This window comes from Syzygium oleosum, unplaced genomic scaffold (assembly GCF_021117445.2).
Source record: "Syzygium oleosum isolate NSW1041296 unplaced genomic scaffold, Sole_v2.1 Sole_v2.39, whole genome shotgun sequence".
In the NCBI taxonomy this organism is placed as follows: domain Eukaryota; kingdom Viridiplantae; phylum Streptophyta; class Magnoliopsida; order Myrtales; family Myrtaceae; genus Syzygium; species Syzygium oleosum.
Window position 1 is genome coordinate 1,080,955 of NW_026607523.1, and position 71,021 is coordinate 1,151,975.

Genomic DNA, 71,021 nt, shown 5'->3' on the forward strand with positions numbered 1-71,021 from the left:
GGAAAATGATTCATTGAAAAAGGAAATTTCTGATCTGAAAAATATTTCTAAGGAAAGTATTGATTGAATCTCTAATGAAAAAGAACTTTTAAAAAATGATATTTCTAATATAACTAAGAAATTCTCAATGGGTTCGAAAAATCTTCAACATATTTTATCAATTCAAGTTCCTTATTATAATAAATCAGGTCTGGGTTTTGAGAAAAATACTGAATTGCAAAATGTTTTTTCCAATGTCAAAGAAAGACTAAAGAAAAGACCCCCTATATTTGTGTATCAAAATCACTTTCAAAAGCAGTTTGTGAAATTCAATGGTCAAACTTCCTTTAAATGCTCAAATTGCAGTGATACAAATCACTTTAAGAATGACCGTCCTAAGGTTTGGAGACCTGTTCAGAGAAATATTCTGAGAATGATTGATCCTAACCAAAATGGACCCAAGAAAATATGGGTACCAAAGAAAAAGTTACTTATCTTTTGCAGGTACAAAAAAAAAAAGAAAGAACAAGTGGTACCTTGACAGTGGTTGCTCGAGACACATGACCGGAGATCCTTTGAAATTCATCCATTTAGAAAGAATTAAAGGAGGAAGTGTATCCTTTGGAGGCAACAACAAAGGAAAGATAGTTGGCAAGGGAACTGTCATAATCGAAAATCTCATCATCAATGAAGTCTCACTAGTTGAAGGTTTGAACTTCAATTTAATTAGCATTAGTCAATTATGTGATATTGGTTACAGAATCACTTTCCAAGAAGACAAATGATATGGGATAAGTAAAGACAACAAGCAATCATTTACGGGTCGAAGACATGGAAACATCTACCTACTAGACACAAAGTCTAATGACTTGCAATGTCTCATTTCTATAAAAGAAGAATCTGATCAGTGGCACAGGAAGCTCGAACACGTCAGTGTCAAGTTAATATCCAAAATAGCTTCAAAGAAACTTGTCAAAGGATTACCAGGACGAAGATTCAAGAGCACATAGTTATGTTCAGCTTGTTCTAAAGGTAAACAGTTAAGAAATTCATTTAAATCAATAAATTATGTCACCACTAACCGAGCTTTGCAGTTACTTCATATGGACATTTTCGGACATACTCAAACTCTAAGTCTTGGAGGTAAGAAATACAGTTTAGTTATTGTAGACGATTATTCAAGATTTACTTGGGTATTCTTTTTGGCTCATAAAAGTGAAACATTTGAATATTTCTCAAAATTTGCCAAAAAGGTACAAAACAAAAAGGGGTACACTATTTCGAGCATTAAATCTGATCATGGAAGAGAATTTGAAAATCAAAATTTTTCTTATTTCTGTGATGAAAATGGTATTAAACATATCTTTTCCTCACCTTATACTCCTAAGCAAAATGGAGTAGTTGAAAGAAAGAATAGAACTTTGCAAGAAATGGCTAGAACTCTTCTATTTGAAAACAAAACTCCAACACATTTTTGGGCTGAAGCTGTTTCAATAGCTTGTTATATTTCAAATAGAATTTTTCCAAGACAAATTTTTGAAAAGACCCCTTATGAATTGTTCAAAGGTAAAATTCCTAATGTCTTATACTTTCGAATTTTTGGATGTAAATGTTTCATTCTTAAAAATCCTAATGATCGTGTTGGTAAGTTTGATGAAAAGACAGATGAAGGAATATTTCTTAGATACTCAACAACAAGCAAGGCTTATAGAGTATATAATAAAAATACTCAAACGGTGGAAGAATCATTAAATGTCAAGTTTGAAGACTTAATTCAAACTCAACAAGACAATTCTGATACTGAAAACCCAGCATCTGAAGAATTTGACATAGCATCTGATGAATTGACGGTAAGTGAAAATGATCAGAATCAAAGATCTAATGAAGCTTAGGAATCATCAAACCTACAAGAAAATGAAGAATCATCAAATCTCAATGATGAAAACGATGATAGATTCAATAGAAACTGGAAGCAAAAATTCAGTCATCCCAAAAACCTCATCATTGGAAAATTAGATGAAGAAATCAAAACCAGAGCAAAGGCAAAAGAAATCATAAATACGCTGGCTCTCATCTCTGAAATTGAACCAAAGAATGTTGAAGATGCCTTGAAAGATGAAAGCTGGATTGAAGCTATACAAGAGGAACTTTTACAATTCCAGATCAATAAAGTATGGGAACTTGTTCCTAGACCCAAAAATCATTCAGTTATTGGAACAAAATGGGTTTTTCGAAATAAACTGGATGATCAAGAAAAAGTCGTCAGAAACAAAGCAAGACTTGTGGCCTAAGGATATTCACAAGAGGAAGGAATAGATTACGATGAAACCAATGCTCCGGTGGCCAGGTTAGAAGCAATAAGAATTTTACTGGCTTATGCTTGTTTCTGTGATTTTAAACTGTTTCATATGGACGTCAAAAGCGCATTCTTAAATGGCTACATCAAAGAGGAAGTATATGTAGAACAATCTCTAGGTTTTAAAGATCCTCACAAGCCTGATCAGGCATATGCTCTCAAGAAAGTATTATATGGTCTCAAACAAGCACCACGTGCTTGGTACGAAAGACTGAGCAGCTTTCTGGAACAAAATGGATTCGCAAAAGGTAATATAGACACTACCCTATTCATCAAAAGAAAAGGTAAAAATATTTCAATTGTTCAAATTTATGTAGACGATATCATTTTTGGTTCTACAAATGAAAAATTATGTAAGAATTTTTCTAAAATGATGCAAAGAGAATTTGAAATGAGCATGATGAGTGAGTTAACTTTCTTCCTTAGATCACAGATTAAACAAACCAAAAATGGCACCTTTCTTTGTCAAGAAAAGTATGCAAGGGAAATAACAAAAAAGTTTGGTTTGGTAAATTGCAAAAAGACAGAAACTCCAATGTCATATGCTATTAAACTAGACAAGGATGAAAAAGGAAAACCACTAGATAAAAAATTATATAGAAGCATGATTGGCTCGCTTTTATATTTAACTACTTCAAGACCAGATATTCTATTTAGTGTTTATTTGTGTGTAAGATTTCAATCAGAACCAAAAGAATCTCATCTTACTGCAGTCAAAAGGATTATCAAATATGTTGGCACCAATCCTACACTTGGATTGTGGTATCCTAAGGGATCAAATTTTACTCTTATTGTATATTCTGATGCTGATTATACTGGTTGCAAGATAGACAGGAAGAGCACTTTAGGAATATGTCAATTGTTAGGACACATGCTTGTTCATGGTACTCAAAGAAGCAACAAATTGTAGTTCTTTCAACAGCAGAAGCTAAATACGTCTCACCTGGAAGTTGATGTGCTCAAATTCTTTGGATGAAACAACAATTGAGAGACTTCAACATCAAAGACTCAGCTGTGGAGATCAAGTGTGACAATACCAGTGCCATCAATCTGACCAAATATTCAATTCTGCATTCAAGAGCTAAGCATATCGATATTAAACATCATTTCATTCGTGACCATGTTTTAAAAGAAGATATTTATGTTCGATTCATTGACACTAAACAGCAATTAGTTGACATTTTTACAAAACCTTTAGAAAAGAAAAGTTTTGAGCTTATTAGAAATAAACTAAACATCATTAACCCACTTTATTGAGCTGTGCAGTATAAAGTCTCATTGCATCTGATGACTTATTTGATCAAGCATATATTTCAAGTGTCTGATTTTGGCGTGCAACTCATCTTATAAAAGGTATGTATATCTCATATATTTTGAATGTCATGATTGTTTGAAATTAGTTGTCTTAATTGATACCATTTGAGAATTACAATCCCAAAATTTTCGGAATATAATTTCCGAAATTTCCCATAACTGTCAATTGACAGTTTCCAAAAAGGGTTTTGTAAAAACCAATATATTGTACTCTTCGGTTTAAAACCTTTTTCATCTTCTCTCTCATTCTCACACTCTCTCCGAACACACATTCTACTCTCTGAAACCCTAAAAGATCTCCAAACACACGTTTTACCCTAAAAGATCTCATCTTTCTCTTCGGAAACTCAAAAATCTCTTCAATGGCACCGAAATCGACCACTAAATCAAAGAAAGGAATCAAGGGTTCCAGACGATCGAACCGTATCGTGGGAATGTTCACCAGAGCAGACAAAGATGGAGAAGCAGAGAAAATTGATATCTCTGACTCGGGCTCTGAGAAAGAGTCATCTGAAGGTAATAAATCTCCACGAATCCCTGTTCAAGAACGTGATCGTTTTGTTATGGCAAGACGACTGATAAAAAACATTAGTGTACTTTGAGAAAATCGGAGTGACCAGAGTATTGTAAATGCCATGTGTAAAACATTAGGTTTTCTATCTGAACGTGAAGTTATGGAGGAATATGAAAAGGGTATAAGGCTTGGAAGATCACATGTTGCTGAAAAGGGGATAGTTCTTAAAGAAACCTCTAATGTTCAGGAAACTCCTGTGACTGTAAAGAAAGGAGTTTTTCAAAAAGGAAAAGAGAAAGTAGAAGAACATTCGAATGTCGGAGGAGATGAATTCGTTGGTGAGGAGGAACTGCAGACTTTGGAGAAAAGCAAAAACATTGATACTAGGAAGGAGGATAATGATGAGAAACTATTTGCTGAGTTTGTGCCCATTTCTGGAATTCCTCCTTATGATAAGAAAAACGATAGTCTGTTTCGAAACAAAACTCTTAAGGTTGCTTACAATTCGCTCCTAGCCAAAGGAATAATGAATAACAGAGTTATAGACTTTAACTTCTTTGAGAATTTCAAAATCAAGATGCAGGCTCCGTTCGTTTGGCGGAAAATATTCTCCCGGAAAATATTTTCCGGATTTTCCAGTGTTCGGGGGGCGAAAAACGTTTTCCGTGGGAAAATATTTTCCTTCCCCCCTCACAAAATAGCCTAAGTCTACGGAAAATGACTTCCGCTTCTTCAAAAGCGGAAATCATTTTCCGGAGCTTCTTTTTCTTCTTCTTCACTAAGGTCGCCGGCCACCGCCGCCTCCGCCACCGCCCGGTCGCCGCCTCCGGTCGCCGGCCTCCGGTCTCCGGCCGCGGTCGCCGCCGCCGCCGCCGGACGTTGGCCGTCGGTCGCCGTTGCCGCCGCCGCCACCGCGGACGCCGAACGTTGGCCGTCGGTCGCCGGCCGCCACACGCCGCCGGCCCAGTCGCCGTCGCCCTGGCAGCCGCCGCCGCCGGTCGCCAGTCGCTGGCGAAAAATATTTTCCGAAACTTTTTCATATTGATCGCCGAACACCAGAAAATTATGTTCCGAGAAAATATTATCCAAAAGGAGAATATTTTCCGTCAAACGAACGGAGCCTCAGAGTCTGATTAAAAATCTTGATTTTCAAAGAATGTGCTTCCTCTCTTACAAAGTCTACCCTGAACTCACAGCTTACTTTTATTCAAATCTATCATTCATTTCTCCTACTGAAATTGAGTTCTCTGTTTTTCAACAAGATTACAAGTTATCAACCTTTGATCTCTCTGCCATTCTAGGAGTAAAACATACAGAATTTTCTTTTATTCCTATCACTTCAGATTTGGCATATCGATCTCTATCTAGTTACTCATCTTTCATCAGAGGCTCCACATCTCATGTATCTCACACTCTTTTTCCTCTAAATTCCATTGTCCTCCACAAAATCATCATCAATTGTCTCAGACCCAAAGGATCTTCCAAAACTAATGTCTCTCGATATGAGGCCAAGTTGATTTGGGCAATTCAAACCACCTTTCCCATTTCTCTGTCCCATATGATTATTCTTCAAATGTATAGAACTGTAAAGAAGAGTAAAGGTCAACTCTCTCATGGAGCTTTGATCACTGCTATCTTTGAGTATTTGAAAATCTCCATTCCTACAAAACTCAAAGGTAAACCTCTTCAAACTATGACTGTTGGAGAACTCATGATGACTAAGATGGGATACAGATTTGATGGTAAAAATTGGAAAGATAAGAAGGGTAAGATTATTCCTACCGAAATGATGAGTGCACAGAACAAGGGTTCTGTTAACATTTTTCATGAGTCTGATAAGAAGGAATCAATTGAACCCTTAGTAAGAAAGAGGAAAGTGCAGCCGACAGCCTTCAGAACTAACAGACTAGCCAAAAGAACTCAAGCCGTGGCCAGTGATTCTAATGAGATGGAAATATCCGATGAACAATCTGCTGAACAATCTCAAGCTGATGATAGGAGCCTTGAGGAGTCAAGGTTTATGCAATGTCTAATTATTCAAGATGCCAAGCATCAAGCCCGTGCAGACAGACATGCTGCCACTCAGCTTGAAATTCAGAAACTGCGAGATGAGGAGGAACACTTGATGAAATCACTAAGTGACATCATCAACAAACTAGTCATGGAAAATCAGCAAGAACACATGGCTACTGCAGAAAAAGAAGCTAAGGAAGGATCCTCTAGGAGACAGGGGGAGTTTGAACATGACCATGACGCTGAAATACAGGAGGAGTTTGAGCAAGAAAATGCTCACAATGATGAGGAAAATAGCATTAATCTAGCTGATATGCATGAGGAATTTGAGGAAGAAAATGCTCAAGATGTTGAGGATAATTACTTTAATCTGCCTAACATACAGGAGGACCACAATCAGAATGCACAAGAGGTAGCTCCTTCAGCAGCAACTTCTGCAGATTTCCTTTTGAAGGAGATGATTGTGAAAACAGTCCATCTGAAGCTCAACAGAGAGGCAAAGGGAAGGAAGCAGCATCTGTTGACATTCAGACCACTCACACTCCTTTTGGATACAATATGTCCTCATCCATGTCAGACCATGCAGCCATTACCAATCTAAGATGGAGACAAGCTGCAGTTCAGAATGAAGTCCGGGAACTCCGCAATGAACTTAAAGAAGGAATTCAGGAGATCCAGGACTTGATGGAAGCAAGAATCAATAATTTTAAGATTCAAGTTAGAACCGATGTACAAATTGCAGCAATTAACACTGCAGGCCTGATTCATCAGCTCTCATCTCATATTAAGCAACGATTAAACCAACTTTCTAGCTTCAGTCTTGTCCAAGTGCCTTTCCTATCTGCACCTTTTGGAACTTCTTCATCTGAACCCGCAGGACCCTCCACCCCTCTAGCAAATCAGCCAAATTGATCACATCTCTTCCCAACTTATCATTTCTGAGCTATTTATTTCAACTTTCCATATTGATTTTTGTTAAATGTTTGACTTGGTATGAACCTTGACTATTGACATATGATTCGACAATGGTTGTTCGACTTACTTTTACTGCATTTTTATTGATTATGCTATCTATCCTTTTTGCTGATGTCAAAAAGGGGGAGAACTATTATAGCGACAGAAGATGTGAATGCAAGTATGGAAGCGGCAGAATATGAATTGATATATATTGATTTCAGAGCTTAACAATGCTTTAACAATGCTTTATATACTTCGAAAGTTATATCATCTGAATAGACTATTTACATCGCATATAGACAGTTTTGTAATCATCAAAAAGGGGGAGAATGTTGAGAAAAATCCCTAATGAGTTTTGAGGAATGACAAAACTATCTGTTACTGACCAGAATTACACTTAGGTTATTTGATGCAGGTAAATGCTGAGTCATCAGACTTAGTCAATGAAAGGACTTTGTCATCAGATTCAAAATTACTCGTCAAATTCAATTAGTGTTATTTTTGGCAAGTTTATGCACAACAATCAAATTGATATCCCAGGATATCCTAATGGGCAATCACAAGATCGTTCATTAAACACGAAGAACTACACTTATGGAAACCTTGATTTGATTGTATGGGCGATCAAATTACTCGGAGATAATGGTTTTTTTTCTAACGACTATGCATCCTATTTTGGGAAGTTTCTCCAACGGGTTGATTTGGAGATCAATCCTCTGAAGACTGTCCAACGGATAGATTGGAAGTAGAGGAGTATAAAAGGAGTGCAAACGTTGTACAAGAAATAAGAACCAGAATCGAGAATTTCAAAGTCTGAATAGAGCTTCGATCTTACACACTTATGATTACTGTATTCCACGTTGTGACTTTAGAAAGAAAATTACTTGAGTGAAGAGTGTACGTGATAGTGCAGTTTATCATCTGAGAAGCACTGCTCTTGTAATCTTCTGGTAATTCAATAGTGAAACACAACCAACAGGCTGCCAGCGTGGAAAGTGGACGTAGGCATGATAAAGCCGAACCACTATAAAAATCTGTGTGCAGTATTCTCTATTCCTAAACTTTTATTTATTATTGCTGATATTATACTGCATACATATTTGTCAATCAATTTCGTCAGAACATCATCTTAGTCATCTGACGACAATTTACATACAAGTTTGTAATTCGCATCCTTTTGATATTGAACATATGAGTTGTTAACCTCGACTATATTCATTCCATCTGTATAGAAGGGAAGACGTCCGAGTGGGAAATTTTCTCTTTGTTTTCAAATTTTCCATAGTAGTATGTTAAAATCATGTATGTTCATTCCCCGAGCTTTCCTCGGCGAGAGAACACCAAAACAGACCTTCATGAGGGAAAACAGAAGTTGCAAGATTTTGATTGTGTAATGTTCTCGGAGAAGCATGATCTTTGAGGAATCAACATACAGAAGTTGGTTCAGTGTACTTTGAGTTTTTTCATGGGTTTAGTGCCATTCAGTTGTAAAGACAGCAAATTCGTAGGACGGTGGAATCCAATCTCTTTTCATGGATACGCATCTTGATGTCAGAGATGCCTGGCACCAGGGGAGTTTCCTGTCTGAATGCAGTCTGCGTCCATCTCATTCATTGGATACATCGGTCTCATACGTAGGGTTCACATGGGACCCATATGATCAACAGCTGAGATAAATCAAATTCAGTAGACTCAGATCCAGTATTTTCTATGCAACAAGGAAAAATTCTAGCATAGACAGAGTCCACTGAATTGGATCCATTTCGTCGTGTGGGCACCTCTCATGGAGCTCACAAAAAGAACATAATCAACCGTTAGGCTTTAACTATTCCGACATGGTATTTAATCAAACAATGAATCAAATTCAATAGATCGTTGCCCTCTCATTAGGGCTTCTCTCTCTTCTCCGGTAAGAGTTCTTCCCTATCCCATTGGTGATAACTAACCCAAATCCCTTCCCTTCCCAGAACCCTAACTCTTCCTAACCTGTTTTACCCTAACATCACACCTCCATTTCTTCCCATTACCCACAAAGAAATCTAGAAACCCAGAAATACACATTCCCATCTAAAGGTCTGACGCCCACTAACTGATGAATGACCAGCGAGGATGAGTCTTTGGAGGTCGAATTTGGGCCCCCTAGCGCTGTTCTCTCTCCATGTTTGTCGGGCGAATTTGCAACTCAACTTGCATAATGGCTCACTGGTCCCCTCGGCAACAGCTTTGTAACTTGCTACAATACAAACAAGGTCCGGTTCTTGGTGTTCGTTGTTGATGCTGCTCCTCCCCTGTGCTTGGTGTTCGCTGTATCATAGGAAGGCATGACGATTTCGTGGTGGTATGATCCGAATCTTTGCTTCGTCATTGCATCTGAATCTTTCGACTAAGACGCTTGCCACATGTTTGATCATATACCCGAGTGAAATTAGTGTAAGAATCTGGGAAAGTTTCTTACACATTGATGTCTGGTTAACTGTTTTGTGTTCGTTGTTGATGCTGCTTCTCTCCTAGTGGTAATTTGTCCATGGTGTGACTCCCCTATAAAGCAACAATGGAGAAAATCAACGATGAAGAAACTCGAATGGCTGCCCTTTGTAAGAGCCTAGGTTCGTTATGGTCAGATTCGGATATTGCTATTATGAAAGGGGTAGTTTTCCCTAGAAAAATTGAAATAATGTAATCTGACCATTTTTGGGAAAATCTTTAATAATCCGAGCATCAGCTTTCAAGCCTTCCAAAATACAATGCGAAGGGCATGGAGGTCTGATTCTGCCACTTTCCAAGATCTGGATGCTGGTATGTTTGCTGTAATGTTCAAATCCGAAATAGAGAAGAAAAGGGTGCTTGATAATGGTCCGTGGTCCTTTGTGAATCATCTTCTAATTCTCAAACCCTGGGAACCGAATATGCTAACACATGAATATGAGTTTAACTTCTGCTCATTTTGGGAACAAATCCATGGGTTCTCGTATGAATGGCTATATGAAGAAGCAGTGAATGAAGCAGCAAAATTTAGCGGACAAGTCTCAGAGGTTCGAGTAATCTCTAAAGGTCCTAGTTCCCAAAATACAGGGAAAGCGAGAATAACTCTGAACTTATCTAAGCCTCTCAAGTCTGGAATTCTTACCGATAATGGAGATAGGAAATTTTGGTTAGATTTCAGGTATGAGAGGCTCCCCCACTTCTGTTATGATTGTGGAACGATAGAACACTATGCCAAATTTTGTGAAGAAGTAGCCTTTGATGAGGGAAAGATGGATGAATGTCGCTTTGGGAGCTGACTAAGAGCTGAAGAGAAAGAGTGGAGTCCACATTGGAAGATATTTAATGGGGAGTTGGAGGAAGAGAGAATGACAGAAGATTTTATCCCTGAAACTCTAGTCTACACTACTCTAATGGTGCCTTCTAACAAGGGTACTAGCAGGTTGGAAACTCAGGATCATACCCAAAAACAGAGCAAGGGAAAAGGTGTATTTATAGGGGAAGGTAGCTCTCTAAACCAACAAGACCATGTATCTGCATTGGCACCACTTCTACTTCCAGCTCCTGTGCAGGTACAAAAGTCCATAATCTCTGCTGTGGAACAATCTGTAGAGGGAAGACAGAAGAAGAAAAGTAAGGGACCATAGCTTCAGACCAAAAAAAAACAGCGGCGTTACAGCCCTTATGATTCCAAGATGGCAAATCAACATGCCATGGATGAGACAAATTTGATGGAAACTCCTATTCATGTTGTAGCAGAAGCAAGTGAATGGGCTTTGGTGGCTAGCCCTAATAAGCCACCAGGTTACAAGTGAATCTTATATGTTGGAACTGTCAGGGGTTGGGCACACCACTGACAATTCGAGAACTTAGAGTCCTCATGGCTCAAGAAAGGCCTAGTTTGGTGTTTCTGATGGAAACTAAAAATGAGGAACAAATGCTTCATCAAATAAAAAGACAGCTACAGTTTCAGAGTTGCTTCATAGTAAATCCAGTGGGTATTGCAGGAGGTATGGCTATTTTTTGGAACGACCAAGTTTCTTTAAAAGTGGATTCACACTCAGAATTTTTTTATAGATGTAGAGTGTGTGATAGAGGAGAGTAAACAGAAGATGTGACTTACCTTCGTTCATGCACCATCGCAGTTTAATGAGAGAGTACTCTTATGGGACAAATTACATGACATTAGTCTCATGAACCACCTCCCTTGGGCTTGCATCGGAGACTTCAATGAGATTCTTCATCATTGGGAGAAGGTTGGGATACGCATGGCCGAAAATTATAGACTCAATGCTTTTCGAGATTGCCTACATGCTTGCACGTTAATGGATATGGAGAGTAAAGGTTGTGCTTTCACATGGTCTAATCACAAGGAAGGAGAGGCTTTTGTTAAGGAGAAACTTGATAGAGTGTTATGTACCATGGATTGGAGATTTAGCTTCCCCAACGCTGAAGCATTTGCATTCCCAGCAGTTGGCTCAAACCATAGTCCTTTATTGCTGTATTTCCTAAACCAGTGAGAAGGAAAAGAGAATTCGGACTTGAGATGTTTTGGCTACAACATGCTGAATGTGAGCAGATTGTTAGAAATAGTTGGCATTCCTCTGAACTAGAAAATGAGGAACTATCCAGACGTCTATAAATAGTTTCAAAAGCTCTGCAAGAGTGGAGTAGGACGAAATTCTCAAATGCAAAAAAGGGAATCCGGACCATGAAGAAAGAAATTCAGGAACTTACTAGCAGCAAAACAGTCCTCATTGATGAAGAGAGAGTGTGGTACCTAAAAAAGGAAATAGAGAAGATATGGATACAAGAGGAGATGTACTAGGATTTGCGATCGAGAATGAGCTGGCTAAAGTGGGGGGATAAAAATACAAAATACTTTCATACCACTACAATACAGAGAAGGCAACGGAACAAGATCTCAATGTTGAGAAACTCATAAGGGGTTTGGCTATGTGAATTAGGTCAACTAAAACAGCAGACAATGGATTTCTTCATAACTTTGTACAGTTCTGAGGGCCCTCGACATTTTGAACCTATAATGGAGTTTGTTCCTAACTTAGTGGGAGAGGAGATAAACCAAGTCTGAACTGCAGAACTGACAATGAAGGAAGTTACAGAAGCTGCTCATCAACTGGGTGCCACTAAAGCACCAGGCCTGATGGACTACATGGGAAATTCTACCATCATTGTAAGGACCCGGGGTCTACACTGTGTAATATTGTCCGCTTTGGGCCCACTAACCCTCACGGCTTTAAAACGCGTTACACAGAGTAGAGAACCCAAGCCTTATAAACTAGCCCAGGACTCCCCCCCTAAGCGATGTGGGACAAGAGACATGCCCCCCTTGCCATCCTAGAAGCCTGCCAGGAGCCGCTCCTTGTCCAGGCCCTCTGGCCCCGGCGACCACTCCCCGCCCTCGTCGGACCGGGTTGTTACATTCTCCCCTCCTTCGAGCACGTGTCTCTCGCTGTGGCCCCACACGCGGCCGGAGTCGGCTCGATACCATTTGTAAGGACCCGGGGTCTACACTGTGTAATATTGTCCGCTTTGGGCCCACTGACCCTCACGGCTTTAAAACGCGTTACACAGAGTAGAGAACCCAAGCCTTATAAACTAGCCCAGGACTCCCCCCCTAAGCGATGTGGGACAAGAGACATGCCCCTCCTTGCCATCCTAGAAGCCTGCCAGGAGCCGCTCCTTGTCTAGGCCCTCTGGCCCCGGCGACCACTCCCCGCCCTCGTCGGACCGGGTCGTTACAATCATCACTGGGAAGATCTAAAACAAGGGTGTTCAAAGAAGTACAAAGATTTCTAAACTCTGGGATTCTCAACCCAGAGTTAAATAGAACGCATATATCACTTATCCCAAAGATCCCTAATCCGGAGAAGCTGAAACAATACCGTCCCTTAGCTTATGTAACTTTGCTTATAAAATCATCTCAAAAGTCTTGGCGAATAGACTGAAACCATGAATGCCAAACTTCATCTCGAAAGAGCAGAGTGCATTTGTAAGTGGCATACAGATTCAGGATAACATTTTAATTGTCCAGGAAGTGCTACATCAGCTCAGAATTAGAAAGAGAAAGAAGAAGTTCCTGGATGTCCTTAAACTTGATATGAAAAAGGCATTTGACAAAGTCGAATGGGATTTTATGGAAGCTTGCTTGCTCAGAATGGGATTCAGTGCTCAATGGGTCAGATGGGTTATGCAATGCATCACAATTGTGTCTTATAGTGTAAAGTTGAACGGAGAACCACTGCTCTATTTTCATCCCTCAAGAGGTCTCCGCCAAGGTGACCCACTCTCTCCATATTTATTTATCATTGTGGTGAATGTATTATCCTTTATGATGAAAAATGCACTGGAGAATGGGATTATCAAAGGAATACAGTTAAATAGATAATGCCCAACTTTGAACCACTTACTCTTTGCGGATGACTCAATCTTCTTCCTGGATGGAACAATTAATGAGTGCCAAAGTGTAGCTGCAATCTTGAATCAATACTCCTATGCCTCGGGTCAAGCTATTAATTTGAATAAATCTAGATTGTTTGGTAGTAAAGATTGCCCACAGAGATTGAGGCAGAATATGGCTGCGGAGATGCGAGTGCCGATTATAGAGAAAACTGGCAAGTTTTTGGGAATTCCTTCTGACTGGGGTGAGTCAAAGAAGCAAATGTTTGCGTGGATTATGGCGAGAGTCAATATGAAGCTAGAAGGCTAGAAAGAAAAGTTGATATCTAAAGCAGGAAAAGAAATCCTCATTAAAGCAGTGGTTCAAGCTCTCCCACAGTATGCTATGTCCATCTTTAAAGTTCCTATCTCCATTTGTCGTGTTATTGAGCAGAAAATTGTTGTTTTTTGGTGGAGAAATGGGGCAAGCAAATCAGGATTGCATTGGAGAAAATGGAATGTGCTAAAACTTAGAAAGGATAATGGAGGATTGGGCTTTAGAGACCTCATCACTTTTAATAAGGCTATGTTGGGGAAACAAGCCTGGAGATTGACTCAAAACCCAACATCTTTGTGGAGTCGGGCACTTAAAGGACTCTACTTCCCTCATTGTGATTTCAGACATGCTGGTAAGAGGACACAGCCATCTTGGGGGTGGCGAAGCCTCCTAATGGGCAGCGATGCTATTCTTCCCTCCATTATGTGGTCAGTTGGAAATGGGGAAAAGATTAGAATTAGAGAGGATAAATGGCTACCCAGAGGAATTATAGGAGGACCACCAAACAGAGAAGAGCCTGAGCAGGTAGCTGATTTGATACAAAAGCAAGATTCAACGTGGAATACACAAACCCTACATGCTCTATTTGATGAACAAACCTCCAATGAAATCCTCTCAATTCCATTGCGATCTTAACTAACGGAGGATAAGTTGGTTTGGAACAACACTAGATCAGGGTCCTATACAGTTAAGAGTGGGTACAACAAACTAAGGGGAGAAACCGAGAAACAGATCGCAACTTTAGCGTCCACTTCGTATCAGACCCCTCGAAAACTATGGACAAGGATTTGGCAGGCAAAAACCATTCCAAAAATCAGATTTTTCTTGTGGGAAATGTGCCAAAATGCTTTGCCTACCAAGGAAAATTTATTTAAAAGGAGTATTGTTCAAGAACCCACCTGCAGTCTGTGTAACCAACAGGTTGAGACAACCAAGCACTTATTCCTACTTTGCCCATGGACAAATCAGGTGTGGTCGAACCCGGCCCTGCATATTCAAATCTCCAGTCAAGGACTTACAAGAATTGAAAAGTGGCTACTAAATTTCAAAAGTACCTCAGTCTCCTTTGATTTGCTAGTGGTGGTTCTCTGGTATATATGGAAATGGAGGAACAACTTCATTTTTCGAAGTCAATCCCCAAATCTGCAGCACCTGGTGAGCTCTACAATGGCCATGCACCAGAATATTTGCCGATGGACTAAACCGGAGGAGAACACCAACTCGAAGGATAGCCACTCACCCAAATCGTGGCGACCACCGGAGAAAGGGACTCTCAAGTGGAATATTGACGGATCCTACACTCCAGGTTCAACGGAAGGATCCATAATTGGTATTTGCCGTGATTTATCGGGGAAGATTGTGGTGGATTCGCTAAAATGGTGAGGACAAGTTTAGCTATCAATGTGGAAATCCTTGCTTGCCTTGAAACTCTGAAGCTACTTCATGCACGAAGGGAGGAAGACAAAATGAGGTACCTGCTAGAATCTGACAACTTGATTTTGGTTAATTGCCTTTTAGGCTTACATATTTCTCCATGGGAAGCCACTCCACTTATTACCGAATGCAAACTGCTGCTAGCCCATTTACCTAATGTTCTTTTAGCCCACTATAATAGGGAAGAAAATAAGGTGACAGACTGGATTGTAAAGACTCAAAGGTCTTTAACCCTCCCGCAACCCTTTGGAACATTTTATGTGCTAAAGCTTATCTTGATGAAATGAAATAATCTTGTTTCGACCAAAAAATCAAATTCAATACATTCAGATTCAGTATTTTCCATGCACAGGGAAAAAAATCTTTCGTAAACCGAGTCCAGTATATTGGGTCCATTTTGTCCGTTCATCACGTAGTCCCCGTCATTGTGTGGGCCCCACTAATGGAGCTCACATGGAGCGCACACACATCAACTCTAAACTTTCACCTATATCAGCATGGCAAAGGCCTAAAACAAAGTCACGACTGCTTTTCTGATGACCTATCAAGGATGATGTCTTTAATATGTTTAGTTCATCTCTTAATGTCTCGTCTACTCATGCAGCTCCCCCCGTCTTTGCGATTCCACGTTGATCGCTCCAATTAAAACATTAATCATACGACAATGTGATTTAGCATTCTAACATTCTACTCTCAAAGTACGTCATTTTGTCCACGAGGATTCGAGAGAGAGAGAGAGAGAGAGAGAGAGTGACCAAAGTAAACTCTCTTAGTATACCAGGTGTTGCATATATGAAAAGTTGAGGGCAGCCAAAGAAATGTTCTTGTGGTTGAATATAGGCATCCAACATAATTCCCCGCATCTCGACCCAAAAAAAAAAAAAAACACATTATACCTCGTGAGCTCAGGTAATATTATTCTTCAGAATCACTACATTCTTAAAGCAGCTGCCGAGCTAGTATTTCGCAGTCACACCAATTGGTCAGCTAAGCTTGCGGTTGAGGAGCATCTGGCTGATTTTCTGGCATGGCATCTCGAAAAGCAGGTATCTCACAGTATGTCTCGTGCAGCTTTGACAAGATAGGATATTGACTCTACAAAAGTAGCTAAGAGCAATGAACTGGATATTTCGTGATTCATGATAAACCAAGACAATTTGGGCAACCATTTGCAGGAGTTTTTATCTTTTTTTCCCAGCCATCATGTATAAATGGAGTTCGGAATGATTGGTTTTATCCATGTGCAGTTTATGGGGACCTTCTGTTATCCAGCAAATGTGAAATTACAGAAAACGGTTCTGCACCATTACAGATCCACAGTGCCACTCTTTATTTAAAGTTTGTTGTAGAAGAGTAACTTAGAAGGAATTTATTTCCGAACTCCATATGATATGAACTATGCAAGCTTAGGCAAGAGAATTACCATGTCAACATTGAACCACTGGACAGCCGCATAAATCTGGGGTGCCAGGAAAACATCGGCCTACACATGATTTGTTTGATCACTTCCAAGGAGAACAAATAGAACATGATGGCAAGCTTTTTAGTCTACAGACTGGGTAAGAGAACTCATTATGGCTCTCCATCGGAGTGCAACAGACATCAGCATAGCATACGATCTATCTTTCATTAAACAGGTATAGTGAACCTAGATTTTTTACTCATTTTCCTTTAAGGACCAGAAGAACTTTTGACTTCGGACCATTTGCAGCATAAACAGCTAACTGAGCACCAAATTCTACTGAGGTCGGAAGACAGAGAAGCTTATAAAAGTGTCTTTTCTCAAAAATGAGCTTATAAAAGTTAACATTAGTAGTCCTTAACAAAAAAAAAAAAGTTAACATTAGTAGTGATACAGTATGGGGGTTTCTTCTTCCAACGGTCAGTTCGTGATTCTGGCACAAACGTGTGAAGTCACATGAGCTTCATAATGTGTCAATTTGCCTAACATTAACCTAATGATGCACTAGAAAGAGAGAGGAGGAACAGGTATAATGGATCTGTGAACAGCCCTGAAAATTTGACCATGACAAAGAATAGAAAACAAACAAGATGGAACAAAAACATGGAAGCTTTCAGCAAAGAGATGGAGCCCAGAAATCAAACCAGACAAACTTCGTCTCCCGTGGCATATTTTCCAGCATGGTCTGCTAATACCTTCTCAAGTGCTGAAACACGTAAGCATGACTTTTACCACTCTAAAAGTTGAATTTTTTCATCCATTATTTCAACAGAATAAAACAAGAACAATCGAGAATTCAAGAAATTCCATCCAGTACAATGTCATTTGAACGTGAAGCAAACTCAGCACCCAAAAGATATCTAGTCATGACAAACCAGCTAAAAACGATCAGAACTGTTCTATGCCTCACCATAAATTGGAATTCCAACTTATGTAACAAAAAATGAACTGATAAAGAAGAAAAATCGCAAGCAAACGAAGCTAGAAAGAAAGAACTGAATATACTCATAGGGCATTTGGTATAGCTATGTCCAGTGATTACCACTTTGAAAGGAGGTGCTTCAGCTTTTCTGCGGTGTTAGGCAACACTTCACAGCTGCAACACCCAACAGTTGCAGTTTCACCCAATTTCCAGGTGTTGCAACTTTAAACACATGTTTCCAAACATAGGTTTTGCGATATATCAGAACGAACTTTCAGACTCTTTGTTTAGAGGAATCAGAAATGGCCTTTGACAAGAACAGTGAAGAAAAAGCGTACTGCACAATCGCATGGGGAATATTATAGCAATAGCAACCCTAGATTTAGCTTCACTTCATGCAATACTAGTAATGGACCATAATTACAGATTACAAGAATCAATTATCCAATAATGGTTTCAGAAATGAAGGGTGAAGAAAATGGACTGCACACTGAGCACAGTGCGATGTGGGAAAAACCATGGGAATCTAACCTAGATTAAGCTGCATTACATGCTACACCAGTAGGAGCCTATCATTATAGTTGGAATCTGGTGTCCTTATTGAAATTGGAATATGTATTGAACAGGACTCAGCAGAGAATTAGCCTAACCAAGTATCAATTAGGAAAGTTTCTTCTCAAATGTTAATAAAACCGTGTAGAACTTACTCTTCTGTTCATTCCTACGCAAAGTCAAGTTCAAGTAACAAGAGCTAGCTTGAATTAGTCCTCAGACAAATTTAGACTGTGGTACTTCCCTTGAAAGAGGTTCTCATATTTAACAGGACTAAGCACTGGATTTTCACCACTATCAGACAGGACCGATCATTCTCAATTTGATATATTCATGAAACACATTCTTCAGTTGATCACACATCTAGACAAGCCTGACTTTTTGTTCAAGGAACTGTGGCAATGGTGGCAATTTATAAGGTGTATATAACTGCAACTAGGAGGTTCCCTCCTCTTGCGTATAATTATTTTTTCTATACTAAACTATTTCACTATTAAATTGCTTATAAATTTAACCGCTCCAATTATGCAGAAGGAAAATCAACCAAAAATCAGCAAAGCATCCGCTCAAGGGAAAGCTATCACCTAGCTGACCTTCACAACTTGTGCACATACGGTCATGCTATCAGAAAGGAAGACATCATCCCCACCACCCCTCTCCCCCACCCCCTTACACAAAAAAAAATAAAGAAAAAAGAAAAAAATTGACGGGGAAAAAAAGCAAAGGAGATCAGCAGAGTTATCAATAATACTAAAATGTACCTGAAAAGCCTCTTCCAATGTGAAATTGAAACCAAACAAGCGGCTCACTGGGACCAACTTTCTCCTCAAGAAATTTCTGTGATGCAACAGTTGTTCGGTCACATTCCCGTATATTGAAAGCAGCTACTGAGAGGAACAATTAATTTCCTCAGATATTTACCAGAACATAGAGATTCTGAAAAGGTTGTATGCTTGAAGAAACAATATTTGCAGCCTAAACAATAAAGACCAAGTTACTCCACAGAAAAAGAAGCCATAAGATCATATAGAAAGAATAGAAAGTCAACATGAAAAAACACATCATGTATCTATTCTCCAATCATTGCTGTTTGTCAGTCTTGACATATGTCATAATATATAGGTACTTCATCTCCCTGTCATCTCCCTATTGCACCTCAGCCTAGTGTCAACCAGCGAATGAATTCCTCAGTTGTCACCACCCACAGAGCCAGAATCCTTGTCCTACTCTCTGAATTTTATAGCTGGTGGATCTGGCCTAACCCCCAAGGCAGTTACAGATATAGTTCAACCAAAATTTAGGTAACTTAAGAAAATTTGGCAAAAGTTTAGCAGAAAAATGATGATTTGGTGTATTGTTTTGAGGGGAAAAAAAAAAGAAGACTGAGGTCACCGTTATAACCAGCCTTTAATGCTGGAACTGGAAGTTCTGGTAAAGTCGTATGCCTGAACAGATTTCGACTGAAGGTTTATTCATGTCATTGACCAGGCAATCACCTTATAGATCCACACGCAACAAAAAGCCAGTGGAACAATTTAAAACTTATTAAGGCATTTATGATGTTGCTAGATTCTTCACAGATAGACATGGAAGACAAGGAAAAGCCTCCAAAAGTAATAACCTTTTTACCTGATGGTTGATTGCCCTTTTCTTCAAATCACCGGGCAACAGTGGGTGGTGCTGAGGATATCTCTCTTCTAGATACTGCAAGGCATAAAGGACACATTACAGGCCACAGCCTACACAAGAAAGTCTATAAAATGATGAAGGGTCCTCTATGCCCAGTAATATGATATGTGAAGGAGTTGAAAGTTGCAAATTCTCACCATAAGGATAGCAAATGAGTCTGCCAGTACAAAGTCCCCATCAGCCAACGCAGGCACATAACTAATTGGATTAAGCTTTGAGAACTCTACCGTTAGAAAAAGCAAAACAGCAGTGAGAAGAACTATATCCAATCATGAATATGGAGGACTTGACTGCCTGCTGCCAAGCCAAAAAGGTAAACTTGCTTCTACCTAGTACTTCGGAAATCAAAGAATGTCACAGCCGGGTAACTGACAAACAGACATGTCTTTGTTACCCTTGCTATAATACAGAGTCTCTTTGTCCTTTAGGTAAAATAAATTTCCCGAAAAGAAAGGATGTAAAGCGGGGTATATGCAGCAAGGCATATGACAGAATAACATTCTCACAGTATCATGTCAGGAGAAGTAACTGGCAGCATGACCTCATTTGGTAGATTATGATGATCTCACACTGCTCAAAGGTAAGTAAGTGCAAGCACATCTTTTTTTCTGGAAGGAACTTATGACACAGTTAAACACAAATTGGGTCATACATGACAACGCAATTGGTGCCAATAGATAAATTATTCGGACGGCTATAGAGGAAACAAAGAGAGCCAAAACGAAAACATATAGAAAACCATTAGAGAGTTCAAAAAATCTCCTTGAAGTCTTTTGTAAACTCTCCACACCCAGCATCATTGCTTCTCAGTCTATATGGGGTATTCCAGTAATCTTGACATCAGATTCACTGTGTAAGACTTTCTTCAACCACCCTTAGAGATAAATATTCCACTGCTGGCGGAAAGAACTAACACATTAAATGTTGAAAACCATAAGTTGACAGATTACTCCATACAGTCGGATTGGAAAACATAACCATGGTGAGACAAGTTTTCCATCCCATCGCCCAGCCAACAGATGGGAATTACAACCATATTCGACAATGCCCATCATGCTCGTGCAAGCCGATTGTAATGCAGTAATAGCTTAACCATAGGCCTTCCAAGGATAAAGCAAACGATAAACACAACCAGAGCACCGCATTAACTCAGGATAACAGGGGAAAAACAAAAACAGAGGGAACAGCCAAAGGAGGACTCACCTGCACCGAATTGCTCCCCCTTCACCAAATGTACATGTACGTACTCGTACTCAAGTCCTTCAAATCCCAAAAATTATCACCACCATCATTATCAAGTCGCACCAGGGTATAATTCAAACAAAATTACCTCTAAAACACTAAATAAGCGCAGCACCATAAACTCCCCACCCCCTCCCCCCTCCAAAAAAAAAAAATAGTCACACCCAAGAAACAAAGAATTTAAATAAAACGCCGCGGAAACGACATCCGAAGCTCGGATTCCATATCAACACGCCAGCAATCGCAACAGAACAGCACGAAAACATAAAGGCGCGCGAGAGAAAGTGGGGGGGCTGAGAAGAAGCCACTGCGAGACCTTTCAAGTTGAGGGCGATGCGGACGCGGAAGGAGCAGGAGCTCTTCCAGTAGTTGTACAGCTTCAGCTTCGACGCCGCACCCGCCCCGCTACCAGCACCAGCACCAGCACCAGCAGCACCACCGCCGCCGCCACCGACCGCCGCCGCCGCCTGTGAACAACAGACACACACAAAAACACGGTTCAGAGAGAGGATCGCCACACGTCGGCGGGACACCGCGATCGGGACCGAGAGACGAGAGGGCGACTGGGGAGATGCGCGCGCGCACCATGATCGAACGCTTGCACCGGCGATCAAAGAAGGAAGGAAGGAAGGAAGGAAGGAAGGAAGGAAGCGAGCAAGGAAAGCTTCGCCACTGTCAGAGTGGGTGTGGAAATGGTGGCCGAACGAATTATTTACTTATGGACGACGAAGAAGACGATCGTAAAACGGTCAAAGAGCCGTGTCCCCCTTTCTTTTCTTTTTATTTATCCCGTATAAAAAAAAGACATTTTCTTTTTTCGCATTTTTTTGAATTTTTTTAATCGCGACGTCATCGAGGACGGCATTCTCGATGTTTATTTTTAATTCAGTAAAATAATTTGGATACTTTTAAAACGAAAATTTTTGAACAAAATTTCCCATTTTACCATTGCCGATACAACTACTCTTACTAAAAAAGTCAAAACCGTGATTATTTATCGTGAAAGGATAAACTTTTTCGCTTTTCATGACATAAGAGGCAAAATTTTAAATAAAAATTTGGAGTGCTATTATTTTCTCAAAATAAAGGTATAAAATGCACCTTATTTCAAATAGAAAACCTGAAGTGGCTAATTTAGTCTTAAAAAAGGACGCAATCTTTGGTAAATTTTTGTTGAACATTTTTCAAAATTTGTCAACGGCATTTTTTTCGTCCTTTTATTTTTTGATTTTTTTTTCTTCTTTTTTTTTCTTTTTTTCCTTTTTACGAGTTTTTCTTTCCTTTTCGCCTGTGGCCAGTCTTAGGCAACAACCAGCCACTAGCGATACCCAAAAAGGGTCGGGTGAAGCTACCCTTGAAAGCCACAGGTGAGGCCGGCTTTGCCTAGGTGACACTGCTGTGCGCCGCTAGCAAAAGCGCCCCGCCCTTGGATCTCGGATTGCCTCGCCCATGGCCGATAAAAAATCATAAAAAACAAAAATTCTTAGTCGTGACGTCATCCGAGACGGCACTCCCGATGTTTATTTTAATTTAGTAAAATAATTTTGACTTTTTTATAAAAAAAAAATTTAAAATTATCCATGCCGGACACAACTACTCTTATTAAAAAATCAAAACCATAAAAATCTATCGTGAAAAGATAAATTTTCTCTTTTCATGACGTAAAATGTTGCTAAGTGGATTTCTATCGTTTCGAATTAGTGGAGGAGGTAATTGACCCGTCAATTCTCCTTCCATGCCTCACATGATTTCTATCTAAGTGGTAAATTGATAATTTCTCTATATTATCTAATCAAGACGTGTTATTTAATTGAATATAATTGAAAAATAATTCTCTTATAAAAATATGAATTGTAAAGAAATTCCCGCATATCATCTTCTACACGTGTTTTTTATGCTTTGTCATAAATCATCAAAGAAGTGCATTTATTAGATATATTATTCTTTTAGTAAGTTTTTCTACTTTTATAATACTTATGTGCTGTTAAAGATGTGATTTTTTCCTAATTTACCCAACCTTTTCAATTTTATATAATACAAAAAAATTCATTAAAATGTTTTATTGCATGGGCAAATTTTCAATGCAATTAACTAGCAATATTTTTAAGAAAAACTAATAACTAAGCTATCATTTTTTGTTAAAAGCAAATTGCTTATATTCCAAGGTTCACGGTTTTTCCACCTCCTCATAGCTTTTTTTTTTTGGTCGGAATCTCATTGTAGCTAAAAGACTCGTTATCATAGTGTTTTGACAATATCAATCTTTGTAATGCTGACTCTTTTTTTTAAGTATCTTGTTTGTTTGGTTGTGGTGTCCCGCTTGTTTTCTTCTTTTATCTTTTCTCACGGGTCTCATTTTCCTCCATCCTTTTACTTCTCTCCCTTTGTCTTATTCTGATCATGGTTCAAGTCTTGGTAGCATCCATAAAAAAAAAAAAAGGGAAAATGACACAAGCAGTCCATGTACTTTGAACCAATGTGCAATTTGGTTCTTGAATTTTTAATTTGTTCAATGTAGTCCCTGAACTTTAGTTTAATATTCAATTTGGTCACTGGACTTTTAATCTGTTCAATGTGGTCCCTGGACTTTTAGTACATGTTCAATTTAGTCCCCGAACTATTTAAAAATATTCAATACAGTCCTTCCATTAATTCAAGTTTATGGATTATATTCAACATTTTCATATAATTTATGGACTAAATTGAACATGTACTAAAAGTCCAGGGATCATATTGAACAAATTAAAAGTCTAGGGACCAAATTGAACATTAGATTAAAGTTCAGGGACTACATTAAACAAATTAAAAGTTTGGGGACTAAATTGCACATTGAACCAAACTTCAGGGACTGTCTGTGTCATTATCTAAAAAAAAAACATAACACTCTCTTTTGTGGTCTACTATCACTTATCATCCAAGCCAAGTCGCACTCATCAGTTTTTGAATCTTTAACGGGAGTTTGATACCCAAGAACATAATGGACCTAAAGACTCACACATTCAACTTCTTAACAATGATCAAAACACGAGGATCCGAACAATTGACGGGCAGCGGATCACCTCATTGCATAAGGGCTCAGAGTTAAGGGTCTAGTTCGCAATCACCTCTTCGGCCCTCTCAATCGCCGGCGATGGCTGCTCGGCGATCGGGATAATCGTGGAAGTAGGAGAGACTGCAGGGGCGAGTAGGGGAAAATCCTCGCCGGTCTTAAGGATGGGATTGTTGTTCTTGAAGGTTCGGTTTGCATAAACAACTTAGTGAGAGCAGGGGCAGAAGGAACAAGAGCTCCTCTAGTAGTAGCTGGACAGCTTCAGCTTCGACGGCGCACCCGGCCCGCTACCACCACCAGCACCACCACCAACCGCCGCCTGATCACAAACACAGACCGGTTCACAAGCAAAGCTTCGCCGCTCTCAGTGTGTGTGTGGGGGGATGTTATGGACGACAAATAAGACAAATCATAAAATGGCCAAAGAACCATGTCCCTTTTTTTTTTTATTATTATCCTATATCGTTTTTTTGCATTTTTAAATTTCTTAATCGTAGAAAACAAAAATTCCTAACCGTGAAGTCATTCAGGACGGCACTCCCCATGTTTATTTTAATTCGGTAAAATAATTTGGACATTTTCAAAAGAAAAAATTTAATGATTTCCCATTTTAATACTGCCGATACAGCTACTCTTACTAAAAAAAAATCAAAACCATCATGATCTATCGGGAAAAATAAATTTTTTTACTTTTTCATGACGTGAAATGTTGCTCTATGGATTTCTATCATTTCAAAGAGTGAGGAAAGCGATTTGACACAACTTTACAACGTAAGGTTAGCAAACATGTCGATCATCTTACAGATCCTGCCAACATAGTCCGACTCCCATGTGATGTCAAGTGATATCACGAAATATGTGCATCCAGAATCCATGATCTACTCATCTGTAGGCGAACCAATAGACGTGCACGCAAACAACATGGTGCAATTGCGCTCCTCTAGCTCGTGCGATCTTTGTCTCGCTCTCCGATCTCTCCGCTTTCTTTAGCTTTATGGATATAGTCTCACTCCCTCTCATCTAAGAATCACGAGAAGTGCTCGTAAGAACTGGGTAAAGAACAAACCAATATTGTAGCCTGCAAAATTAGAAACCTTCTAGTTCACATCCTTCGGATCATTGATGATGACATTATTAAACTTACTCAAGTGATTCTGGATTGACTTACCCTCAATCATCTTGAAAGTGAAAGCAAGGTGGAATTAAGGAAAGTTTCTTCATTAGCGAAGTTGCCCTACACATATTTGATTGAATCTATTTCGCCCTTTGCGTTGTACTAGTCGATACGACCATCTAAACGGAGATAATTCATATTGATAATAACCCCCTACCCACATTTTCCATCGAATCATTCCCAAATTCAAAAATATTTTTTTTATACTTTCATTCGGAATGAAAAATTCCTTGTGTTTCCATGATATTGAAGGACATATCTTAATTTATACGAGTTACGAATTTGCGTTTGATATGATTGGTGAAATACATATGCTTGCGAGAGAAAGAGGATAATACTCCTGGCATATTTCTAAATATATGAGCTTTTTCTTTCCCTTGCACACCTTGGTGATATTTCTAAATGTCTCCCTCAAAACGCTAAATCCAACAATAATTGGAAAAATGAATATCGCAATCGCTCGAAAGGCTCCCAATCCTAGATGCACGTCACGAAAGTCAATCATGAAAGAGGAGTGTTCTCGAGCTCTCGACTTTTTTTCGAATGGCGGCTCTTTAGTTCTCCCTAAAAGGCTTATGAAAGGTTACGCACGTCTCCGTCTCCGAGCACCCACAAAAAAATCCCGAAACATCTCGATAATCACGTACTTTGTGCCGATTCCAAATCAAAGCGGGAAACTTCGAGCCATAATCGATACGTCCGTCGCTCGCACTGCTTCACCTGTTGGTCCAATTGCTTGAACCAAGTACCTTTAGCCACTTTGCAACATGAAGACTTGGCCAAATCGTTGCCCTATTCTAGAGGTGACAATATGGGTCAAGAACCTATTTATCAACTCATTTTTAGTGGGCTCAGATTGAATATGGGTCACTTAAAATTTTGAAAATAGATTAACATGGGGTTGTAACATTAAAGCTTAAGTTTATATGGATCGAATATGGGTTTGTTGCAAATCCATATTTCAATCCATATTTGACACATTTAAGTTATTAGCTTGTAGGCTAAATAGCTTAAGTAAATCATAACAAGTCAATTTTAAAAAAAATTATTTTTATTTTTATTTTCCTTTTTTCGTTTCATTTCTTCATTTTTTTTCTTTTTTTGTTTCCTTCTTCTTCGATCGGTCACGGCGACGGCCGGCGACCACCCAAAGGCGAGCTCAAGCTTGTCCAGATAGGCTAGCTCGAAGATCGCCAGATTCTGACGAGCTCAAGCTCGTCTAGTTCGCGAGCTCGAGCTCGAAGCTCACCAAATTCCGACGAGCTTGAGCTTGTCCAGATCAGCGAGCTTGAGCTCGAAGCTCGTCGATCTAGCCAAGCTCGCTTGTGGCCGGTCGATGGCCGTCACTGGCGGCTGGCGACCAGTTGAAGAAGAAGGGAAAAGAAAAATAAAATAAAAAAATAAAAAAGAAAAATAATTAAAATTTTGATTTTTCAAAAATAAAATTAAAAAAGAGAAAGAAAATAAAAAATTTAATTTACTAATTTTTTTTTATAAATTGGAATCAAGTTTTTTTCTAAATTGGATTTTATATTAAAGTCTTTTAGAATATGGGTCAAGTCGGGTATGGGTCGGATCGAGTATGAGTCGCCAGATTTGCACTATATGAATATGGGTCAATTCGATAAAAAAAAAAAGAATATGGGTCCAAACAGGTTAAATGGGTCGGATCATTTATTATCCGATTCAAACTCAACATAATCCACCCATTTGACACCCCTACCCCATTCCCACTTTCATGACTTCAAAAAGAAGAAGAAAGAGTTGAGAAGAGAAGAAACCACATGAGAAGGAGAAAGAAGATTAGTTATGGGCTTAAGAGAGAATTAAGTTTTTTGTATTTTATTGTGCTTGTTTCGCGGAAAATAAATTATTTAAAAAATTTTTTTATAAAAATGAACGATTATATCGTTTACAAAAAAAGAACGAACAAAAAATATTTCATTACTCACGATAATAATAAAAATATTTTTAATTTAATTAATTTTTCAAATGATATAATAATTATTTTAAAAAAATTATTTTTCGAATTATCTATTATTCGCGAAGCAAAACCAGCTCTCTATTGCTTTAACTTTGGTAAAGGCCAGCTTCCGCTCTAATATCGACCCCGAGATTAGACACTAAGGAAATAGGACATGAACTATAGGCGAAACTGACAAAGTGACAGACCAATAACGGAAAGCATTCAAGCAACGGTGTACGAATTTAAAGGGCCATAACGTGGGCCATATTCTACTAGAATTTGCTTTCCCGACCCGGCCCGATGAAAATCTCCAGGGGAGGCCGAAGACGAAGCATGTAGGGGTGATCGGTTTCAGGTTCCGAAGTGGGTAGATTCCAGATCAACCGATTCCAAATATTTGAAATTTAGAACCTATCCTATTTGTCCTAGAACCTGTTTTGGAACCTATCCTATTTTTCCGGTCTAGTTCTAAGATTTACCCGAAAACCTGTTTTTTATTTGTTTCATTTTTTCCAGCAAAATAATATGAGTAGCAACGAAACAATTCAAAGTAAAAGATGAATAATAATAATTAATATCCACAAAAAACAATAATCCCTATGACGTATCTACAAAAATGACAATCCAAAATATAGTAATAGTATATTTTTAACGGTAGTTAAAAATCGGTTCCAAATCTTGAACGGTTCTACGATTCAAATTGGAACCGGTACCTGGATTGATTCAAACAGGAACCGATTCCCGGTTTTTTGGATGATCCGATCCGATTTCTTGGGTAAACCCGATCCGATTGAACGGCCGTCGGCCTTCGGAGCGAGGACGTACTCTGCAGAATCGACGGCGTCTTCTTCTTCCTACTGCGAAAAGCCGCAAGAGAGCAGAGAGCTTCGGCAACACAGGGGCAACAATGGCGGTGAGGCAGAGGCTCCCCGACCTCATCCGCAGCCTGAAGCGCGAGCTGAGCCCGAGGCCCTCGAACCAACAGCTCCTCCCCTCGCTCCGGCGCGCCTTCTCCCTCCACGGCCAGATCAACCTCATCGACAACGTCCCCGAGGACCAGCTCCGGTTCCAACAGCCCGTCTCCCTCTAACCCTCCTCCTCCGTCCTAGGGACGATTCTGGCCGTCTCTCTGCTCGCTCTTCGTGGGATACGCAGCTACACGGAAACGGGTTTCAAGGTGAAATGGAGTGATGTACGAGGGGAGCTTTGCTTTGCGTGGGGAATCTGCCGATGTCTTGGAGCCCACAGACGTTCTCCGACATAGCTCCCGACAGGCAAATTGCTCGTCTTCTCTCTCCCTATCGTTTGTCTTTGAAATCACCAAACGCCGCGCGTATGATCAAGAAAACTGGGAGGCTGGGTTGGAGCCTGAATTTTGATGGGAAAATTGAAGGGCCGTGACCGAGACTGTGATGAATTTCCGCTACCTTTGTTCTTTTTGTGCATGACTAATTGCATCTGTTAGTGAAGGGGAGGCGTTCTTTAACCATTGGTATGGGTTCGCATGAAAGTAGTGCATCAACATACCAAGCCCGAAACAACATCATCCATGAGTGCAAGATGGAATATGTACTTAATCAAGGCAGTGATCATATAAGTTCAATAGCGTGGTTATTGTCCCTCAGAAGAATTGTGGAATAGTTGGAGTTGTTGGGGGACATGGTTAAGTGGCTGGAAGAAAGTCTCCAAAATATCAGCCCTGTTATGTCATGGCCACTCTGCTATGGAAGCCAAAAAATTATTGTATTAGTGACACTAACATGTATATCTGGAATGAGTTGTAAATGGAATTTGTTACTGCCTTAACTTGACAATGGAACGGATACTGCCTTAACTTGACATTGGACAGGATAGTGCGTATTAGAGCTGGATTTGACTCTTGGGAGGTCCTTGAACATTGTGGGGGCAGTACTTGGATTCGACTCTTGGGAGTTCCTTGAACATTTTATTTGATGATTTAGGAGATGTGTTACCTTAGATATTCTCGAGTATTAGAGCTGGGCGTATACGAAGTTCTTTTTAACTTTTTCCATAGCTAGCACTATAATTCTTTCAGGTTTTGACTTCTATCTTACCTTGCGTGCTTTTCTTCTCTTCTGCAGCTTGTCCATCTTCCAGACTGTTCGACCCATACCAGGTAAGAATCTGTGCACTATGTGTGATCCTATCTGTAGAATTGGCACGCATGTTTTTCCTTACAATTGTAACTTCTTTATTTGGTAGAAGTACGTGTGGACTATTCTTTTTCCCCCCTACAACTAAGTTTTTAGAAGAGTACCAGGAGGTGGCTCCCATAAAAACCCCACGTGTTAGAAAAGATCTAAAAATAATTGTAGAAAAGACCGAGTGTCTGACAACAAGTAGACGTGGACTATGAACTGCCTACAGTTTAAGGTTCATCTACTTATTTTGTGGAAATTGCTTTTTTCCAACATTCAACTGCAACGTTGGTAGCTTGAGTTTATTCATTAGCCATAAATCTGTTGGACAGTAGAAGTTTACCGCATCTGTATCTTAGCTGGGTGCGACATTGCATCTAATCTCATGAAGGGAGTGCCTGTTGTACTCTTTATGCTTTTAGGCATGTAGTATGGAATTAATTGCTGACGGACATATTTTTCATATAAACTGGTCACTCCAATGGGGGAATTCTATCTATTTTTTAATAGACTATCTAGTGGGCATCTTCTTGTGTCATCACATTATGTGACTGTATCAGCATTGTATTCTGAATCTGAGTATTGTTTGTAATATATTTCAGAGATTCTCATCCTTGGCTGTGGGAGGCACATACAACCTGTTGATCCCGATCTTCGGTGTTTCATTCGGTCTACTGGCATGAAGTTGGAAGCTCTTGACTCGGTACACAACTTTATTTGTGTTCATCTTCTGGGTCACTTTGCACATTTATCTAGCTAATAACAGTAACAGTAACTCTGTCACTTTTTTTTTTTTGGTAACCGAGGATCCGTCACTATTCCCTTGGGACGAGCCCGCACAGGTAATCAGGGCGCCTATACCTCCGGGGAGACTAGCCCAGCAACCCACCGCCAGGGCCCCCACTTAAATTAATAACTCTGTCACTTTGCACACAAGTTTCTCCATTATTTCTCATCTTTACTTAAAATCTGCAGCCAAATTCTCTAATGTTATTTGGAAATTGTGATTAGGATTACAAAGGGATTATTTTTTCTTTATTATTATTGACGACTCTGTCGATGAAGTTGGAGAAGAAACTTGTTCTAGGGTGTGTTTGTTTTATGAAAAATATGCTGAAGAAAATGGTTTTACGCAAAATTTATTTTAAGGAAAGTGATCAATATTCTCTTATTTGGTTTTGAGCATGTAAATGAGAGGGAATTAGCTTTCCAGTGTTCGAAGAATTTATGGCAAGCAAAAACATCCATAAAGTTATGGTAAAAGTAGTGTAGATCAAGTTGAGAGAGAGAGAGAGAGAGAGAGAGAGAGAGAGTAGTGCTCTCACGACAGTGGTGTCTCTTCAGGGAAATTCATTTCCCATTCTATTCCTCAATACAACATATGCAATTTTATTCAGTTGTACCTTTAGTCTTTCTTTCCTTGTAATCCCTTTTAGGGGCATTTAAACACTTACTCTAATTATTTGGATTCTTGCTTAATTTCTTGGCACATTAAAGGGGAGGACTCATTCCATGTCATTCCTCATTCCATTCTAATTCATTCCTTTTTCCCTATGCTAAATCTTTTGTGACTGGACTTTTCGAGATTCAAAGCTTAATGGAATAAAGGTAGTTAGGACTTGAGTCTCATTCTCTTTGTGCCCCTTCTAAAGATCTTCTACCATAACAGTTATGTGCTCACGTCGAGACAAAAAGATTTTAGAAAACCTGATGAGATCATGAAGTGTTCAAAAAGCTCAACACTCAACATCATTGTAGTAAAACAAGACAAAAGAAAGTGGGCTCCTCATGGAATAGACACATATATATGAGAGGGTTAATTTTCTTTGCCATGTTACATGTGTCACAGCCCAGAGAAATGGATCGTTCTCGAGGGTTTCTAAACGAAAGACCGTGACTAATCCATGAACAAGCAGGCGACCCTCTCGAGTATTCTCTAGAATAATGCTAAGGGCGGGCAATATTGTAATTGTACACTGTTCTAGAGTCTTCTGTATTAAATGCAGGTAGATGGTAGGTGGGGAGATTCAATCTCTACCGTTAGATCGATGAGAGATCTACAGATACAGTTGAGTTTGTACTTTTATATAAAGGGGTCTCCTCCCCTCATTTGGACATCTCATTCTCACAAGAGCAATAAAAATCTAGAGCTTCTCTCTGTGGAAGTTTCTCCTCTCAAATCCTTGTGAGAGAGTGATCCTGGTATGTGTTTGACCAGTACTTTTCTCTTTTATTTGTACCATAGGACACCGAAAGAGACTGAGAGGGACATTTCTGAGTTCCACTCTCTAAAACCTCTCTCTCTCTTCCTCTCTTTCACTCTCATAAGTCTCTTTCCTCATCAGCTGTTTGTGGAGAAAAGCTAAAAGCTAAGGAAAAGGCTTTTGTGGTGCCATTCTCTGTCATGGAGTTCGCTTCTTCCGTTTCCTCTGCTTCGTTTCTGATACTCGTGGCATTGATGGCTCTCGCATGGCTTCTCAAGCATGCAAATTGGTACTTGTATGAGACCCAGCTTGATGAGGAGCAACGTCGCTCGTTACCTCCCGGTGATCTCGGATGGCCTTTCATTGGGAACATGTGGTCCTTCCTCAGGGCTTTCAAGTCTAGCGATCCTGATTCCTTCATGTCCTCCTTCATCAACAGGTCTCTCTCTCTCTCTCTCTCTCTCTCTCTCTCTCTCTCTCTGAGAAGTTGCTGTTCATAGCAGTGTAAGCCTGGCCTCAAAGCGGTCTCACAAAAGAAAATTTTCATAGTTGATTGAGATTGGCTCTGTTGATTGCATTATTTTATCCGACATTTTCCTCAACTGCTCAAGCACAAAAGGATGCAATTTCACCTTCTCTGCTCTGAATACCTATTTGACTTTGGGGTTTGAAAGCTTCAGCAGTCCTGGTGCATCCAATGTTGAGCACAAATTTCATAAGATAATGCTGTTCTTGGGCTATAGAATGTTGCAAATAATCTTAGTTGGCATTTGCAGATTCGGTCGCACCGGAATCTACAAGGCCTTCATGTTTGGGAGCCCGAGCGTGATTGTGACCATGCCTGAGCCATGCCGAAGAGTATTGACCGATGATGAGAAATTCGAGCCTGGTTGGCCCGTTGCAACTGAGGAATTGATCGGGAAGAAATCATTTGTAGGGATTTCATATGAAGAACACAAAAGGCTTAGGCGTTTGACTGCCGCTCCAGTCAATGGTCATGAAGCTTTGTCTCTATATATAGGATATATTGAAGAAAATGTCATATCTGCGCTTGATAAGTGGTCAAAGATGGGGCAAATTGAGTTCTTGACTCAACTCCGGAAGCTCACCTTCAGGATAATCATGCATATCTTTCTTAGCTCAGAGAGCGAACCGGTGATGGAGGCTTTAGAAAGGGAATACACCACTCTCAATCACGGTGTTAGAGCCATGGCAATCAACCTTCCAGGATTTGCTTACCACAAAGCACTCAAGGTGAGAATTGATTCACTGAGGCATGTTTAATTTATAGTCTTGCACGGAGAACACTTATGTGATTCGATTCTTTTGACCTCCAAAAGGAACATGGCAGTTGTAAATACTCATTCTTACAATTCCAAAACCGATCGACAGAAGAACTGAGTGACGTAATCCAATCTCATTGAACCTCTTATCTAAGATTTTTAAAGTAAGTTTGGATAGAAGTCCAGTAACAATCTCAATCTCTATGGATCATAAATAGAATGGTTGACTTGCAGTCAATATCACTACCAGCTTCATCAGATACTCAGCACCTTTTTTTTTTTTTTCCCAAACGGACATCAGGCTCGGAAAAAACTAGTGGCAATATTCCAATCCATAGTGGAGGAACGACGGAATCAGAAGGAGACCAAGGTTTATGCGAAGAAGGACATGATGGATGCTCTACTAGAAGTAGAAGACAAAAACGGTCGAAAGTTGAATGATGAGGAAATCATCGATATGTTATTAATGTACTTAAATGCGGGCCACGAATCTTCTGGTCATGTCACAATGTGGGCGACCATCTTCCTACAAGAGAACCAGGAGTTCCTTCAGAAAGCCAAGGTACTGAGCTCAGGCATTATTAATTCGTTGATTCTATGTGACATACCATGAAACCATCATCTTGCAAAGCTTCTGCGTTTGAGCAAGGCAATATGCTTTTCCTTACTCTACCACAGTTCCATTATATAAGTTTCACCAAATGCTTCGCATCAGCCTCTCCAATATATGTGCCAGTACGATACCCTAGCACAATGGAGTGTTAAGAGCATGATGACGTAATGACAGGAAGAGCCTTTAACCAAGGGAATGAAATTTTGGTATTTCTATAAGGTCTTTTTGGAAATACAATTTATGAGCCGAACCATTTCATCGGCCATCTGTCATGAAAATCTTGATTCACTTTCACACTTCATTGTTTTGTTGGCATTGGGGTCAAGCTCCGTAATGATTTTTACCCACAGCATCTTAGCTTCTCTGTACCACATGATAGGAGGAGCAAGAAGAGATCGTGAAGAAGAGACCACCGGCACAAAAGGGTTTGACCCTCAAGGAATTTCGGCAGATGGAATACTTGTCCAAGGTACTTTCCTTTCGGTTTTCACTCTATTTGGCATCATCCTTTTCTATGCAGTCAACAGAATGCAACAGATTTTGAGTTCTCACTGAATATGAAAGGTTATTGACGAAACACTTCGCTTGATCACATTCTCACTGGTGGTTTTTCGTAAAGCGAAATCAGATGTCAGAATAAATGGTGAGTTATTTTTTCCCCTCTCTTCTCTTACAAAGAGAACATATAACACCTGTTGTCTCGTGATTGTGCTGAATTCATTTGATCTTCGTCAGGCTACACTATTCCTCAGGGTTGGAAAGTTCTGGTCTGGTTCAGAACCGTTCATTTGGATCCCGAAATATATCCGAATCCAAAGAAGTTCGATCCTTCTAGATGGGATGTAAGTTTGATGCCATCATAAGTACTATACTCTTGGTAGTTAATAACATGATGTGAGAGCGCTTTCTAATGAGTAATATCGCCCCTTGACTCTCAGGGTTACACACCCAAAGCAGGAAGTTTTCTTCCCTTTGGAGCAGGAAGCAGGCTGTGCCCTGGAAATGATCTCGCAAAGCTTGAGATAGCGATTTTCCTGCATCATTTCCTTCTTAACTATAGGTGAGTTTGTCTTAAAATTCCTGTTCTCTTTTCGTTGCTTTTCCGTCTAGTCCAGCTAGTTAATAAGTGTTAGGTTTTTAGCAATAAAAGAAAAGGTTATACTATTAGAAAGAAACCAGGAGGCCGTCAAACGTACGCATTCACTTCTTATTGAGGTCTTAAGAACTTACATCGTGTAAGGGAGTGAGTCCATACCGTTTGAATGTAACTGGGCAGTGGTTTTCAAGTAAAATCAGAATCAGCTAGTTCTCAATTTATGATGTTGTGGCGTCGCTTCTTAAACTAATCATAGTAGGCTTAGAACAAAAACGAATAGATAGAAATAATGCAATGTACTTCAGTTGGGAGCATTCTAATTTCCTTTACCTGTTCAGACCGCACTGAGACGAAAGCTCAACTCTTATCTCACCATAAAAACACAATCAGACACAACCATATTAAACCCATTTCGACCCAAAATACACCCATTGTTCTTTCCATACTAATCAGCTTTTGTTCTGCAAGTCTTGTAATAACCACCCACCTAGATGTAAAAGGGATGTCTTGCTATGGATTTAATGGAAATTCAGTAGACCAAAGCCCTCATCTGATAAATGATAATGACCTCCTGGTTGTACATGTGGCAGGCTCGAACGACTCAATCCCGAATGTGCAACAAGGTACTTGCCCCATGCGAGGCCAATTGATAACTGCCTAGCGCGGGTCAGGCCGCTCTCATCTCCATCTGCATAGAAGGGAAGACATCCGAGTGGGAAATTTTCTCTTTGTTTTTAATTTTTTCATAGTACGCTAAAATCACGAATGTTCATTCCCCGACCTTTCCTCGGCGAGGGAACACCATAACAGACCTTAACGAGGGAACAGAAATTGCAAGATTTTGACTGTCTCATGTTCTCGGTGAAGTGTGAACTCTCGGGAATAAAAAAAATACAGAAGTTGGTTCGGTGTACTTTTGAGCTGTTTCATTGGCTTTAGTACCATTCAGCTGTCAAGACAGCAAATTCGTAGGACGGTGGAATCCAATATCTTTTCATGGATTTGCATCATCATCGTGTCAGAGATGCCTGGCACCAGGGGAATTTCTTGTCTGAATGCAGTCCTGAGTCCCAATCATTCGGTGGATGATTGCGTGGATATGTGGGTCTCGAGAGTGGGATTCATGTGTGGCCCATCTGATCAAACGGCTGATATGGGTCAAATCCAGTAAATTCGGATCTGGTATTTTTCATGCACAAGAAAAAGTTCTAGCATAGATTGAGTCCAATGGATTGGATCCATTTCGTCCATTGATCGTGTGGGCGCCCCTCATGGAGCTCACGAGAAACGCAAACCATCAAATGTTTGACTTCATCTATTCCTGCGTGTATCCGATCAAACGGAATGAATCAAATTCAGTAGGCTCAAATCCAGTTTTTAAATAACAACGATAATAAATTTCCCTTCACCAAAACGTGGAAACAAACCCCTACAAATTAGACTCCCTACTACATCATTGAAGACTAAAAAATTTAAACCGTGTTGATGGAGATCGCAAGGTACGCACACACGAATTAAGGATGATGTCTTTAATTTGTGTAGTTCATCTCCTAATGTCTCGGATACTCATGCAACTTCCCCGTCTCTGGGATTCCACGTTAATTGCTCCAATTAAAACGTTATTATTCAAATGGCATTTTGCTTTAGCATCCTACTCCCGAGGTATGTTAAGGGTGAATTTGTTTCACGAAAAACTCAAGATTTAAAAAATATTTTTCAAAAACGAAAGATGATTGGTCATATCGCTTATAAAAATTAATCAACAGAAAATATTTTCATTATTGACAATAATTTATGCCTAACTATTTTTTGAGCGATGAAAATATTTAACGTTCATTTATTTTCATAAGCAATACAAGCGATCATTTTTTTGGAAAATATTTTTCAAATCTTGAGTTTTCCGTGACATAAACGTGCCCTAAGAATCTCATCTTTTTCCACGAGGATTCGACCCGGTAAGCAAATTCTCCAGTTCGATGAGTTCAAGCAACTGGAAGCAAAATAGACCTTCTATTGAAGTATAAAGCAAACGGACAATTCCCTGTATAGAAGGAAAATGGATATGGCTATATCTTCTCTGGTTCTCCCTCCAGGTGCATGCACAGCAGACAGAGAGAGAGAGAGAGAGTGTATGACCGAAGTAAACTCTCATAGTATACCAGGTGTTGCATATATGACAAGTTGAGAGCAGCCAAAGAAATGTTCTTGTGGTTGAATATAGGCATCCAACATAATTCCCCGCATCTCGACCCAAAAAAACAAAACATTATAGCTCTCGACCTCAGGCAATTTTATTCATCAGAATCACTACATTCTTAAAAGCAGCTGCCCGAGCTAGTACTTCGCAGTCGCACCAACTGGTCGGCCAAGCTTGCGGTTGAGGAGCATCTGGCTGATTTTCCGGTATGGCATCTTTAAAAGCAGGTATCTCACGGTATGTCTCGTGCAGCTTTGACAAGATAGGATATTGACTTTACAAAAGTAGTTAAGGAGCAATGACCTGGATATTTCTTGAATCATGATAAACCAAGACACGAAGGGTACGCATGGCAACGATTATGTGTTCGGAAACTGATTTTGCTCATAAATAATTCTTTTTTATTCCGTGCCCGGAAACAATTTTTAAGCATTTGAAACGTTTGGTAACTGCTCAAAATTTCTATTCTTAGAATAGAAAATGAATAGAAATGCGTTTGGTAACTACGTAAAATTTCTTTTTATTTTGAATATTTTAATATTTCTTTCTCTTTTTTTCCTTTTTTTTTTCTTTTTTTTTCTTTCTTTCCCTTCCCTGCCTTGGCCATGGCCAGTCACCGGCGCCGGCGACAGGCCACAGGCCAGGGCCGACGAGGACATCGCCGCCCTCACCGTCGCCCTCGCCTTCGCGACCCATCTCCCTCGCCTGGGTTGCGACAGTGAGGTCGGCCTCGCCATGGCTGGGTGAAGCCTCGTCGTTGCGGCCGCGAGCCGCCCTTGCCGGCCCTGGCCGGTGGCCGGTGGCCAACGGTAGGACAGGAAGAAGAAGAACAAAACAAAGGAAGAAAACAAACCAAAAAGAAAGAAGAAAACCAAGAAAAATCAGAAAATGGAAAAATTGTTCCAAAAATCAAGAAGTTATTTTTTCTTACTTCTTGATTCTGTTCCAAAACTGATTCTGGGAATAATTTTTTGCAAATTTGTGCCCGGGAACAAAAAAATTTAATAAACAAATTTATGTTTTCAAACTGATTCTGAAAACAAAATAACAGAAATTTTCATTGTTTGGCAAGAGCCCTAATGAAATTTGAGCAACCATTTGCAAATGGAGTTTTTTTCTTTTTTTTCCCGGTCAATCATGTATAAATGGTGTTCGGAATGATTTATTTAATCCATGTGCAGTTTATGGGCACCTTCTGTTATCCAGCAAATGTGAAATTACAGATAATGGTCCTGCACCATTACGAATCCCGAGTGCCACTCTTGATTTAAAGTTTGTTGTAGAAGAGTAACTTAAAAAGAAATTTAATTCCGAACTCCATATGATATGAACTATGCATGCTTAGGCAAGAGAATTACCATGTCAATATTGAACCTCTTGACTGCCGCATAAATCTTGGGTGCAAGGAAAACATCGGCCTACACATTACTTATTCGATCACGTCCAACGATAACAAATAAAACACGATGGCAAGCTTTTTAGTCTACAGACTGGGGATCCTGGCTCTCCATAGGAGTTAAACAGACATTAGCATAGCATACTATCTATCTTTCATTAATTATACTGATTCTCTTTCTAGATGTTTGACCCATATTCCTTTAAGGACCGGAAGAACTTTTGAGTTCAGACAATTTGCAGCATAAACAGCTAATCCTCAAGATCTGAGCACCAAACTATGTTGTGGTCAGAAGACAGAGAAGCTCATAAAAGTGTCTTTTCTCAAAACGAGCTTACTAAAGTTAACATTAGTAGTGATACAGTATGGGGCTTTCTTGTTCCAACAGTCAGTTCGTGATTCTGTCACAAACGTGCGGAGTCACATGTGCTTCATGATGTGTCAATTTGCCTAACATCAACCTAATGGTGCACTAGAAAGAGAGAGTAGGAACAGGCATAATGGATCTGTGAACAGCTATGAAAATTTGACCATGACAGAGAATAGAAAACAAACAAGATGGAATAAAAGATGGAAGCTTTCAGCAAAGAGATAGAGCCAGAAATCAAACCAGACAAACTTCTTCTCCCGCGGCATATTTTCCAGCATGGTCCGCTAATACCTTCTCAAGTGCTGAACATGTAAGCATGCGTTTTACCCCTCTAAAAGTTGAATTTTTTCATCCATTATTTTAACAGAATAAAACGAGCACAATCAAGAATCCAAGAAATTTTGTCCAGTACAATGTCATTTGAGCATGAAGCAAACTCAGCACCCAAAAGATATCTAGTCATGATAAACCAGCTAAAAACAATCAGAACTGTTATGCTTCACCATAAATTGGAATAAAGAAGAAAAATCCCGAGCAAATGAAGCTAGAAAGAATGAACTGAATAAACTCATCTGCGTTTGGTCGACCGTATAAAAGCCAGGATAGGATATGTTTTATTCTATCCTGTGTTTGGCGGTGGTCCATGATAGGATAAGGTCGGATATAGACCGGATATAGCCCGGATAAAAAAATCCGGGGTGGGATAGACCCGGATAGGATTTCTAATGCCTATTTTTCCAAAAACCCTATGCTCCACTCGCCGTCATCTTCATCCCCACACCTTGTGCATTTTCACCAAAAAAATTTCTCGGCTTTTTTTCCTTCACCGACTCCTCCGGACCCGTGAATAGCAAAAATAAAAATAAAAATTATCCTATCCGACTTTAAATCCATAGTCCACCAAACAGTGGACAGGATATGAAGAAATCCTAGGATTTTTTATCCTATCCTATCCAGTCCTATCCCGTTTAGAAATCCGGACTACCAAACGCAGTATAGCTATGTCCAGTAGTTACCACTTTGAAAGGAGGTGCTTCAGCTTTTCTGCGGTGTAAGGCAACACTTCACAGCTGCAACACCCAACAGTTGCAGTTTCACCCAATTTCCAGGTGTTGCAAATTTAAACACACGATGTTTCCAGACATAGGTTTTGCAATATATCACAGTACGGCGACAACTAAACCAAATGGACTTTCAGACTCTTTGCTTAGAAGAATCAGAAATGGCCTTTGACATGAACAGTGAAGAAAAAGCGTACAGCACAATCACATGGGAAATATTATAGCAATAGCAACCCTAGATTTAGCTTCACTTCATGCTATACTAGTAAGGGACCACAATTACACATTACAATAATCAATTATCCAATAATGGTTTTGGAAATGAAGGGTGAAGAAAATGGACTGCACACTGAGCACAGTGTGATGTAGGAAAAACCATGGGAATCTAACCTAGATTAAGCTGCATTACATGCTACACCAGTAGGAGCCTATAATTATAGTTGGAATCTGGTGTTCTTACAGAAAGAGGAATATGTATTGAACAGGATTCAGCAGAGAATTAGCCTAACCAAGTATCACTTAGGGAAGTTTCTTGTCAAATGTTAATAATACCGTGTAGAACTTATTCTTCTGTTCATTCCTACGCAAAGGCAAGTTCAAGTAACAAGAGCAAGCTTGAATTAGTCCTCAGACAAATTTAGACTGCGGTACTTCCCCTGAAAGGGGTTCTCATATTTAACAGGACTAAGCACTGGATTCTCACCACTATCAGACAGGACTGATCACTCTCAATTTGATATATTCATGAAACACAATCTTAAATTGAGGCCAGCAAATCTCTTCTCCAGTTAAGGGAAGTCACACATCTAGACAAGCCTGACTTTTTGTTCAAGGAATTGTGGCCATGGTCTCATTTTATAAGGTGTAGATAATTGCAACTAGGAGGTTCCCTCCCCTTGAGTATAATTATTTTTTCTATACTAAACTATTTCACAATTAAATTGCTTCTAAATTTAACCACTCCGAATATGCAGAAGGAAAATCAACCAAAAATCAGCAAAGCATCTGCTCAAGGGAGAGCTATCACCTATCTGACCTTCACAACTTGTGCACATACAATCATGCTATCAGAAAGGAAAACAAAAGAAAAAGAAGAAGAAGAAGAAGGGGAAAAAGCAAAGGAGCCGAACAGAATTATCAATAATGCTAAAATGTACCTGAAAAGCCTCTTCCAATGTGAAATTGAACCCAAGCAAGCGGCTCACTGGGACCAACTTTCTCCTCAAGAAATTTCTTGTCGCAACCTCCTCGCAAGCGGCCCTCAAGGGCCAAGGGTGTGGATAAGAGGTTAATAGATTGCTAAGTCTAAACCTAAGGACTTAACTCGGGCTTCTCCCAAGCTCATATCAATTCACAACTTAAGATTCAAGTTATTAACATGTAAATTAATTTTATCTAGGAGTCACCACTAATCACTTTAGGGAAGGTCGATTAAAAACCCAAGTGAGGCGACGGGAAAATCGCCTCACTCCTACGAACCAAAGATTCAAATGAGTCCGGAGATTTGATTACACTAGTTAAATAACTAATGCCTTTTTGATACCTTCATCTTATTCAGTTTTGAAAACTTTTTTTTTTCAAGCTGTTTGGATTGATTTCAAAGCCTATCCACTAACATGTGAAGTAGACTGGATGTACAATGATTAAAGTAACAACCAAAGTGCATATGCAGTTTTAGGGTTCTAATCCTAACTAAGAGGACAACATTCAAGATATTGGAATCATATAATTACATAATGATCAAAATAAATTGCACAAATAACAACATGACATCGATTTTTAGGACATTTAGAACCCTAAGGTATAGCCCTAAAGACTTGTTTAAAAAATTTCTTTTATGAAATATTTTCACATTTAAAAAATATACTCAAAATTTGACTATTTTCGCTATTTCCTAATTTTTTAAAAAATATATATATATTAAAAATATTATTAAATTAATAAAATAATCATATCCGGGTCGGGTCATCATATCCGGGTTCAGTCAAAACCAACCCGGATCCGCGAACCTGATCCGAATTGGCTGACCTGAGTCAGTGACCCGAGTTCCCCATCGGACCAAGCCTGGTTGGGGTCCAGTTCAATGGATACAGACAGAAAAGGCCGGCCCAAAAGGGACCGGACCATTCAGGCTAGGCCTGCAGACCGGTCCGACCAGGATTGTAGGCCAGTTTTTTTTTGGGCCAGTTCTCGTGTGTCATAGACAGGTGAGAAGGCCGGCTGGGCAAATTCCATCGTTTTGCCGGCAATTTCGATCAACCCAAAGTCTCACCCTCCTTAGCTCCTGAGGAGGTTTCTACCTAGTCTATCGTCTGATGGCCGGCCAAAGTAGTCGCCGGCTGAGCCTTGACCGGGGCCTCTTTGGGTCCAAACGTCAATCAAGGTTTGGCCGGCGAACCCAAGCCAACTTTTGGCCTTCCTTGGCCTCACTCAACCACCACACGGCCACCGACAACCTCACGAATCGCCCACCGACATGGAGATCGCCAGCCGAAACCCTACTCAAAAACACTTCACTTAGGCATTTGGTCGAGCACCTGGTGCTCGTAATAAAAAAAGAGAGTCCTCGACCTATTTAGGGGCCCCAGCCTACTTTGACGGCCATGACTCGTCTTCAGCGGTGACATCTAGGCCGAGAGTAGAGTCGGTATGGGCCAGCAATAGCACGAAACGGCCAGTGCAAGTTTCGGTCACACTGTACATAAAAACAGGGGAAAACAGAGGGACCAAGAAGTTTTACCAGTCGAGTCGTGTTTGGGGGGTCTCTAACCGGCTTGCTAGCTACGGCGAGGCTCACTGGCTCCATTTCGTATTCTGCAAAATGGTTTTGCACTCGGTTCTCTCTGGTTTCAATCCTTTTTTTTTCTCTATGTTTTTCTTTGTTAAATTGCCCACCATTCTCTCTATCCTCTCCATGGCTTTGATAGCCGGCCGGCGGCTACTTGCTCCGCCAGCTCTGCTATAGACTTTTTGGCCATCTTGCTTGGGCTGAACGTCTTAGTCGCTGCCCAGCTCACTGACGTTCAACGCACGTGAAGGAAAGCGCGAGGAAAAAGAGGGAGAGGGGAAGAGAGAGAGAGAGAGAGAGAGAGAGAGAGAGAGCCGAGCCGGTTGAAGGGAAAGAGGGGTACGGGCTGGGCCAAGCCTTGCTCGCGCAGGAGAAAGAAAAGAAAGAGTAGAGGCGGGCTGGGTCCGGGGGGAAAAGAAGGAGAGGGCTGGGTTGACCCACCTCTGACTCGGCCTGATCCGAATATTTTTTTCTTCTCTCTTTTTTAAAAGAAATTTAAGAAAAATATATTCTAATAATGCAAAATGCACCTAATCCCTATATGCCATGCAATTGAATGAAAATATTTTTGTTAAGAGGTTAAAAATTTAACCAATAAATTTTGTGCAATAAATTTTAATTGGGTAAGTAAAATTTAGGTGTCAACATTTCCGTGATGCAACAATTAGTCACATTCCCGTATATTGAAAGCAGCTACTGAGAGGAACAATTAACTCCCTCAGATATTTACCAGAACATAGAGATTTTGAAGAGGTTGTATGTTGAAGAAACAATATTTGCAGCCTAAACAATAAAGACCAAGTTACTCAACAGAAAAGAAGCCATAAGATTATATAAATAGAATAGAAAGTCAACATGAAAAAACACATCATGTATTTATTCTCCAATCATTGCTGTTTGTCAGTCTTGACATATGTCGTAATATATAGGTACTTCACCTCCCTGTCATCTTCCTATTGCACCTCGGCCTAGTGTTGACCATCAAATTGATTCCTCAGTTGTCACCGCCCACAGAGCCAGAATCCTTGTCCCGCTCTCTGAATTTTATAGTTGTTGGCTCTGGCCTAACCCCCAAGGCAGTTACAGATATAGTTCAACCAAAATTTAGGTAATATAAGGACATTTGGCAAAATTTTAGCAGAAAAATGATGATTTGGTGTATTGTTGAGGGGAAAGAGAGAGAAATAGACTGACGTCACCCCCACGACTAGCCTTTAATGTTGGAACTGGAAGTTCTGGCAAAATCATATGCCTGAACAGATTTTGACAGAAGGTTTATGCATGTCATTGACTAGGCAATCACCTTATAGATCCATATGCAACAAAAAGCCAGTGGAACAATTTAAAACTTATTAAGGCATTTGCGATGTTGCTTGATTCTTCACAGATAGACATGGAAGAGAAGGAAAAGCCTCCAAAAGTAATAACCTTTTTACCTGGTAGTTGATTGCCCTTTTCTTCAAATCAGGTAACAGTGGGTGGTGCTGAGGATATCTCTCTTCTAGATACTGCAAGGCATAAACGATACATTACAGGCCACAACCTACACAAGAAAGTCCATATGATATGAAATTTAATTCCGAACTCCATATGATATGAACTATGCATGCTTAGGCAAGAGAATTACCATGTCAATATTGAACCTCTTGACTGCCCCATAAATCTTGGGTGCCAGGAAAACATCGGCCTGCACATGATTTATTCGATCACTTCCAACAATCAAATAAAACAAGATGGCAAGCATTTTAGTCTGCAGACTGGGGATGCTGGCTCTCCATTGGAGTTGAACAGACATCAGCATAGCATACGATCTATCTTTCATTAATCAGGTATAATGAACCTAGATGTTGGACCCATATTCCTTTAAGGACCGAAAGAACTTTTGACTTCAGACAATTTGCAGCATAAACAGCTAATCCTCAAGAACTGAGCACCAACCTATACTGTGGTCAGAAGACAGAGAAGCTCATAGAAGTGTCTTTTCTCAAAACGAGCTTACTAAAGTTATTAGTAGTGATACAGTATGGGGCTTTCTTGTTCCAACAGTCAGTTCGTGATTCTGTCACAAACGTGCGGAGTCACATGTGCTTCATGTGGGTATAATTATGGTATGGGGCTTTCTTCTTCCAACAGTCAGTTCATGATAATTGCAACTAGGAGGTTCCCTCCTCTTGAGTATAATTATTTTTTCTATACTAAACTATTTCACAATTAAATTGCTTCTAAATTTAACCACTCCGAACATGCAGAAGGAAAATCAACCAAAAATAAGCAAAGCATCCGCTCAAGGGAAAGCTATCATCTATCTAACCTTCACAACTTGTGCACATACAATCATGCTATCAAAAAGGAAACGAAGAACAAGAATCACAACTTGTGCACATACAATCGTGCTATCAAAAAGAAGAAGAAGAAGCAAAAGCAGAAGAAGAAGACGAAGGAGGAGGAGGAGAAGAAGAAGGAGCAGAAGAAGGAGAAGGAGCAGGAGAAGCAAGAGAAGGAGAAGGAGAAGCAAAAGAAGAAGGAGAAGAAGAAGAAGAAGAATAAGAGGAAGGAGGAGCAGGAGCAGGAGAAGGAGAAGAAGCAGGAGGAGGAGAAGGAGGAGGAGGACCAACAGAAGAAGAAGCAGAAGCAGGAGGATAAGCAAAAGCAGGAGAAGGAGGAGAAGGAAAAGAAAAAGAAGAAGAAGAAGTAGAAGCAGAAGGAAAAGGCAAAGGAGCTCAACAGAGCTAAATTTAAGGACTTAACTTGGGTTCTCTCAAATCTATATCAATTTACGATTTATAATTTAAGTTATTAACATGCGAATTGATTTTATCTAGGAGTCATCACTAATCAATTTAGGATAGGTCGATTAGAAATCCAAGTGAGGCGACGAAAGAATCGTTTTACTCTTACGAACAAAAAATTCAAATGAGTCAGGAGATTTTGTTACACTAGTTAGATAATTAATATCCTTTCGGTAACTTCATCCTATTTAGTTTTGAAAACATTTTTTTTTCAAGCTGTTTGGATTGATTTCAAAGTCTATCCACTACCATATGAGATGAACATGCGGGTGTACAATCATTAAAGTAACAACCAAAGTGCATATGCAATTTTAGGGTTCTAATCCTAACTAAGAGGACGACATTTAACATATTGAAATCATACAATTACATAATGATCAAAATAAATTGCACAACTAACAACACAACATCGATTTTTAGGACATTTAGAATCTTAAGGTATAGCCCTAAAGGTTTATTTAAAAAATTTCTTTTTGAAAGATTTTCACATTTAAAAAAAAAAACTCAAAATCTGACTATTTCAGCTATTTCCTAATTTTTTTTAAAATTTAAAATTATATTATTAAAATAATAAAATAATCAGATATGAGTCGGGTTATCAGATTTGGATTCGATCAGAACCGACCCGAATCTGTAAACCCAATTTGAATTGGTTGACCCGGTTCAGTGACCCGAGTTCCCCGTCGAACTAGACACGTTCAGGGTCCGGTTCAATGGATACAAATAAAAAAGGTTAGGCCAAAAGGGGTTGAACCGTTTGGGCTGGCCTGCAGATCAGTCTGACTAGGACTGCAGGCCAGTTTTTTTGGGCCTGCTCTCCCATGTCTTAGACAGGCGAGAACGCCGACCAGGCAAATTCCGGGTTTTGCCGGCAATTTCGCCCGGCCAAAAGTCTCATCCTCCTTAGCACCTCGAGCTGAGGAGGTTTTTGCCTAGCCGATTGTTTGATGGCCGGCCAAAGAAGTCATCGGTTGAGCCTCGACCGGGGCACCTTTGGGCCCAAACGTCGATTGGGACTTGGCTGGCGGACCCAGGCCAACTTTTGGCCTTCCTTGGCCTCACTCAACCACCACACAACCGATGACAGCCTCATGAATCCCCGACCGACTTGAAGATCACCGGCCGAGACCCTACTTGAAAACAATTCACTTAGGCATTTGGTCGAGCACCTGGCGCTCATAACCAAAAAAGAGGGTCATTGACCTGTTTAGGGCCCTAGGCCTGCTTTGATGGACAGGACTCACCTTCGGTGGCGACGTCTAGACCAAGAGCAGAGGCGATATGGGCCAAGAATCACACGAAACGGCCGGTGCAAGTCTCAGCCACACTACATGCAAAAATAGGGGAAAACAGAGGGATCGAGAAGTTTTACGGGTCGAGTCGCATCTGGGGGTTCTTCGACCAGCTTGCTGGCGATGGTGAAGCTAGCTGGCTCCCTTTCATGACCTACAAACTCTTAAACCTTGCTCTTTTGCACTCGGTTCTCTCTGGTTTCAATCCCTTTTTTTCTCTATGTTTTTCTTTGTAAAATTGCCCACCATTCTCTCTCTCTCTTTCTCCTCTCCATGGCTTTTATAGCCTGTCGACAGCTACCGGCTCCGCCTACTCTGCTCTACTATATACTTTCTGGCCATCTTGCTTGGGCTGAATGTCTCAGCCGCCACCCAACTGACCGACGTTCAACGCATGGGAAGGAAAGCGTGAGGAAAGAGAGGGAGAGGGGAAGAGAGAGAGAGAGAGCCGGACCAGTCGAAAGGGAAAGAGGGGGACAGGCTAGGCTGCCCAGCTCGCGTGGGAGAAAGAAAAAAAAAGAGGAGAGGCAGGCTAGGCTCGGGGGACAAGAAACAGAGGGCCAGGTTGACTCGGCTTTAACCCGGCCCAATCCAAATTTTTTTCCTTCCCCTTTTTTTTTAAAGAAATTTAAGAAAATATATTCTAATAATGCAAAATGCACCGAATGCTTGTATGACATGCAATTGAATGAAAATATTTTTGTTTTGAAGTTAAAAATTTAACCACTAAATTTCGTGAAATAAATTTTAATTGGGTAAGTAAAATTTATGTGTTAACATTTCTATGATGCAAAAGTTGTTAAGTCAGATTCCCGTATATTGAACGTAGCTACTAAAAGGAACAATTAACTTCCTTAGATATTTACCAAAACATAGAGATTTTGAAGTGGTTGTATGCTTGAAGAAACAATATTTGCAGCCTAAACAATAAAGACCAAGTTACTCAACAGAAAAGGGGTTAATTCCAAAAAAAAAGCATCAATTTTAGGTCGAGGGACAATTCTAGCCCGACCTTTTTTTTGTCCTATAAAAAAGCACAAACTTTAGGTTAAGTGACAATTTTGGCCCCAACTTTTTTTTTGTCTCGTAAAAAAGCATCAATTTTCACTTAAATCCCAAATGTGACCCCCATTGACTTAGAACCATTGATTATTTAATTTGACTATTCCACCTTAGCAATAAATCAACATAGGTTGTTGACTGGATTTAAAGCAATATTCATTGTCTTATTCTTTAAGTCATAGCTTAAAGAATAACGGTGAAACTATTCGTTTCCTTCACTTCACCGGTAAGTAAAAAATATCTCAAGATTGAATCTCTCTAGCTAGACGTAATCTGAAGCTGACCACCACTTGTCGACAGACGCCATGGACGAGATTCGCCAAGCTCACCACCATAACCTTTTTTTCTCAAACAAGGGTGACTTCAAACAAAAAGTCAACGGGGGACCAGATTTGGGATCATGGTGAAAATTGGTGATTTTTTACGAGACAAAAACAAAAAGTGGGCCCAGAATTGTCACTCGACCTAAAGTTGATGCTTTTTTACGGGAAAAAAAAAGTTCAAGCCAGAATTGTCCCTTGACCTAAAGTTGGTATTTTTTCATGAGACAAAAAAAATTTTGGATCAGAATTGTCTTTCGACCTAAAATTGATATTTTTTTTTTGGAATTAGGCCATAGAAAAGAAGCCATAAGATCATATAAATAGAATAGAAAGTGAGCATGAAAAAACAAATAATGTATTTATTCTCCAATCATTGTTGTGTGTCAGTCTTGACATATGTCGTAATACATAGGTACTTCACCTCGCTGTCATCTCCCTATTGCACCTCAGTCGAGTGTCACCCATCAAATTGATTCCTCAGTTGTCACCAACCACAGAGCCGGAATCCGTGTTCCGCTTTCTGAATTTTATAGCTGTTGGCTCTGGCCTAACCCCCAAGGCAGCTATAGATATAGTTCAACCAAAATTTAGGTAATTTAAGAAAATTTGGCAAAATTTTAGCTAGAAAAATGATTATTTGGTGTATTGTTGAGGGGAAAGAGAAAGATGGAGGCTGACGTCACCCTCATGACCAGCCTTTAATGCTAGAACTGGAAATTCTGGCAAAGTCGTATGCCTGAACAGATTTTGGCAGAAGGTTTATGCATGTCATTGACTAGGCAATCACCTTATAGATCCGCATGCAACAAAAAGCCAGTGGAACAATTTTAAACTTATTAAGGCGTTTACAATGTTGCTAGATTCTTCACAGATAGACATGGAAGAGAAGGAAAAGCCTCCAAAAGTAATAACCTTTGTACCTGATTGTTGATAACCTTTTTACCTGATTGTTGATTGCCCTTTTCTTCAAATCACTGGGCAAGAGCGGGTGGTGTTGACGATATCTCTCTTCTAGATACTGCAAGGCATAATTAACGACACATTACACGCCACAGCCTACACGAGAAAGTCTCTAAAATGATGAAGAGTCCTCTATGCCCAGTAATATGATATGTGAAGGAATTGAAAGTTGCAAATTCTCACCATTAGGATAGTAAATGAGTCTGTCAGTACAAAGTCCCCATCAGCCAACGCGGGCACATAAGTAATTGGATTAAGCTTTGAGAACTCTACCATTTGAAAAAGTAAAACGGCAGTGAGAAGAACCATTTCCCATCTCGAATATGGAGGACTTGACTACCTACTGCCAAGCCAAAAAGGTAAAGTTGCTTCTACCTAGTACTTCGAAAATCAAAGAATGTCACAATCGGGTAACTGACATACATACATGTCTTTGTTATTCTTGCTATAATACACTCTCTCTTTGTCCTATAGGTAAAATAAATTTCCCGAAAGAAAGGATGTAAAGCGGGCAATATGCAGTAAGGCATATGATAGAATAACATTTTCACAGTATCGTGTCTGGAGAAATAACTGGCAGCATGCCCTCACTTGGTAGATTATGACAATCTCAAACGGCTCAAAGGTAACTAAGTGCAAGCAAGTCTTTTTCTTGGAGGAACTTATGACATAGTTAAAGACAAATCTGGTCATACATGACAACGCAACTGGTGCCAACAGATAGATCATTGGGACGGCTATAGAGGAAACAAAGAGAACCAAAAAACAAACATTTAGAAAAACATTAGAGACTTAAAAAAATTTCCTTATAGTCTTATGCAAACTCTCCACACCCAGCATCATTGCTTCTCAGTCTATATGGGGTATTTCAGTAATCTTGACATTTGATTCCCTGCGTAAGACTTTCTTCAACCACCTTTAGCGATAAATATTCCACTGCTCGAGGAAAGAACTAACACATCAAATGTTGAAAACCATAAGTTGACGGATTACTTCATACAGTCGGATTCAAAAACATAGCCATGTTGAGACAAGTTTCCCATCCTATCACCTAGCCAACAGATAAGGAATTATGACCATATTCAAGAGTGCCCAACATGTTCATGCAAGCTGATTGTAACGTAGGAATGGCTTAACCGCAGGCCTTCCAAGGATAAAGCAAACGATAAACACGACCAGAGCACCCGATCACCTAAGGATAATACGGGAAAAACCAAAACAGAGGGAACAGCTAAAGGACTCGCCTGCACCGAATTGCTCCCCCTTCACCAAATTTACAGGTACGTACTCGTACTCAAGCCCTTCAAATCCCAAAATTATCACCATCACCATCATCATGTCGCACCAGGGAATAATTCAAACAATATTACCTCTAAACAATAATCAAGCGCAGCACAAACTTCCCCCCACCTAGGGGTGAGCGGCTCCCGGTCCAATCCGATCCAACCCAAGAATTGTAACAGTCTGAATTTTCGATCCTTTTCCCGGGATTTAGGAAATGAATTTGACCAATGCACTATAGTGAGATCTCACCCGGGATCCGCGCATTCTCGGGATGTTAACCTTAGGGGTAAGGCTATTACGGGATTGAGTTCGCACGACCAAAGAACTCGACCTTGGTTCGATTTTCGACCATATGGATTGACGAGGGAATGTTTTGAGCCAACCGAAACCGATCTATTTGATTGATCGTGTCTAAAGGGCACTAGTGACAGACCCTCGCAATTATATGACGATCGAGGTCGCCTTGGCTCGAGCAAACTTAAACGTGATTTGACTTAGTGTCGGTCATGGGTCGAGAGCGCGTAATCCTAATGAGCCACCCGTTAGCCTGAGATAAACTAAAGTCGCGATTGTTCAATCTTAGTCATTTCTTAGAATTCGGGCCTGGGAATCGAGAATTTTGAAAGTGACAATTTTGAGCGGCCGATGACGTTTTTGGCTTGGCCAACCTTGGGGCCACCCATTTCTGCAAAAAAATGGATTTCTGTTCGGGGCCGGAAAAATTACGGTTTTGCCCCTGTGGACACCGATGTTGGATTTTGAGGTCGTTTGAGGTTATTTTTCGAGGCTAGTGTCATTTTGGGGTGGCCACGCGCATTTAGAGTTGTTTCGGTCAAAAATTGGAATTTTGGCTCAGAAGTGAAAAATAATAATATTTTATTCCCAGGACTTTGCAGTCGATTTTCGAGGGCTTAAGAAGCTATTTTCACGATTCCGACGCCATATTATGTTGGCCACACCCATATGGAACCCGTATGTGCGAAAATTGGAATTTCGCCCCGGGACCGGAAAATTACCATTTTGCCCCTGGACCCGGTATTGGGAATTCCGAATTTTGGACAATTTTGGGCAATAATTGAGGACTAAAATAAGTGAAAAAGAAATTGGAATTATTGAATTACCACCTTGCCCTTGAATTATTGGATAAAGACAAACGAGGACCGTTGGATCAAGGGTAATTTGGGAAAAATTGCGGATCGCCGACACGTGTCCACCCTAGGCCCACTATTTCTGACCCCTCTCTCTCTCTCTCTCCTCCCCCTCATTCTGGCCAGAACCCTCACGATCAGCCTCCCCCCCCCCCCCTCTCTCTCTCTCTCTCTCATTCTCTTCATCCTTGTTCCTCCCATCACCATGGCTGCCGCTGCTGCTGTTCTGCCCATTTCAGCCACCCATTCAGCCCGTTCGTCTCGTCTTTCTTAGGTAAGTGACCTCCCCAAATGTCGCCTAGGACCTCGGGTATTGTTAGGCTTGTTTAGGGCTCCGTTTAGGGTGAGTTTAGTGGCTGGTTTGCTCGGTGGTGTGTGTTGGCTGATTTCCAGTTAGGTTGCTGCTGCGTCGCTGGTTTTTGTTATTTTTACTGTGACTTGTGTGGCCCGAATTTGAGGAAGGTTTCTTCATGAAAGTTATTCCCAACATCTTGAAGTATAACATATTTTAATTTTGGAATTTTTGGAAATCATTTGATGCCATTCGGAAATCCATCTTTGGACCGAAATAAAACTGCCCGATTTACTGTTCACCCGACCTTCGGGTCTGTTCGAATTTTTATAAATTTTTCCAGGAATATTTTCAAAATACTTCCTTCACAAAAATTGTTGGGGACATTTGTGGGTATAACATATAAAAATTTCAAATATTTTCAAGGTGATTTGGGTGTTGAAATAAATGTTTTTTGAGGACAAAACAGTTTGTTTGAGCAAACTGATTTTGGTCTAACTTCGAGGGATAAAAAGGCATGGTTACAGATTGAACCAGATTTCGTGTTCTTCATTAGAAATGTTGATCAAGATGTTTTTTATGACATATCCAAAATTTAGAATTTTTGGAATTCGTTTACTATTTATTTTATTGGGATTTCGGTCACTGTGTAAACTGCCCAGTTTTGACCCGATTTTATATATTCTCGATTTTTCTCTCTCTCGAGAATTATTCGGTGTTATCATGGCATTTTGACGGGTAGTTTGATGCTTGAATGAGCTCGTATGTGTGATTGTGTGGCTGTGAGGTGTGGTGGCGTGATTGCGCATTGAGTTCGCGTGCCAAGCTTGGGTGTTTGTGTAGTGTTCGCGTGACGAGGTTGTGTAAATGTGAAATGTGTGTGAAGTGTGTATGTTTGGCAGTGTGTTTGTGTGGTGGCGTGGTACGTATAGAGAGTGTGGAACGAAGGTTCGGATGTGTAGGATTGATTGGAAAAAGGTCCGTCCTGAGGCATGTACGTTTACGCGGGACAATGCCGTCCCTGACGAGGTGACGATGCCCGGCCTGACGAGGTGTCGATACCTGACGTGGTCAGAAGACCGTTGGCCTGATGCGTTTTACGCGGGCGCGGTAGAAGGAAAGTGTGTGTAGGATTCCGTCCTGAGGTGTGTACGTTTACGCGGGACGATGCCGTCCTTGACGAGGTGACGATGCCCGGCCCGACGGGGTGACGATGCCTGACGAGGTCAGAAGACCGTTGGCCTGATGCGTTTTACGCGGGCGCGATAGTGGTGGAAAGGTTGAGAATGAGCAAGAATTGGTGGGACGAGTGAAATTAAGAAAGTGACGCGTGGTGTGAATTGGTGTGCGAGTGTGTTTGTATCGCGTGGTGTGACGCTCGATTATGGGGTAAAAACCGCTAGGCATGGTATGGGACGTGCCCAAGTGGGTTTTACTCTATAATCGGGGCACGCGCGCGGCTGTGATGTATTTATGTGACATACTGGCTGTGTGGTTGACTAACGTGCAGGGACGTGCATGAGGAATTTCAGGTAGGGTCGCGTGTGATTGTTAGTTTGGTTGATAGATTGTGTGTTATGCGTGTTTTCGTCTGGCGGTACGTGAGTGCTTATGTGGGGTTTGGGGTTGTACACTTATTGAGATTCGTCTCACGGTTGTATAACCGCCACTTTCAGACCCCCAGCCTTAGACCCAGGAGGCCCGCCTCCTCTTTTTGGAGTTTTGAGGAGTCGCCCAGGGAGCCCAGTGGAATTGCAGGCGATGCCTAAGAGGTCTTCCGGAGGATCAAACCAAGCGAAGTGGGAATATGAAGGAAGGAGGTGACCCTTAGGTTTTTCCCTAGGGCATTTTATTGGGGGTTGTATAACTTAGGTTATCCGATAGGGAAGTTAAGTTAACCAGACCCTGATCTTTTGTTATGACGGTGATTTCGGATGCTGGTTTGCTGTATATGTCTGTAATACAATGTTTGCATATATTTGGTGCAGTGGCTGTATAAAATGTTGTTTGATTGTTATGGTGGTCTACCCCGTCGTCGTCATCTTTCTGTCCGGGGTTTTGTTATTCGCTTCCGCATGTGGCTCTGATGTTTGGGTTGGGTCGGCGATGTTCCTGGGACGTCACATCATTTCGACCGCAGCAGGGGATGTCGCGAGCTCGTAGGGGTTCGGGGCGTGACAAGAATCGGGAACTGGATCGGGAGAAACAGTTCCTAGTTTCTAGGACTAGGGACCAGACTGGCTAGTCTTGGGACCGTGGACCGGACCATCGATCCGGTCTGGTCCGGTTCCAATGGGACCAATCACTTATTGATAAAGGCAAGAGAAAATAAAGGAAATTAGATTAGGCTTTTTATTTTTAAAAAAAAATTTAAAAAGTAAATAAATATATATATGAAAAAATTAGAAAAATATATATTTATCGGTCTGGTCCGGTCGGTCCGGTCCGGTTCCCATCCTAGAACTGAGAACCGGACCGCCCGGAAACCGGTTCCACTTTTAGGAACCGGACCGATATTCCCGAGAGCCGGACCAAACCGATCGGTCCCGTCCGGTCCCGGTTTGGACGGTCCATCTTGCTCACCCCTACCCCCACCCAAATTTCACACCCAACAAACAAAAAATTTCAATAAAACACCAACACCGCAATCAGTTCAAAGAGAGCATCATCAAACGTCCGAGAGTGCACACAACATAGCCCAACTCCTCCCCTTTAGTTCGCGTGACCTTTGTCTCGCTCTTCGATCTCTCTGCTTTCTTTGGCTTTGTGGATATAGTCTCACTCCCACCCAACATAGAATCACGAAGGTGCTCGTAAGAACTTGACAAAGAATAAACCAATATTGTAGGCCGATATTGCTACCTCACCTCCTATGGGTTGGGTTAGGCTAATGTATTATTAAGTCCAAAACTTACTTGAGCCCTCCCAAGCCCTACCAATTCGCGACTTATAGTTTAAGTTATTAACATGCAAATGATTTTCATTTCGGAGTCGCCATTAATCTATTTACAGTGGATTGATTAAAAACCCAAATAAAGTATAGGGAGATATACTTTATTCCTACAACCCAGAGATTATGAGTACGGGGACTTGGTTATGCTATATTACTCTAACGCCCTTTCGGTACATTTTCTTTTCATGAAAATGTTTGAGTAGGCAATCTGAATCCATTTTATTACTTCCTAACATGTGGGGTGATCATGTGGGTGTGCAAACCACCGAATTAACACCCAATAATGAAAGCAATAAATAAATTACTAGATGGGGAGAATGACGTACCTCGAAGCAACGTAAGCATCTCTATTATTAGCTACAATCCTAATATGATTTCTAATTAACAAGCAATTCACTCAATGTATGTTGTTGGGTTTTCTCTTGATTAAATGAAAACTAGCTTATGTGCCATGACGTACAAAGTATAACATGTGATTAGTTAAACCTAGCATGTGAACTATATGACATGCGATTAAATGGGCTAACTCTAATGATGGGCAAATGACATATTTTTGGTGTTTTTCAATGAAAATTCGGAATTAAAAAAATTTCCTAAATTAAAATACAATCTATTCTAGAAAAGATAATTTAACCTATCCTAAAGTGACTTCTTTTTGGTAATTTTTTATGAAAATTCGAAATTAGAAATCACCTTAAATAAACCATCAAGATTAGGATAATTTCTAACCTAAACTAGGAAATAAATTACTTTAAATCCTAATTTAAATTGAAAAATTATCCTATCTTTCTAGCAAATCTAGGTTATCATATTCTATTCGAACGAAGTTATTTAAACCTATCCTAAACATGCATCCTTATCTTAAAAAATTGATTCAAATCCTAACTAATCTTTTTGGGATTTTCTTCTAGAGGAAACAAGATCAAACAAACAGATAACCACCACGGTCAAATTCAATCCACACAATTCGCAAGATTTGTTTTATCATCTTTGAATTAAGGAAACGATATAAACCAGCAATCATATCCATATGATTATGGATATTGATGGAAGGCTATTTGTTTAAATTTGGGAACAAACAAAATATATTATTGTATCCAAGTGGTTACGGATAGAATAACAATTTTTCGTCTCGCCGAGTATCATATCTCAAGGTTGAGATCGGATAGTCATCCAAGCACGTTGTTAAGTTAGGAATTTCCTAACTTAGGGTATCTTTTGAAAATCTTGCGGATATGCCATGCATTACCAAAATATATCTAAAGATTCACAAAAGATAACATATCATCCAAATCGAGAATTTAAAATTTTAAAGTGGTATTGGATAATACTCTTACCTAATTTGTAGATATCTTCCAAATTCGAAATCGGCTTCGGGCTGGGATTGCGGAATGCGTGGTGACCGACGGCAGTGGATCGGTGGCAGCGATGGCGGCGGTGCTCGCAGTAGTGCTCTGCTCACTCTACAAAACAAAAACACTTGTCATGACGGTGGAGGGATACTACGGCCACGGCTGTGATAGGGAACACCGGGACGGACTGGGGGCGGTGTTGGGCGGTTAGCTTGTGTTCAACCAAGTACCATAGCAACGGGATTTGTTGGGACGACACCGGACATCGACGAGGGTCACGGCTCACGGCCATAGGTTTGGCCGTGAGGGAGGCGGCGGCAGACTCGCCGAGGCAGCGGCGGCAGACAACGTTCGCAAGGCACTAGAACAATGATGGTGCAACTCGGGGCATCGGATTTGGGTCGGTCAAGTGGGTGGTGAATGCCGGCGGGTGGCTTAGCAGCCGCGGGAGCTCGCAGTTACCCAACCTAGCGGCAATGGTAGCACAGCAGGGGCTCGCGGCTACGGGTCTGACCGCGAGGAGGGAGCAATGGTGCCAGTGATGGTGTGGTGCGTGTGACTCGTCACGGGGCAGCAGACGGATCGGCAACAAAAGGAAGCAGTGGTAGCGGGCTCACCGTTGACAAAGAAACAGCAGCAGTGGCGGCGTCGGCAGGAGCAGCGGCGGGCCAGGCACCGCGGCAGAAACGCGGGCGCAGGCATGGGCACAGGTGCAGCCTCATGGCCGTGAGTTTGGTCGTAAGGAGGCGGGGCTGCGACAGCAGCAATCGGGGGTGTGGCAAGGGGCGATCGGCCGTGAAGGGCACGGCCGGTCTCCCTTGCTTTCTCTTTCTCGTTCTCGTTCTTACTCTCACAATTCTTCACGTGTATCACTTGTGCTATCAAAATTTCTGATTGCCTCCTCTTCCAATCAAAGGGGTATAACGACATATTTATAATCTAAACCTAGGTTAATTGGCCGGACTTTTATAATATAATGGCATTAACTTGGGCTTTTTCTATTTAATTTCTGAACGGGTTGAATTGTCTTGGGTTTTTCTTTAATTAAAGTTTACTGGGCTAATTTAAGCTTAAATTAAGACAACCAGGGCCCTTTTACCCTTGAAATTTTCGACTGTCTCCCTAGCTTGGCCGAGTACTGCTCACTATGCAAGCTAGATTTGCGCGATTGACTTTAAGTTCATTTGCCACCGCCGGTCCAATGCAAAAATGTAGTTAAACTATATAATTCTAAACTATATGCTATGCAATCTAATTTTAATATTTTTGTTTAGGGGTTAGAGATTAATCCCTAATTTTCTATGCACTGATTATTAAATGGTTAGCCAAAATTTAAGTATCAACAGCTCCCCCACTTTGAAGGTGAGCTCAAAGAGGTTGCATTCAAAGACTAAATGATGCCTAAATTTTGATCATGCGAATGCAATGGATGTTATTTTTTGTGGGAGTATTAATTCCCTTTTGAAATGCAATATGTCATGATGCATGTTGACGTGAATAAAACATACTTTGAGTTAATTACCTGACGGGAGTGGTAATGTAATTCAATGCATGACTGGTTCTGTATCATTTGACAATCATTTGGGCTTTGTCCCAAAGATGTTGCCTGATAAACTGTAGAGGGACTTTGATGACCTGGAACTTGGTTAGGACACATGAAGAGTGGTTCGAATTACCTGGATGTCGTCTAAGGTAATCGAAGATGGTGATCAAGGGAAATCTGGATATCATCTGAGGGATTTAAAGATCAAAGGGTGGAAGACTACTTCAAATATCTGGATATCGTTAGAGATACTTGAAGCAAACCTTCCGGTGAACGCCCGGATATCGTCTGAGGCGTCCAACGATAATTTAGCAAAATGGAATTCATCCCACCTTTTGTCGAAATATCTGGATATCATCATAGGTACTCAAGAAAATTATCCATTAGGCACTTGGATATCGGCAGAGGTGCCCAATACAGGGTTTTCTCCAAATTGCTAGAAAGGAGGCTTAATGAAATATCTAGTTATCGTCTGAGGTACCCGAAAAGCGGTTCAACAAATTGGAGTTTATTCCAACTTTAACAAAATACCTGGATATCGTCAGAGGTCTTTGTAAAAGCTTAACCGCTGAACGCCTGAGTATCATCGGAGGTGTTCAACGAAGGAACTCTCCAACTCGTTTGAAAGATGTGCCTAACGAAGTATCTAGTTATCGTTTGAGATATTTGAAAGGACTTGATCAATAAATATCTAGATATTATCATAGGTATTTAACGATTGGGCGAACAAATGGGGCTAGCCCGAATGCTCAGGGGTTCCTTGACAAAGCACCCAGATATCATCAGAGGTACTTGAAAAGGCTTGATCGGTAGATACCTGGATACCGTCAGAGGCATCTAAAGACTGCAACAAAATGATCAAATATGAGGGCCTGATGATTACTCGCATAGGTTGGGGATACCTGGATAGTCACAGGCATCCAAAAGGGGTAGAGATATGCTTGCCTATTGATATCTCCGACTCTTGAGGGCACGTCTCCTACTAGATGTGATTTTAGGTAGCATAAAATAAGCATTCGTGGGCAATCAAGAATACATATACTCATACACTATAAATTCAACTGGTTTTCATGCATAACAATTTTGTCAAATTAGCATTACTAAATTTTCACCGGGGGGAATCATAACAAGACAATTCAAACTGGCAAGTGCGTGTCTTGAACATGTCGAATGAGAGACTTCTGGTCCGGAAGGACTTTATGTCATTCTCACCAAAAGAGGCTATTTTATAAGAATCGCTCCATCTCACCATCATTATGTCGACAAGGGTCCGAACATTCTCGCAAGCAATACGGCCCTACCAATCTTAGAGGTCTTTATTAGGACCAAAACGTGGGCTTGGTCAATGGCTTAGCAAAGGAGACTCTTCGAGTCGTGGCTATTGAAAAAATGGTACTTCGCAATTATCTTTGGGTTTACAAGTCAAGAACTCTGCAAAATGAGATAGAAATGGACTTGCTCGCACTACTTTGAGCTGAGCTTATAAGCATCCAAAATCCTACGTCAGTTCAAGTGCTCTTTATAAGGGACGTAACGCAGGCTAAATTCGCAGGTTGAGAAACGAAAGGATCATTAGGCTCAAAGATGCGTATAGTTGGGGTAAAAGAGTTGGTGATCATCCCGGCATTGCCACCAGTGTTCTTCTTCATCACCATGGGTTGTCTTTGTAAATGCATAATCAGCCTGGATCCTTTGGACACAGCTCCATTAGGGATAACTTTGACACACATATTTCATTTTTCTCTATTGGGTATCGGCCTTGCTTTTTCCAAGCACACTGCTTTTGTGCCCCCTATTTCATTTTCCTTTCTTTTTTGAACTTTTTTTAACTCAACTTTTGATTCATAGTGTCTACAATGCCTATGTTAGTCAACCATGCTTTGGCTTATGACATTTGGACTCTTGGGGGTCTTCATTTTCTGTTGATGCTTTGGACATGCCGCCTAGATGGAAATGGCTTATACTTTGCCCCAGTGTGGGGATGATCACCAACTGGGTTTGGAGAAATGCATTTGCAGGCTCAATTGGGTTTAACAAAGGATAGAATGTGTATAGGATAAAGATAGGACCGCCTTTCGTCATCCTAAGGCACTTGAACTTCATATGAGATCATCTGAAAAAGCAACACTTGAAGATTGATGCAAGTGAAAGCAAGACAATCCCTATCCATTTTTCACCTCACGATGCCAACTTACCTCTAGTTTGCCCCGAAGTGAGGTGGTTCTTGACAGGGATAACTTGGAAGAACTTATCCAAGTATTTAGGCTCAAAATGGTGAAGCAATGGATAACTTGTGGTGTTTAAGATAGAGAAATGAAATGCCTCCTGTCATTTAAGATGTCGTACCTTTTGCAAGATAATCCTTTACCTTGTGGACATAGCATTCTTCACTCAACTCACTAGGAATTAGTGTTTGGGACTGTGTATGGGACATGGTTTGCCTTTCATCATCTCGATACATCTCATTCGACACACTCAACTCATTCCACATGATTTATTAGATTGTCTAAATAGATCCCCCCTTCTGAAATCGATGATTTAGACTAACAAAATAACCATGAAGAATTTAAGACCAATGCACACATCTCAACTTGAAATTGATTGAGACCATTTATTCATTAGTGAAATGTTTATAATTCAAAATATAGAAACCAAACACTCAAAAACTTTCACTATATAGTGTTAGATTCTATCAGAGATAATATTTCTTCACAGCATTAGAATTAACAGGATTGAAAAACTCACGACCGTCCATTTCTACGAAAATCAGGGCACCTCCGGGAAGCACCTTTTTAACCACATATTGACCACTGTAATTTGGGGCTAACTTGCCCTCGAGAACATGAATGACTGGTAGTATTTTCCTCAGGACTAGATCATTTACTTCGAAGTGTCTTGGACGCACCTTTCAGTTGAAAGACTTCGCTATCCTCTGCTGATAAGTTTGACCATGACAAATGGCTTTCAGTCGCTTTTCATTAATTAAGTTCAACTGCTTGCGTCTTTGTCACGTCCATTCTGCCTCGGACAACTCCACTTGAGACAAGACTCGTAAGGAAGGGATCTCTACTTCTACGGGTAGGACTGCTTCTATGCCATGCACTAAAGAAAAAGAGGTTGCCCCGACAGAGGTTCGGTTTGAAGTCCTATACGCCATTAGTGCGAAGGGCAACCTTTCATGCCAGTCACGATAGTTTTCGGCCGTTTTGGCTAAGATCTTCTTGCTGTTCTTGTTGACGGCTTCAACCGCTTCATTCATCCGTAGACGATAAGTAGACGAATTCAGGTGCCGGATCTTGAACTCATTGAACAACTGATCTATGATCTTATTATTCAAATTTGTCCCGTTGTCGGTGACAATAGCTTTGGGGATGCCATAACTAGCAACTATGTCTCACCGGATGAATCTTACAACGTTCCGTGCATTGACGTTCACATAAGATGCAGCTTCGATCCACTTGGAGAAGTAATCAATTGCGGACAAGATAAACCGATGTCCATTTGTCGCCTTGGGATTCATTGGGCCAATCACATTGATGCCCCATATTGAAAAGGACCATGGCTCGGACAATTGGTGCAATTTAGTCGAAGGGACATTTATCTAATTCCCATCAACTTGACAACGATGATAACTTCGGACACGTTAGATGCAGTCACTTTCAAGGGTGAGCCAATAATAGCCCAACCTCGTGATCTTCTTAGCTAACATGTGGCCATTCATATGCGGACCACACACTCCCTCATGTACTTCTTGCATGATTCTGGTAGTTTCAACCGTATCCACACACCTCAGCAACACTGAGTCATAGGATCTTTTATATAAGCTGTCACCACTGACGAAGAACTTTGAAGCCATTTTCATTTTGTACTTCCTATCAACTAGTGTGTTTCCTTTAAGAAACTCCTGCTTCTGGATGTAGTTCATGATATCATAATACTATGATTTTCTGTCAGGTTCTTCAGTCATGGCCATACAGTAGGCCGATTTTGTCAGGACTTCTATCTTTAGAGGCTCTATTTTCAATCCACCAGTTACTTGCAGCATGGATGATAATGTAGCTAGTGCATCAGCGAACTGGTTGTAGGACCTCGACAAGTACTCAAAGAAGATGTCCTCAAATTCCTCCATGATTTCTTCGAGGTATTCATGGTATGGCACTTGTTTAGCATCCCTTGTCGTCCATTCCCCTGCAGTTTGTAGAATAATTAATGCAGAATCACCGAATGCTTTCAACTTGGTTACTCCGATTTCGATCGCGGCTTGGAGTCCGAGGATACAAACTTCGTACTCGGCTATATTATTGGTACATATGAACATCAACTTTGCTACTACAGGGTAGTGTTGTCCGTCTGGGGATATTAGGACCGCCCCAGTGCCGGAACCGAACAGGTTTACGGCTCCATCGAAGATAATGGTCTATGTGTCTACCTTTATCACCAAAATGCGATCTTTCGGAGAACATCTATCATCATCTAAGACCCCAAGATTTTCGGCTAATATATCAGCGATTACTCGGCCTTTAATTGATTTTTGCTGCATCACCTTAACATCAAACTCTAAAACTAAAATTTGCCACTTGGCTAACTTTCCTACCAGAGCTGGTTGATTAAGTAAATATACTTGATAGGGTCATTCTCAGTTACAAGTAATGTCTGGTAATGCAATGTATACTGTCGCAGCCTGTGGAGCACCCACATTAGCACAGCTCAGGTCTTCTAGGCCTCAGAATAGTTCAACTTCGAGGCGGTGAACTTTTTACTTAGGTAATAAATGGCTCGCTCCGTTCTATCATCAGGTCCTTTTTGGGCTAGCATTGCGCCTAGGGACTTGCTGTGAATCATGAGGTAAAGGATCAAGGGTTACCCCGGCATTGGTGGGACTAGCATAGGTGGCTTCGTCAAGTACCGCTTCAATTCATTAAACGCCTCTTGACAATCATCATCTCATTCTACTTGCGTATTCTTCTTTAGGAGTTTGAAGAATGGCTTAGTAGTTTCTGACAGTTGGGAAATGAACCGAGCCATGTAGTTCAATCTTCCCAAGAGACTTCGTACTTCTTTTATGGTAGACGGGGGTTGCAATTCATATATGGCCTTTATTTTAGAGGGGTCCACTTCAATACCCTTACTGCAACCACAAATCTGAGTAGTTTGCCTGAGGTTGCTTCGAATATACGTTTAGCCGGGTTGAGACGGAGCTTAAATTCTCGGAGTCGATCAAATAATTTCTTTAGGGTGTCAACATGACTTCTGCCGGGTTGAGTCTTGGCAATCATGTTATCGACGTAGACCTCAATCTCCTCATGCATCATGTCATGGAAGAGTGTCACCATCGCCCGTTGATACGTTGCCCCATCATTCTTGAGGCCAAAAGGCACAACCTTATAATGAAAGGTTCCACACGGGGTGATAAATGCCGTTTTTTTCTTTATCTTCATCCTTCATTTTGATTTGATTATACCGGTAAAAACTGTCCATGAATAAGAGCAACTCGAACCCAGCAGTACTATCGACAAGGACATCTATGTGCGGTAATGAAAAATCATCTTTAGGGTTGGCTTTGTTCAAGTTGTGGTAATCGACGCAAACCCGAACTCGACCGTCTTTTCTCATCACCAGCACGATTTATGCTACCCAATCAAGGTATTCGAGACTTTAACAAATCCCACTTTGAGAAGTTTCATAACCTCTTCCTCTATTTTCTCTAAGAGCTCAAGCTTAGTTCTCCATAGTCTCTGCTTCTTGGGTGGTATATCCGGATTAGTGGATAAAGAATGTTCCACAATTGATGGGTCTAAGCCAGGCATATCGGCGTATGCCCAGGCAAAGATATCTTAGTATTCCTTCAGTAACTAAATCAGTCGCTTGGCCTCGTCTTCAGGGAGGTTTTCCCCAATTTTTACTTCTCTAGGCGCTTCTGCGTCACTTAGGTTAACAGTGACGGTCTGTTCCGAGATGAGGACTTTGGGTTTTTCGTGTCGTTCTAAGTCACGTTGCATTTCTGAGGGATCTTCAAGATCATTGGGGTCATCAAGACTGTCATCAATTGCATATAATTCATTAGATTGGACCGTTTCCATACCCTTGCATGCCATAAGATTATCCCTAAAACATAAAGTAGACGATTCAGAGAAACAAAAAGGGCTAAAACAGCGCACGCTTTTTGGAAAGTTTTTTTTTTTTGTAATTTTTTTGCAATTTTTTGGAATTCTTTTGAAAATTTTAACACAAGGAAGTATGAGGGAGCCTAGACCTCAGAATTCTCTTTGGATGATATATATAGTTTATATTGTTGGATATCATCACCAGGCTAGTTTGGTATACTTCAGCATGCCCTCAAAACAAAATACTTTGTAATTTTATTACTATTCATCAATCAAATTACATTTATTGAGTGGAAATTGCGACAATTGATCCTAGAAATGAAAAACGAAATCCTAATAGGCAAGAGGCCCCTTGAAAGGAGCAATTCCTAGAAAGCAGTAAAAATTCCACATAGGGGAGCATGCAAAAAAAGTAAAGGTGTTACTCTTGTAGGCTTGCACCCATTCCCTCAAACGGTCATTCCTCAATGGCTCCAATAAAAAAATCATCGAACAAGGCGGTAATTCCTTCCATTGCATCATCTGGATCTTCTATCACTAGAGTTGTTGGATCATCCATACCTTCCCATTCATCGGGGACAATATCACATGAGTTAATATAGAAAATCGAGGGAGCCGAGTATTTCACATAATAATCGAACTTGCCGCTCGGTTGCCCCAAAGTGTCGATCACCTCCTTCTCTTCATGCATCATCCTTACAGGCCCCGGGAATGTGGTGCAGTTATGTGGAGGTAACGGGCTATGTCTCCTATGTCTAGGCCTTCCGTCATTTTGTGCATTTCCACGTTCACATTATTCACTATTTGGCTTTCCCTCGCATCCTTGTCCATTTTGCTTATTTCCTCGACCACGTCCACATCCTCTGCCACGTTGTACATGTCTACGTCCTCCGTTATTTTGTGCATTCCTTCCCTGATACCCCAACTGTGTAGTGCGGGGCCTCCGAGGGGCCTCCACTGATCGGCGGATACCTTGACCATTTATGCTAAGTCCTTCTCCCGAAATAAAACCATGGGACACCATCACCCTTCCAACCATGATTGCAGCATTTGACACCTCAGGAGTGGGTGGCAATGAACCTTGGGACGCATGTATGGTTGATACGAGCTCGAATGACTGATAGCTCGATTCTATTTTGTAATCCGGCTCGACACAGGGGATAACCGTTGCATGGTAAATTGGGTGATCTTCTTCGTCATGGACCGTGACTAGCTTTCTTTCCACAACAAACTTCACTTTCTTATGTAGGCTTGAAGGTACAGCTCCAACGGTGTGAATCCAAGAACGACCTAAGAGAAAATTGAATACAATGGGAATGTCCATCACTTGAAATAGGATGTTGAACATTCTTGGTCCTATTGTATGTCAAGGTGGATTTCTACCATCACTTCTTTCTTCGTTCCGTCAAAGGCTCACACGGAGGTCTTGGCAGAATTTATCTTAGAACGATCTATCTTGAGGCAATGTAAAGTTGCCAGAGGACAGATGTTCAAGGCCAATCTATTGTCAATGAGTACCTGGACTATGTGCGAAACCATGTATTTGACAGAAATGTAGAATGCCTTGGTATGCCCCCTCCACTTCAGAGGGAACTCTTTATCCGAAAAGGCTATCAGGTCTTTGAGGAGTATAGAACCCATAAATTCCTTCAACTTATCATGATCGATCGTCTCGAGTACGCGCACTTCACTTAAGACCTCCATCAGGGCTTTTGATGTTTGACAGACGTTTGGAGGAGTTCGAGCAAAGAGATTTGCGCAAGCGTCTTATGCAACTGCTCGACCACATTGTATTCACTCACCTTAATTACAGTCAGAAATTCCTTGGCTTCTTTATCGGTGATAGGCTTCGCAGGTTGGGCATTAGCTAGGGTATAGGTACGCCAGACCTCGTGACTAGGTTGACATCAGAATCACAGGATCAAGGGACCGCCTTATTGTCTTCATACTCATACGATGAGGTATCTCGATCGCTATCTCCTCATCAGTTGCAGTCGTCTCCACTACGATCCCTTCATCATAAGATGCGTCCTCAAGCGGGGGCACATCCTCAAGCAAAGGATCTATTTTGCCCTCTCCAGTAGTTAGCACGGCAAACTCCTCCTCCCAGTTGATGATAACTTGCGAAATAGTAGAGACTATACTGGTGTGATCGGCGTACACAATCATTCCGGCTTCCACCATTCTCACGACTCTCTCCTGCTTTATCGCCAAGGGGAGCACTTCATCGCTCGGGTAGTAATCGGACTTTACTAATTCAATAAAAATGTCAGCAGTATGCACATTCACGTTCTTGATTCGGCCATCATCAAAACTGAATATGGCATTCACATTGCCCACATGATCAGGGAGCGGGTTATTCTGAACATTCGGCCTAGTGAGTTGGAAGGAAAAGGCCTTCATGTTTAACAAACTCTGGGCGTAATACGTAAGAGTAATACCGTCATCAATTGAACGTCCCACTTCACCCATGTGGTAGTCACATTTCTTGGATGGGTCATAATTGTAAAACTGCTCAGGGTTAGGTCACTTTGGCTCAGTAGTAAGAAAACCCTTCTTCCGAAGAACAGGTAGTACTTGGAATAATGATCCAAGGAGAGGACTGAACTACCTCTTGTTATTTTTCCTCTGGAAAGGCCTGCATCCCGCATTCGGTTGTTGCACCTTCGTCACCTGAATTGTTGGGTTTAGATTAGTATTCCCATAGCTCGGTTGGGTATAAGTCACATTCACTTCAACTGCCGATTCATTCTTTTTCCTTGCACTAAATCTCTTGGTTGAAGAAGACGGCTCTACGAACCACCCATCTCTTAACCCTATCTCGATTTGTTCGCCGATGGGGATGAGTTGATTGAAGGTTTTAGCCGGGGTGGCCACCATCCAAGTACAATACTCATACGGGAGGGTCTTAATGAACATTCTCTTCAACTCACTGTCTATAGGTTCAAGAATAACCTGAGCAGCTATATTCCTCCATCTGATAGCATAGTCTTTGAATGACTCGGCCTTCTTATTCTCGGTTCGCTCGAGGTCCTCGCGAGAGGGAGTGATATCCGTTATGAACTTGTACTGCTTTAAGAATACTTCGCTGACTTCATCCCAGGTCTCAAGGTGGTTTATTTTCTTAATGACGTACCACATTAGAGTAGGATTCATTAAGCTCGCTGGGAACGAATGGATCATCAAAGGCCCATTATTGACATACGGGGTCATCCGCACGTGGTAAAGCTTTAAGTGGGACTTTGGGCAAGAGGTGTCATTATACTTCTCGAAATATGGCGTCTTGAACTCTTTCGGCACTTTGACCTTTGCATAAACGAACAAGTCGATCGGGGACGCATCATGCAAGCCTTCCAACTGTTTTACCTTTTCTTCAAGCTTATTGACTCACTTGTCGTGCTCTGCAATTGGCACATTATCAGGTGTATCTTTATTGACGATAATCTGGACAGAATCATCCTCTAAGGCGAGCATGTCATCGTCAGACTCAGCGGAGGGGTTTTTATCCCCTTTCTCTTTCGGCGATGGGGTTTGTACGGGTATTTAAGCAAGATTGATGCGGGAAGCCTTAAATTTGGCTATCATTTCTTGCATTGCAACAAGAAACTGCTTCATTTGATATCCATATTAGCAACGCAATCACGTAATTCAGTTTGATCAGCCATTTTCGCTCTTGACCTCGTACAAATGAAATGACAATATAGATTCAAGCCTTTTTATTCGGCTTGATCTATATACATATAGGAGGCGACTTCCTTCTTCAGCTGCTTATATGCTCGACTATCTTAGAGTCTTTTTTTTAAGCTTCTTCGGCCTTTCTCTTGAGAAGGTTTTTCTTTACACGAATAGTGGACTTGACGGGCACCTTCGGTATCTTCGAGAGTAACCTCTTTGGGATCTTGTGTGATCGGATGTACTCAGTCGATGCAAAATAAGTCTTCTGCTTTCCTTTCAACTCCCTTTTGGGTAGTACCAGTTTCAATAGTTGGCACTTGCCCACATAGACTTGATTAAGGTTATGGTTCCTTCATGGTCATCATCTCCATAAGTGAAATCGGCCCAAATTAGCTCTGGCTGCAACGCTGGTGGGAGTACTTGCAACACCTGATATTGATGAGTAACTTTGGATGGATAGTACTCGATCACACTAGTAAAGCCTAACGGGGGAATTGGTCCGACACCATTACATGTGAATCATGCCTCCTGGACTTAGAACCAATTAGCATGCCATTGAAACCTTTGAGAATAAGATTTTCCATAAAAGTCAACCATTCATAATAGTTATAGTCTGGAGCATCTTTTTGCCTATCTTTTAATCTCAAAATGGGATGATTAGAGTCATTAACCTTGGGTATTGTCACCAAGTTGCCGCACCCTTTTACGTGGGATAGAAACCAAATTTGTAGAAGTTCAGGGGGAGTGTGAAATGTTTTGTCACCGTTATGCTTATATTTAGTAAGAGAAATGAAAGTTTCGGCTAAAACGGTGTTGACGAAATTCTTTTCGGTGCAAACATGTTGAACGAGCCATGCAATGGACGAGTTACAAGCATTCTTGCAATGGAGAAAAATCACGAACCCAAAGAAAGCTAGTAAAAAGATTTTACCCTTTTGAAAAGACGCGGCTGTGTCAAAACATTGACTTAAAAATGAAAAAGGACATGTTCCACGATTTGCTTTCAAAATTTTTCTCACTTCATCCTCTTTGATACTCAAAAATTCCGACAAGGAGACTATGGGGTCGATTTTTATGGGTGAAGTAATTAATTCCGAGTCCAAAGATTTTCCAATGACTATACTATATTCTTCCAAAGTCGGAGTAAGCTCATGCTCACCAAATATAAAGGTAGTCGTCTCCGAACACCAGAAATGCGCCAGTGCTCAAACAAGGCCGGTACGAAGTTTGACTTCCAATAAGGGGAGCAATCTCCCTATCTTGGCTTTCACAAACATACGGTTGGTCGGACTAAGTTTGTTCCATCAAATGCTAAGCTCGTCTTTAGGAGCAATGATGATCCGGATGTCAGCTCTTCCCATAGTATATATGGATCAAGACTCATGATTAATGCCATGGACCAACCAAAAAAATACAGAAAGATAAGTAAATTGCAAAGTAAAGGTTCAGAAGACTTATTTCACCTAGTAGGACTGGCAATCACATAGACATAAGCATGAGACGTGAGGTTAGATTTCTACTCTAGACTGGCTTGCAAAGTGGAGTCTCGAGGATTACCAGACTAAACCAACATGGTCGTGGTTTGGGGAATCGGCTTAGTCAAAGAGCCGACCCTGTTGCATAGTTGCAACCGGGGTGGTAACTCAATGACACCGGGAAAGAAAATTTTCAGGACTGAGGAGGGCGACCCATACTACGTGATTATAGCCGTGGTATCCACTATCTCGATACCATCCTAAACCTGTACTACCTAGGTTCGACAACGGGTAATGTGTGCAGTGTAGTGTATGCAAATAACATGCACATCAGGTTTAATCAAACAGCGCTTCGTACTGAAAATAAACCATTCATTCTACACCTCCCCTGCAAGATAAAGGTTAGCAACCACGACTTCCCTTATACCTCTCATTCTACAAAAACATTTAACACCTTAAACATTAAGGACGTACCTAGAATCCTCGCTACCAAACAAAAATATTTTTTTGAAAAGAAAAATTAGCCTAAGTCCACTAAGAATTTTCAAGTCCCCAGCGGAGTCGCCAAGCTATCTCGACCTTACCTCCTGCAGGTATGGATCACCTAAGGGTTCGTCTAATGGATTATTAAGTCTAAGCTTAACTCGGGCCCTCTCAAGCCCTATTAATTCGCGACTTATGGTTCAAGTTATTAACATGCAAATGATTTTCATTTCAGAGTCACCACTAATCTATTTATGGTGGGTTGATTAGAAACACAAATAAAGTATAGGGAGATATACTTTATTCCTACGAACCAGAGATTATGAGTGCAAGGACTTGGTTACGCTAGATTACTCTAACGCTCTTTCGGTACCTTTTCTTTTCATGAAAATGTTTGAGCAGGTAGTCTGGATCCATTTTATTACTTCCTAATACGTGGGGTGATAATGCGGGTGTGCAAACCACCAAATTAACACCCAATAATGAAAGCAATAAATAAATTACTAAATAGGAAGAATGACGTACCTCGAAGCAACGTATGTATCTGCATTATTAGATAAAAAATCATTTTGACAATCCTAATATGATTTCTAATTAACAAGCAATTCATTCAATGTATGTTTTTTTTTATTTTCACTTGATTAAATGAAAACTAGCTTACTTCCCATGACGCACAAAGTATGACATGCGATTAGTTAAACCTAGGATGCGAATTACATGACATGCGATTAAATGACCTAATTCTAATGACGGGCAAATGACATATTTTTGGTGTTTTTCAATGAAAATTCAGAATTAAAAAAAATTCCTAAATTAACATACAATCTATTCTAGAAAAGATAATTTAACCTATCCTAAAGTGACTTCTTTTTGGTATTTTTTATGAAAATTCGAAATTAGAAATAACCTTAAATAAACCATCAAGATTAGGATAATATCTAACCTAAACTAGGAAATAAATTACTTTAAATCCTAATTTAAATTGGAAAATTATCCTATCTTTCTAGCAAATCTAGGTTATCCTATTCTATTCAAACGAAGTTATTTAAACCTATCCTAAATATGCATTCTTATCTTAAAAAATTGATTCAAATCCTAACTTATCTTTTTGGGATTTTCTTCTAAAGGAAACAAGATCAAACAAATAGATAACCACCACGGTCGAAATCAATCCACGCAAGATTTGTTTTATCGTCTTTGAATTAGGAAAATGATATAAACTAGCGATCATATCCATATAGTTATGGATATTGATGAAAGGTTATTCGTTTAAATTTGGGAACAAATAAAATCTATTATTGTATCCTAATGGTTATGAATAGAATAACGATTTTCCGTGCTACGGAGTATCGTATCTCATGGTTGAGATCAGATAGTCGTTCAAGCACGTTATTAAGTTGGGAATTTCCCAACTTATGGTTTCTTTTGAAAACCTTGCGGATATGCCATGCATTACCTAAATATATCTAAAGATTCACAAAAGATAACATATCATCCAAATCGAGATAATATTTAAACCAGTATTGGATAATACTCTTACTTAATTTGTGGATATCTTCCAAATTCGAACTTAGCTTCGAGCCGGGATCACGGAACGCGTGGTGGGCGACGGCGGTGGATCGGCGACGGCGATGGCGGTGGTGCTTGCGGTGGTGCTCCGCTCACTCTGCAAAACAAAAACACCTGCCCCAACGGTGGAGGGATGCTACGGCCACGGCTGCGATGGAGAACACCGGGATGGACGAGGGGCGATGCCATGTGGTTAGCTCGCATTCAAC

At 40.6% G+C, this 71,021-nt stretch overlaps 4 protein-coding genes and 2 long non-coding RNA genes across 7 annotated transcripts; 4 read left to right on the plus strand and 2 right to left on the minus strand.

Moving 5' to 3' along the window:
- The first annotated feature begins 8,987 nt into the window (after positions 1-8,987).
- On the plus strand, positions 8,988-9,984 carry LOC130135927 (uncharacterized). The gene is made up of 2 exons (XR_008815065.1): positions 8,988-9,471; positions 9,563-9,984. It is a non-coding gene; the product is annotated as an uncharacterized LOC130135927 (long non-coding RNA).
- A 6,052-nt stretch (positions 9,985-16,036) lies between these two features.
- Positions 16,037-21,773, minus strand: LOC115692576 (glutathione S-transferase zeta class-like). Of its 2 annotated transcripts, XM_030619483.2 has the most exons (10): positions 21,738-21,773; positions 21,469-21,619; positions 21,114-21,170; positions 20,048-20,133; positions 19,851-19,925; positions 19,143-19,196; positions 18,983-19,058; positions 17,392-17,453; positions 16,709-16,768; positions 16,037-16,380 (listed from the first exon to the last, which is right to left on the minus strand). In XM_030619483.2, the coding sequence occupies exons 1-10, from the start codon at positions 21,738-21,740 to the stop codon at positions 16,273-16,275; spliced, it is 732 nt and encodes a 243-aa protein (XP_030475343.1). In that variant the 5' UTR covers positions 21,741-21,773; the 3' UTR covers positions 16,037-16,272. The 2 variants fall into 2 exon arrangements, with proteins under 2 accessions (XP_030475343.1, XP_056161796.1); XM_056305821.1 differs by lacking the exon at positions 16,709-16,768.
- On the plus strand, positions 16,775-17,349 carry LOC130135928 (uncharacterized). The gene is made up of 3 exons (XR_008815066.1): positions 16,775-17,087; positions 17,123-17,193; positions 17,275-17,349. It is a non-coding gene; the product is annotated as an uncharacterized LOC130135928 (long non-coding RNA).
- A 6,726-nt stretch (positions 21,774-28,499) lies between the features above and the next one.
- Positions 28,500-30,281, plus strand: LOC115692592 (uncharacterized). The gene is made up of 3 exons (XM_056305822.1): positions 28,500-28,615; positions 29,444-29,478; positions 30,103-30,281. The coding sequence occupies exons 1-3, from the start codon at positions 28,572-28,574 to the stop codon at positions 30,258-30,260; spliced, it is 237 nt and encodes a 78-aa protein (XP_056161797.1). The 5' UTR covers positions 28,500-28,571; the 3' UTR covers positions 30,261-30,281.
- Positions 30,282-30,435: 154 nt separating this feature from the next.
- On the plus strand, positions 30,436-35,549 carry LOC115692575 (ent-kaurenoic acid oxidase 1-like). The gene is made up of 9 exons (XM_030619481.2): positions 30,436-31,702; positions 31,846-32,143; positions 32,481-32,958; positions 33,289-33,549; positions 33,980-34,069; positions 34,165-34,243; positions 34,336-34,442; positions 34,539-34,660; positions 35,287-35,549. The coding sequence occupies exons 2-9, from the start codon at positions 31,905-31,907 to the stop codon at positions 35,390-35,392; spliced, it is 1,482 nt and encodes a 493-aa protein (XP_030475341.2). The 5' UTR covers positions 30,436-31,702; positions 31,846-31,904; the 3' UTR covers positions 35,393-35,549.
- A 2,479-nt stretch (positions 35,550-38,028) lies between these two features.
- LOC115692577 (glutathione S-transferase zeta class-like) lies at positions 38,029-56,893 on the minus strand. Its single transcript, XM_056305779.1, has 6 exons — positions 56,581-56,893; positions 49,118-49,203; positions 48,918-48,992; positions 47,456-47,509; positions 40,878-40,953; positions 38,029-38,961 (listed from the first exon to the last, which is right to left on the minus strand). Exons 1-6 carry the CDS (start codon positions 56,891-56,893, stop codon positions 38,894-38,896), a joined length of 672 nt encoding a protein of 223 aa, XP_056161754.1. The 3' UTR covers positions 38,029-38,893.
- Positions 56,894-71,021: the final 14,128 nt, after the last annotated feature.

What these genes read in the sequence shown, in the direction of transcription:
- LOC115692592 (XM_056305822.1), top strand. Translation starts at nt 28,572, where the DNA reads ATGTCTTGGAGCCCACAGACGTTCTCCGACATAGCTCCCGACAG. An exon ending in TCCGACATAGCTCCCGACAG is followed by an intron (nt 28,616 to 29,443) that starts GCAAATTGCTCG and finishes TCTCTTCTGCAG; the next exon opens with CTTGTCCATCTTCCAGACTG. An exon ending in GACTGTTCGACCCATACCAG is followed by an intron (nt 29,479 to 30,102) that starts GTAAGAATCTGT and finishes AATATATTTCAG; the next exon opens with AGATTCTCATCCTTGGCTGT.
- LOC115692575 (XM_030619481.2), top strand. Translation starts at nt 31,905, where the DNA reads ATGGAGTTCGCTTCTTCCGTTTCCTCTGCTTCGTTTCTGATACTCGTG. An exon ending in AGTTCCTTCAGAAAGCCAAG is followed by an intron (nt 33,550 to 33,979) that starts GTACTGAGCTCA and finishes ACCACATGATAG; the next exon opens with GAGGAGCAAGAAGAGATCGT. An exon ending in ATCAGATGTCAGAATAAATG is followed by an intron (nt 34,244 to 34,335) that starts GTGAGTTATTTT and finishes GATCTTCGTCAG; the next exon opens with GCTACACTATTCCTCAGGGT.
- LOC115692576 (XM_030619483.2), bottom strand. An exon ending in CATCGCCCTCAACTTGAAAG is followed by an intron (nt 21,171 to 21,468) that starts GTCTCGCAGTGG and finishes TGGGATTTGAAG; the next exon opens with GACTTGAGTACGAGTACGTA. An exon ending in CATTGGAAGAGGCTTTTCAG is followed by an intron (nt 17,454 to 18,982) that starts GTACATTTTAGT and finishes TACGTGTTTCAG; the next exon opens with CACTTGAGAAGGTATTAGCA.
- LOC115692577 (XM_056305779.1), bottom strand. Translation starts at nt 56,893, where the DNA reads ATGTCGTTATACCCCTTTGATTGGAAGAGGAGGCAATCAGAAATTTTG. An exon ending in ACTCATTTACTATCCTAATG is followed by an intron (nt 48,993 to 49,117) that starts GTGAGAATTTGC and finishes TATGCCTTGCAG; the next exon opens with TATCTAGAAGAGAGATATCG. An exon ending in AAAGGGCAATCAACAATCAG is followed by an intron (nt 47,510 to 48,917) that starts GTAAAAAGGTTA and finishes TTTATTGTTTAG; the next exon opens with GCTGCAAATATTGTTTCTTC.